We start from the raw sequence: 72,089 nt of genomic DNA on the forward strand, positions 1-72,089 counted from the left end.
GGATATTAGCAAATGGATATAGCTCTGGTCATATAGTCTCTCAGGCTTAGGGCAGACTTAGAACTTGACTAGAGCAGATGCTGGAGATCAGATCTTCAGATGTTTTGGCTTTAAAAGCAACCAAAGGGAGGTCCGATGTGGATTGTTTTAACTTCCCCATCAATACCGTATCATTAAGAAACACCATCACGCTAATAGCTTAAGTAGGAGCGATAGGCTGCCAAACATAGATGGCACCATCTTGTCTAGTGCTACCTTCCGCTAAAAGTGGCTTGAGATGGATTTGACGTTTTGACAGTATGGGTTGATTCCTGTGACTCCCTTCCACCATTTTACTACCAACAAAGAAAGACTTCATTCAGCAATGAAACTTTTCTTGGAGAAAGCTTTTCTCCATCAACAAAAGTCATTTCCTACTGTAGGAAGGCTCCCTATGGATAATAATATAATAATATTGGATTTATATCCCGCCCTCCACTCCGAAGAGTCTCAGAGTGGCTCACAATCTCCTTTACCTTCCTCCCCCACAACAGACACCCTGTGAGGTAGATGAAGATATTGGATTTATATCCCGCCCTCCACTCCGAAGAGTCTCAGAGCGGCTCACAATCTCCTTTACCTTCCTCCCCCACAACAGACACCCTGTGAGGTAGATGAAGATATTGGATTTATATCCCGCCCTCCACTCCGAAGAGTCTCAGAGCGGCTCACAATCTCCTTTACCTTCCTCCCCCACAACAGACACCCTGTGAGGTAGATGAAGATATTGGATTTATATCCCGCCCTCCACTCCGAAGAGTCTCAGAGCGGCTCACAATCTCCTTTACCTTCCTCCCCCACAACAGACACCCTGTGAGGTAGATGAAGATATTGGATTTATATCCCACCCTCCACTCCGAAGAGTCTCAGAGCGGCTCACAATCTCCTTTACCTTCCTCCCCCACAACAGACACCCTGTGAGGTAGATGAAGATATTGGATTTATATCCCACCCTCCACTCCGAAGAGTCTTAGAGCGGCTCACAATCTCCTTTACCTTCCTCCCCCACAACAGACACCCTGTGAGGTAAATGAAGATATTAGATTTATATCCTGCCCTCCACTCCGAAGAGTCTCAGAGCGGCTCACAATCTCCTTTACCTTCCTCCCTCACAACAGACACCCTGTGAGCTGGGTGGGGCTGGAGAGGGCTCTCACAGCTGCTGCCCCTTCAAGGACAACCTCTGCCAGAGCTATGGCTGACCCAAGGCCATGCCAGCAGCTGCAAGTGGAGGAGTGGGGAATCAAACCCTGTTCTCCCAGATAAGAGTCTGCACACTTAACCACTACACCAAATTGGCTCTCCTGGATGGAGACTTTGTGGAAGAAAGTCATAGGACCAGTCATAGTCATGAGTCAAACCAATGAACTGAGCATATAATGAGTTAGAAAATAAATAGGACATTCTGTTGCACATCTGTGACAGTCAGCAGTCTCAGATCAGGGTTCTACATAGGGTTGCCAATCCCTAGGTGGGGGCAGGGGATTCCCCTGGTTTGGAGACCCTCCCCCCGCTTCAGGGTCATCAGAAAGCGGGGGAAGGGAGGGAAATGTCTGCTGGGAACTCTATTATTCCCTATGGAGATTTATTCCCATAGAAAATCATGGAGAATTGATCTGTGGGTATCTGGGGCTCTGGGGGGGGGGCTGTTTTTTGGGCTAGAGACACCAATTTTTCCATATAGCATCTAGTGCCTCTTCTCAAAATACCTGCCAAGTTTCAAAAAGATTGAACCAGGGGGTCCAATTCTAAGAGCCCCAAAAGAAGGTGCCCCTATCCTTCATTATTTCCTATGGAAGGAAGGCATTGAAAAGGTGTGCCGTCCCTTTAAATGTGATGGCCAGAACTCCCTTTGGAGTTCAATTCTGCTTGTCACAGCCTTGATCTTGGCTCCACCCCTAATGTCTCCTGGCTCCACCCCCAAAGACTCCTGGCTCCACCCCCCAAGTCCCCAGATATTTCTTGAATTGGACTTGGCGACCCTAGTTCTACAACTAGAGGAAGAAGAATACTTCAAGCTGGTTCACACATTATCAAATTGATATAGTTTCCACTGGAAAGCTAAAGTGCATACGAATTCTGTTGCACTGCTAGCTGTTTATACGATAAGCTGTCCATGTGGGCTTGTGCAGCTATGTCAAGGGGCCTTCTGCTTACCAAGCAGATGCTCTACCACTGCCACCATCCCGCCCCTATTTATGAGTTTTCATAATGTTAGGGAAAGGTTTGCACATCCGTTTAATGGCTATTTAATTTGATTTTGAATTGCAGCAAATAATTTTGGCTTCTGAAGATTCTGAACAACGGTAGTATTTAGAATCTACACTGGCTGCTCTTGTATTGGATCACAGTTTAAACAATCTAAAATTACTCATTTGCTTGCTCAAAATTTATTAAAGGCAATGTCAGTTGTTGAGTGATTCTTCAATTACTTGCAGAGATCTCTGAAATGATGGTAGCCAAAGACTAGAGTGTCTCTCCCCTGGAATGTCTCTATGGCCATCAGATGTCTTGAGGCTACTTTTTTAATTAGTTATGATAAACAGACAATAAAATTTTCCTATTAGGACATGTTTCGCTTTTTTGAATAAGATCTGTTCAACTACTTTGATCATTTTGTGCTCTCTTGTATCACGTGGAAGGAAAGCATTAGCTTGACTGACAACCTTGCACAAACCTGCTGTGTGCAATGCCAGCTCTTCATAAAAAAACCCAACACCTTTAAGCATGAGAACACAGGAAACAAGTTATCAAGTACCTCCACATCAAAAGCTTTACTTCAGTGTTCATTTTGTTTCACCTAGCAGGAGCCATCTGATTTTAGCTCTGAAGAATTTATGAGACAAGAAAGTCAGAAATCGTTAAACTGATTCCTCGAGTTTATGCCCAATTTGTTATGAAGCTATGAATGAGGGTGATTTTTAGACATATAAGAACGTAAAGCTACTCATATTAGGGGATCAATTTGATCCCTGTTTCCATTGGGAATCACTTCTAGGTGTAAACCCCTCCCCACCCAACTGGGATGAAGTCCTCAAGAATCACAACTTTCACTAAAGGGCCTGCCACACAACTTTCAGGGCAAGTCGGAATAAGCTTCCCTGTTTCTGGGTAGTTTACATTTTCACTTTTGGAGTAGGCACAGGGACAACAACAACAACAACAAAATTTTATTTGTATCCCGCCCTCCCCGCCGGAGCAGGCTCAGGGCGGCTAACAGCGTCATTCAAGTTTCAATTATACAAAGATGAATAAAATTACATTTAAACATTATAAACATTTCAGTTAAAATTCTGGTTAAGTTTAAAATTAAGTTAAATTAGATTGATAAAAGTGCTAATGCTATGTTGGTTTTATGTATGTGCTCCCATTTAGGAAGCCCCAACAACAGTCTAGCTGCTGCATTCTGCACCAGCTGCAGTTTCCGGGTTCGGTACAGAGGCAGCCCCATGTAGAGGGCATTACAGTAATCCAGTCTCGAGGTGACCGTTGCGTGAAGCACCGTTGCCAGATCTCGGCGCTCTAGAAAGGGAGCCAACTGCTTTGCCCGCCTTAGATGGAAAAAGGCTGACTTGGCAGTGGCTGCGATCTGGGCCTCCATTGATAATGAAGGCTCCAGTAAAACTCCCAGGCTCCTAACCCGGTGCGCCGCTTTCAGTGGCGCCCCGTAGAAGACTGGGAGAGGTATTTCCCCTTCCCGAGCGCCCCGACCCAGACAAAGGACTTCTGTCTTCGCTGGATTCAATTTCAGCCCGCTCCTCCTCAACCAAGTTGCCATATCCTATAAGGCCCGGTCTAAATTCTCTGGGACGCAGTCAGGCCGTCCGTCCATCAGCAGATAGAGTTGGGTGTCATCTGCATATTGATGGCACCCAAGTCCATGTCTCCTGGCAATCTGGGCAAGGGGGCGCATATAGATATTAAATAGCATTGGTGAGAGAACTGCCCCCTGAGGCACTCCACAATCCAGTGTGCGCCTCTGGGACCGCTCGCCCCCAATTGCCACCCTTTGTCCCCGATCCTCGAGGAAGGAGGAGAGCCATTGTAGGGCAGACCCCCTCACCCCTACATCGGCGAGGCGGTGGGTCAGTAGCCGATGGTCGACCGTGTCGAATGCGGCCAACAGGTCCAACAACATCAGCACCGCCACATCGCCCCGATCCAGGGAGGCATAAACTAGCATTGAAGTTCTCTCCCTCTTTTCAAGCTGACTTCACTTTTCAAAAACAAAGGACACCTGTACGGGAATTTAAACCCTACCCAATTTCATCTCATTCTGCTCTGTTTCTTCCTTTATTGTTCACCAAATCAAGGTGACTTCTTCCATCATTAGAAGCTGGCTGGGAGAAAATATGATTCAAGGACTGGATTAAGATGGAGTAAACTGAGGTCCCCTGCCTGATGTAGTGTGATTTTAACAGGACCCTCCCCGCTTTCTTTACACATAAATGAGATGGGGTACATCTCTCTCCCCTGACCCCACTACTTTCTCTATTCTTCATCACCGCTGCCCTCCTGAGTGTGTCTGCAAAGTGCGTTTCTCTGGCCTAATAAAAGGGAATGTAGACTATGTTGGGTAAAGCAGAAGCCATGGACAATGTGCCTCTATTCCCTTCCACCTTACCCAACATACCTGCCTGCCAGCATTTGCAGGCAGAAAAGGCAAGAGGCTTGGCATGCAGAAGGTCCCATGGTCAGTCCCTGGAATCTCCATGTTAAAAAAACTAGGCAGTACACAATATTAAAGACCTCTGCCTGAAACGCTGGAGAGCCGCTGCTAGTTTGAGTAGGAGTTACTGACCTTGATGGACCAGTGGTTTGATAAGACAGCTTCATGCCATCATGTTCCCTGTGTGAAGCTCAGGGAACAGTTATCTGCAGGACAGTTAAGATGCTTACAGTCTGGGGAGGAGACAACTCTTGAGCATCTGCCTCTGTTTCTCCACCTCTGTAACTTTGCACAGTTTGTGTAAGTGAAACCTTTCCCTTTTTGCCCTGCAGAGGATAACCCAGATCAACAGGAGCCTTCTGTCAGCTGGTGTTCCCGTCCTGCACAGATCTGGTGATGCTGAGTACTACACTGATGCACCAGACACTGAGGCACCAGAACACCTGCCAAATCAGCAGATCGCTACTCTCTCCCAATTGCTGGGAATAATTGTTGGTTGGATTAGGAAGCCTCATAGAGAATGGCCAGATGTGGACAAAGCAGGTGACCAAGAATTTGTGATTATTGGGGAGATATATGCGTGAGTGACAGTGAAATATGACAGTTGGGAAGCCGATTGACAGGAAAAGACATGGCACTTGAAAGCAATCACCTTGAATGAGGGACAGAAAAGCTATCAAGTGCATCCCTACTAAGGATGGGCACAAACTGGCCTATGAACCTAAATTCATGATGGCAATCACCTGGTTCATGGTTCGTGAATTGAGGTCCATGCAATCTCACCTTCGACAAACCCTTCATGATGCTCCACACCGTTTATGGAGGAGTTGGGTGGCTTGTGGTCCGGGGCAGATACACTGGCACAAGGTAAATTATGATTATCAAAGCAACAGGAGGGGATGGGCTTCTACAGCCCTGGAAACACCAACAGTGGCCCTCCAAAGCTCAACAGGTAGTGCTGGCTGCCAATAAGAGAGCTCCCGTTGTGCTGTATGGCATATATACCACCATTGTTAGTACAACAACAACAACAACAACAAATTTTATTTGTATCCCGCCCTCCCCGCCGGAGCAGGCTCAGGGCGGCTAACAACATGGTTCGGAGTTAACTTATACAAGTGAATAAAACTACATTAAACATTATCAGCATTTACTTAAAATCTGATTAAACATTAAAATTAAGTTAATTTTTAAAAGTGCTAGTGCTATGTTTACTTTTTCTGATGGCGGTTTCCTTCACAATTTCCATTTCGATCAGGGAAAGCCAGTCTGAAGAGGAAGGTCTTGCAGGCCCTGCGGAACTGTTCTAGGTCCCGCAGGGCCCGCATTTCCTCTGGAAGTTGGTTCCAAAGGCTCGGGGCTACAGAGGAGAAGGCCCGGTTATGGGTGCTTTGCAGCTTCACCTCTCTCGGTCCGGGGACAGTCAGCAGGTTTTTCCCGGCTGACCTCAGTGCTCTCTGTAGCAGGCGTGCTGCATGGCAGTTAAGAGGCAGACAGGGAAGGGAACTGGAAGTCATTCCTCAGCGTGAACAGTGGGGTTGGAAGTGTTTGGTACTTACTCAGGGCTCTGAGGCACCTGCCTTTCTGCTCATGCCAAACAAAGGGGTTCATTGGTTCTTTGGCTGAGGAACCCCCTCAATGCAATTATCATTTTCGTGGGAGCACCTGCTTTGAGGGGTTGTAACTCAGCCCCCGTATAGCCAATCCTCACCAAAGGTGGAGCGCAGGTGAAGGAAAGTCAGCTGGAGACTTGCTGAAAGTTTGGCATCTAGCTCAAGGGGAGGGGGCCATTCTACCATACCACAAACCTCACACAATGAACTGGTTCAATTAACAGGAAAGTTTGTGGTTTGTGCGGCCTCACAAACAGAAATGAACCTCACTTTTCCTGGTTCATGCTCATTCCTGATCCCTGCATATTCAATGGGAGGCTACACTGCAGTGAACAAGCTCTGAAGCGCACTAGAACTCTTCTTCAGGAAGGCTGCCAAGCAGAACAAAATAAAGTTGTTGGACGTGCTAGAGATTAATAGTTTAAAAAGCAGCGCAATATGTGCAATGCGGGATTAGATAAAGGATTCTCAATGCAAAAAAAGGATGCAATGCAAGGGCAGCTGCTTCAATATTACAATGTCACCTCTATTACTGCTATTTATATGTTCAGTGGGAGACCTGACATTGCATCTCTGCCCAATTAACTTTTGGGACAACCCAAGATTTTTCTCTTAACCTAGCACACAACCTGTGCTCCATTATAAGACTGTTGCTCACCATCACACCCAACAGACATTCCATCTCCACCCGTCTTTTCGTTGTGTTTATAACTTAACCTGAAGAGGTGCACTTCCTGTTTCCGGAATGGTGTGAGAAGACACGGCTGGTGGAAGCTCCGGGCGTTTTTTTGCTAATTAGAGTGATTTATGGACAGATAAGTGAATTAAATCTTCTTGTTTGTTATTGCAAGACCTGATGAGCAGTGGGGTCAAGTCTCCTTCTGAACTTTGTGTGGGCTAAGCTGCCAGAAGCGAAGAATTTCCTACGCTTATACGGCAGGTTTCCTCCCCCTCCCTCCATCACAGCCGAAGCCTCCAAAACTACAGCAAAAGAGCTCGGGACGTTTTTGGCAATTAGAGTGGTTTTGGACAGATAAGTGAATTAAATTTTCCTGTTTGTTTTCGTAAGACCTGGTGAACAGTGGGGTTAAGTCTCCTCCTGAATTCTGTTTGGGCTAAGCTGCCAGGACTGGAGATTTCCCCACGCTTGCACGGCACGTTTCCTCCCTCCTCCCCCCTTCTTTACAGCTGATGCCTCCAAGACTACGGCCAAAAAGAAAGAAGGCTACACGGGGTAGAAGGGGGGTAGAAGACGACCCCGAGGGTGAAGAGGAGACTCTAATGGCTGAGGTAGCTTCTATATCAGAGGGCTCCTCATTGGAGAAGCTAGAGAGGAAAATAGATGCATTATCAGCACGAATGGAGTCTCTCCCGTTACAAATAACTCAGCAGCTGCAGCAGATACAGCAAATTACTGCCGAGGCTTTAAACAGAGTGCAGCAGTGCGAGGGGAAAGTAGTGGCTATAGAAAATACAGTGGCCGAACAAGCTATAGCAGCGGATGAAACAAGGAAGGAGGTCCTTGCCCTACGTGAGAAGGTAGACGTTCTAGAGGGGCAGACTCGACGCCGTAACTTGCGTTTAGTCGGACTCAAAGATTTGACACCTCGGGCCCCAGCAGAGCTGGTTGAATTTGCAATTTCTTCCACCATATCCTTAAGCTCCCAGTGGAGTTTCCTTTAGAAATTGCTGACGTGGTGCGACTTATCAGACCAGGTCCAGAAGGGTTAATAAGATCCACGCTGTTAATCTCCTTTGTGCGTGTGTCTACGCGTGATTTCGTCCTACGCAAGTTCCGGGAATTATCTATGGAGGAGGGCATTTCCTGGCAGGGCCATCCAGCCTCTTTTTCACTTTACCCAGATCTCCCAATCGCAATAATTCAAAAGCGTCGTGCATACAAGACAGCCAAGGAATTAGCTCGGAAATTAAAGGTGGAGAACTTTATCCTTTTCCCGTCTACACTGGTGCTGATTCGTAATGGCAGAAGAGTCCTATTTTACTCCCCACAAACTGCAGAAGACTATCTACGTGATATTGAAGGAGAGACTGTATCAGGAACAATGGACACTTGAGGCTTGTGCCGTGAAGCATGGACAGTCTTTGGATTCTTGCAATTAAAGCCGGGTGGTGGTTGTTCCTTTTTTTTTTTTTTTTCTTCTTCTCTTCTTTCTTTCCTTCTTGCTTACTATCCCCACTACTCAAAACCCTTTGGTCTTCTCTCAGCTTCCTCCATGTCCTTTTTCCTGTTGGACACCCTATACTGAATGCAGATAATAGTCCCCCTCCCCCCCCTTCGCATGTGTCCTTATAATGGTTTTCCTTCACGCTGTTTCCAAGTTCCCTTTAAGTGCTAAGGTGGAGGACACTAAAATAAAGTTTTTCTTATTCTTTTTTTTTTTTTTTTTTCCCCCTTGCATTAAGTTGACTTGATGATCTGGCTTTTTCTATATACAAGACCTGCTAGGACCCTGGACATATTCCGCCTGGGGTTCTCATGTTGGATCTGTATTAATACCAGGGGGACAATAATTAATGACGTAGTGACCTAAAACCCTATTTGCTTGGACTGGTTAAAGGAATGTAATTTATAGTTTCCTGGGCACCTGACTACCCTTCCGTCTATGAAGTCCTGATAAACGGAATTGGGTGGCTGCATAATTTTAAAGGCTTATAGAGGATCTGTGTTTATGAACCCCACCATGGCAATTGTTTGCAATTATGCTTTTGAAGGTAATTCTGAATGCACTCTCCAGCTGGGTTGTTAATGCTGCGAAGTGTTTAACCCAGTAACTTACCAACACTGATTAATGGATGGCATGTGGGGAATAATTTAGTTTGTGCTTATTGCTTATTAGGTCTGCGCTACAGATGAATTATTCCTATGAATTACTTATTTAGATTTGGTTATCAACCATGTGCTGGAGACTAGGCGGAAGAGACCCTCAATGATATATGCCTAATGGTTATTCTAGTAATACTAGTTAATTAATGATAATTAATTAATGATAATACAAGGTTATACACGTCTTGAAGAGAATGTAAAGGGAAAAGCAGGCTATTTAGGGTTGGTTAACTCATGTAAACGGAATACAAACCTTATATTAGCTTAATGCAAGAGCCAGGAGGGGTTGAGGGCAAGATGCGTGAAACAAGGGAATTTGCAGGATGTTAATTTTAGGGTAAACTTTGTATAGGCATGGCTGGACGTTGAAAGGAATGAGAAGATTCAATTTGTTTGTGTACTAGCCCGGGGTGATTGCCTTTCTTTTGTTTGTTTGTTTGTTTGTTTTCTGCTTTGTTCTGGATTTTAACATGGAAGTTCGAAGAACAGGTGGGGGAAACTACCCTCCAGGGCGTAGGTTCGCCATGGAGGGGATTTATACACGGGGTGCAGTAGCATTGCCAAGATGGATTGGGAGGAGGAGGATTGCTCTCTGGCCCCTGGCCGAACGACCAGAGGTTGAACTAAGATGTCAGTTAAAGTAGCATCGCTTAATGCACGCGGCCTTAGAGACCCTAAGAAGAGAGCGATGGTTTTAAGGACTCAGGTCCTTCGGAATGCGGACATAGTATTAATCCAAGAGTCTCATATTTTGGACAATGAAAGCTCCTTGCTGGCTAAATTCCAAGGTGACCAGGTCTATACTTCAGGATATGAGAGGAATGCCCGCGGTGTCGCAATAATTATTCGAGGACGCTTGGGCTGGAGTAACTTAATGAAGATTTCTGATCCTCAGGGACGCTACATTGTCCTAAGCGGCTTAATGTATGGACAAAAGGTTGCCTTGGTAAACTTTTATGGATCAAATAAGGATGATCCTGTCATTATTAAGGATGTGGTCTCTATTCTAATGAAAGTGGATTTCGATTGGATAATTATGGGTGGAGATTTTAACTTAGTCCTAGATAATGAAAAAGATCGAAGTATTAAGTCAGATCTAAGGTCCCCAAGGGCTTGGGCAGCGCTAACGGCAGCAATGAAGGAGCTAGGCTTGGTGGACGTGTGGAGAGAACAACATAAAGACCAAAAAGGGTTTACTCACTACTCGCACGTCCACCAGAGTATGGCAAGGATTGATTACTTTTTGATTTCGAGGTCAAGGTTTCACCTGGTCACGAATTCCCAAATCTGCCCATTTTCCCTCTCGGATCACCATGCTGTTACCATGGAACTGGATATGAGAAATCGGATTGAGAAGAAGTCTACATGGTACTTTAATAACTCACTAGTTAATGATCCAGTTTTTTGTGCGCAGATGGAAAAGGAGATTCCACAGTTTTTTCAGAGTAATGAAGGATCGGTGGATCACTACTTAACTGTTTGGGAAGCATTTAAAGCAGTAATGAGAGGTCGTATAATTGCGTATGCCACAGCAAAGAAACGAGAACGAGCCCAACGGGAGGAAGAGCTAGAGACGGTAATTAAAGACTTATGGGAAAAGTACTTTCAGAATCCGTCTCCAGCCCTCTACACGGAAATTCAACAGTCAACTTTTCAACTGAATTTGCTCAAGTCACGCAAGTCTGAACTTATATATGCCCAGTTAAAACACCAGTATTGGGAGTTCGGCGAAAGGCAGGGGAAAATATTAGCCTCAAGGTTAAAGGGCCAACAGGAAGAGAGATGGGTAACTCAGATTACTGATGACAGGGGAAGTCTTCATGCTACACCTTCTGGAATAGCAGACCAGTTTCGCCTTTTCTACCAAGAGCTGTACAAGGGTCATGTTAAAGAGGTAGATGACAAACAGGACGCCTTTATACGTCAGCTTGACTTACCACAACTGTCGGAAGAGGCTCAAAGGATCCTCTCAGCACCCCTAAGATTGGATGAGGTAACGGCTGCAATAGAATCACTTCGACATGGTTCAGCCCCGGGGCCAGATGGGTATTCTCCGGTCTGGTATTTCCGATTCAGGGATATCTTAGCTCCTAAGTTGCTGAAGACATATCAAGCAATTTTTGACAAAGGTATGCCTTCAAAAGAATTCAATGCGGCTTGGATTACACTGATTCTTAAACCGGGGAAGCCCGCATATCTCTGTTCAAGCTATCGCCCAATATCCTTGTTAAATGTTGACAACAAGATACTGACGGCTATATTAGCACAACGCCTTCAATCAGTAATAGCTTTGGTGGTGAACAGAGCTCAAGCAGGCTTTATCCGAGGTCGCTCGGGAGCTGATAATGTTCGGTTAATTACTGACTTAATAGCCACTTATAATGAGAAGCCGGAATCTGCGTTTCTAATCTCTATTGACGCTGAGAAGGCATTTGACCGTGTGGACAGAGGGTTCCTGAGGAAGACGATGACATACCTGGGCTTTCCGGTAGAATTCCTTCGGTGGACCCAGTTGATATATCAGAATGCGACCTCGAGAATTAGAGTCAATGGAGAGCAGTCCGGAGTAGTTGATCTGGCATGCGGCACAAGACAGGGGTGTCCGCTTTCCCCACTCCTGTTTAACATCTGCATTGAGCCTCTCGCCCAGGCGGTGCGCCAAAGGACGAACATATATGGTATGAAGCACGGTCTTAGCGAATTTAAAATTCTGTTATATGCAGACGATGCCCTTTTGATGGTGACTGAGCCAGAGTCCTCTTTTCCAGCAATTATTAAGCTTACTGAAGAATTTGGCCAACTTGCAGGCTACAAAGTGAATTGGGGGAAAACAGAGGTACTCCAAGTGGGCGGCAAGAAGACTCCTGAGGCAGTGGGAAGGCGGTTTAGACTTCAGGAGGACTCGATTCAATACTTAGGAATACAAATTCCCAATCGAAGTCAAAACTTAGTGGGGAAGAATTTTAGAAAGCTCCTGGAGAAAACACAAGCTGACTTTAACCGATGGAAACCCATCCCATTGTCATTGTGGGGTAAAGTGAATGCCCTCAAGATGGTTACTTTCCCCCGCTTCTTTTATGTTCTCCGAGGTCTCCATCAGTATATTCCACAGAAGTGGTTTAAAAGAGTCAATACTCTAATAACAAACTTCTTATGGGAAGGGAAAAGGCCACGACTTTCCTTGGCTAGGCTCCAGCTCCCAATTGATCAAGGTGGCTTTGGTATGCCAGACTTAAGTGCATACCATAGGGCCTATATGTTGGCAAGTGTTAGTAAGTGGAGGCAAGATGTAGGGAAGGAATCTCCAGACTGGGTGGCCCTCGAGGCTTCAACAGTGGCCCCTCTTTCTACGCTAGAGGTTTTGGGTTCGAAGCACCACCAAGGGGAAGTATTGCTTCCAGCAGTTCAGGCCACCAGGCGATTATGGCAGCTAATAGGTACCAAGCAAGGCTTTAACGCCTTCTTACATGGATCAATGACTCTTTGGGGAAACCCAGAATTGAGGATTGGAGGGTGCCAAGTGGTCTGGAAGGGTTGGATTGAAAAAGGGATAACATCTCTTGATCATCTACGAGACCCAAACAGAGAAGAATTCTGGACATTTAAGGAGCTTCAAGACAAGTATAATCTTGAATCTAACCAATGGCTACATTATTACCAAATAAAGACGGCGCTGACGCAGTTGCTGGGTCCGGATGCCTTGGCGGCCCCTGATCCACCATCCCTTTTAACTGTATTAAGGCGGGCATGGCAACTAGATAATCCAGTGCAAGCCCTGTACACGCACTTTCGATATGGGACGCAACAACAACAGCTAATTGAAGAATTACGGGTAAAATGGGCAGATGAACTGAACCTTAATATTTTACCATTCCAATGGTTCATAATTAACAGGGCGATCCGAAAAGTTTCTAAAGATCAACGCTTGATATTAATTCAGCAAAAAATTCATTTCCGTATTTACTGGACACCTGTTCGACTACATAAATTTAACCTCTTGACTTCACCAGCATGTTGGCGATGCCAGGGAAGTGAAGCGGGGCTAAGCCACATGATCTGGGCATGTCCGGTGCTGCTTGATTTCTGGGGCGATATACTCAGGTGGATAAACCGCGTATTGGGAGGTCAGCACAGATTTACAGCTATGCAAGTTCTTTTAAACCACTTCCCGTCAACATGGGTGTTGTCTCGCCCACAGCGATATTGGGGATTTCGGGCACTGATGACGGCAAAGAGGATAATCATGCAGACGTGGAGAACAGATTTTTCAGGAACCGTAGCGCAATGGTTAGAGGACATGCTGCGATTGGCGGTGGATGAAAGGCTGGTCTACCGACGAATGATGCAACAACAACAATTCGAGGACATTTGGGCACCATTTTTGGCGGCTGTCAATAATTTACAGGGTCCGGGATGTGATCTTGAACATAGTTCCCTCTAGGCTGTGGGGGCCAAGGTGGTCCAGAGAGCTATATCAAGTATTAGGCATACAATAGGCAGTGATAGATAAGTATGGGCAACAAGGGTGATGGGTCACAGGGTGTTGGATGAGTGGATAATTATGAACGATGCAATTTTTGTTTGTTTAATTGTTAAATACTTATTATTACTACGGATCTGTTATATATACTAATCTCAATAAATGATGAATATTGAAAAGGAAAAAAAAAAAAAAAAAAAAAAAACTTAACCTGAAGAGAACTACTGGTAACTCCTTACTACTTTGTGATCTTTTGGCTGATCTAAACAAAGGTGTTGATCAACCACTCTTACCTTTGCCACAGCACATTCACGTCCAGGCATGCACTTGCTCGTGTGTTCTATTTTTGCATCCAGACTGTACAGCAGAGCTTCTCAGCAACACACACTAAACCTGAACATCAAGTCAAGTCAAAAGTGCCTTTTATAACAGTGTTTGAAACAACTCACCAAGCAGATTCCCAAAACATAAAATAATACTTTTGGGCAAAAAAAAGTGGTTTATTTACAAATTACTAGGAGAAAACCATGTACCTACTAAGTGGGGGAGGGGGGACAACAAATAATTTAGATCATACCCCTTGTGTTCAGTACAATGCTGACAACATAAAAGAGTTTACCCGTAATACAGAAAGGATACTGCGAAATGTAGCTACATTACTTCTGTGTAAGCGTAGTTATGAATCCACGGCTCTTGGGAGGTATAAACTAAGCAGTCTGTCCCAGTATTACTACCACATAAGTCTCACATAGAATGTTAACAATTGCAATACGTACTGACACACAATACTTCTTGAAGCATTTGGTTAGTGTAACAGAAAGCATACAACCAGCATATTTTAAATAGCGGCTAAAGCTACTGTGTCCAATACTATCTGCCTGAGGCCTAAATCCCATTCTCCTGTAAAGCAATAATGCCACTATGGTACACTTATGGTAACTGTAGAAAAATAAAAGCATGTTGCTCGTAATAGGAACATTTCACTTTAAACTTTCTCAAAATAAACTGTCCCAAAGTTCACAGGTCCGAGGAGCACAGGATTTATTCTGTGCGGCCGCTCAGTCTAGCTTGGGCAGCAGCTGCTGTTGGCGTGGCTTCTCGAGCACTCAGAATGTTCCAATGCGTGTTACAGACTGGTCACAAAAAGAGGCTTGGGGTGGCTGGAAGAGGGAACCAGAGTCTCAGCTGAGCAGCGCCAACAGGGCACAGCAATTGTATCAGTGGCACAGTGCTGCTTCTGTGGATGCGCAGGTGCAAGCTTCTTGTTCCATAGCAAGTAAAACGCCAGTTTAGGAATTAGGGAGGCATTTTAAAAAGGACCATTTCATGAAAATGAACTCTTTTGAAGAGGGTTTTAAATGGAAGAAGTCTGAAACTGGTTTATATACGTAGCAAAACGAGACGATAGGGCAGACCACTATGGGGAGGGGAGAAAATACTGGATTTTAAAAAAATGCTCCCCATAGGAAAACAAACTCAATAGTTAAAAAAAAAAAAAAGTGCGCCAGAAACAAAATGTCTAGCATAACCTGCTCGTTGCTACACTTGGTATCTAAACGGAGATATTTTTACCTAGAGAATCATTCAAAACTGCAGTTTCCCCATCTGAAGTATATCGTTTCTAACATGCTCCATGTATAACGCAGGCTGCAGATGAGAACACATCATGTAGCACCTTTAACCTCTGTAAACATGTTTACACTGGGAAAAATAATACATCATCAAACAAAAAATATCCCACCAGAAAAATACACACAGACAGACCTCCAGTCACTTAACCACAGTAAGCATTATTAGTATAGAGATCTATTGGATATCAGCTTACCTCTTTAATTAACAACTTTGGCACAACAGAAGGAAGCCAGATAATGACTGATATCCAGAAAAATCCATGAACTTAGGTGTATTTAACATCAGCACTGGCCTTAAGTTATTCATCTTTTAGTGCTCCACTGAGAACCGAGATAAAATGTAGAAGACCCACCCCAATTCCACAACAGCTAAGATCATTCAGACAAAATAAGACATCCATTGACAGAATTCAATGTATACTTGTATTCAACATTTGGGCAAATTGGTACCATTAGATAAGAGAATCTCAGGTGTCTTGCTAGTTAGTAAGAGGAAAATGTCAGATTTTCTGTGACGCAGAGTATTAAAGCTGCAGTACTGCAGTCCTAAGCTCTGCTCACTACCTGAGTTTGATCCCCGGTGGATGCTGTGTTTTTCAGGTAGCCGGCTCTAGGTTGACTCAGCCTTCCATCCTCCTGAGGTCGGTAAAATGAGTCCCCAGCTTGCTAGGGGGAAAGCGTAGATGACTGGGGAAGGCAATGGCAAACCACCCCATAAAAAGTCTGCCGTGAAAACGTTGTGAAAGCAACGTCACCCCAGAGTCGGAAACGACTGGTGCTTGCACAGGGGACCTTTCCTTTCCTTTCCTATGGCTTACCAAGAGTAGCAATGAAATCTTAAAAGAGTTTTCAGTCCACCTCACTCTCCTCCCTCAATTTTTTTTTTTAAAAATAATTTTATACTGGTGTAAACCTCCTGGCAATGATTTCTAAAATTCATGTAGCATGTGTGTTAATGGATGCTGCAGTTACATAGGTATTTCTATGGTTAAGACCAGTAGGCTTGTTAGAAACATATTTCAAACTAGTGAGCTGGATACAGTAAAGTTATTGGAGGAAACTACATAGCTGTATGTCACATTTTCCTCCTCTCTGCAGTCTCTCAGCTCCGAGAAAGTTGACATCCAGGGTTGTGGGACCCATATGGACTTTCCCCCTTCTTACTGCAGCCGCTCCACCTTCATAGCTTTTAATCCATAGATCCTACCACCTTAGGAATCAACTTGACAAAAATCAACATTTTGACATGACAAAAATCCATTATTTGCTGGTATCTTCTACTAATGGGTCAGGGTACCCACTGCCTCACCATATTAAGAGAATGCAAAGCTAATCAAAGCCTTTAAGATGGGTAGAACTTAATTGACTTATTAAATATGTTGTGCTTTTTATTCATTATGAAATAGGACCCTGCATTCAAATGTACGTAGCAAATCCCAATTTGAAATAAATTATATACTCCAAATAAATACAGAAAACAGAAACAAAACAATATGGGACCTGGTACAAATCTAAGATTGTAATTAGTTTTCTTTAATACTAGATAGTTGTACAACTGTGAATGTTCTCTCAAGACCGCTTTTGTTCAAACTTAAACAACTCCTCACTTAATTGTAATCTTCATTATCTGCAATTTATAAAATATTTTATAATTTCCTAAACTACAGATTTGGTCAGGGACATACTGATGGAAATGGCATTATAATGTCAAAGATTCGTGTTCCAAAGTATTAATTTCGTTTATAACAGGGAAAATGGCCTTAGCATTACATATACACACTTCTTAAATAAAAAGGTAAGCTACCATAACAGATTGTGTAGAGAATGCATACAACCCACTGCCTAAAATAAATAAGATTTAAAAAAAAACAAACCCTTCAAATCTGTGTAATTTAACACTTGATTTTTTCCCAACAGTGTTTATTGACCAGTGCTTAAGAGACAACAACATGGTGCCATGCAATTAATTCTCTCTCAGTTTCTTCATGATAGGGCTCTCAGGTGCAGCGTTGGTGAAAATGCTTCCTACTACCACGTGTGTTCCCCAGAGATTATGACGAATAACTTTGCAGCAGCCAAGGTCCTCGATGGAAAATCCTAAATGGCGATACCGTTCATCCGTTTCAAAAAGGGCGTTATTTGTATAAGGGCCAAAAAACTGAAAACAGAAAGAAGAAACAGAGCACAGGTCATCATTGTTAATTGGATTAGGATTTCAATATATTACACATATTTGTCTTAAAATCTAAGATTAACAGTACAACCCTAAGCACAGGAACATTTTCCTAAATCCAGTGAAGTTAGTGGACTTAAGGCAAGCCTCTATAGCACTGTGCCTGTTTTTAATATTCTATTTTACTTTTTCTGTTCTCGTTGCTGCTTTGGTACTGCCATTTCTATGAACTGATATTTCTATGAATGTTTCCATGAACTGAACAGCGTCTTCTCTAATGGAAAATAATAGTCCCTGCATGATCTTCTGATGCCCATGTGCCCATCCCTTAATAACAAATGTCTATATTCCTTGTATATTCATACATCAAGATTTTTTTTTATGAGATTAGCCAGGCACAGACCATTATAGGCCATTCTGTGTTACGTATCATCCTGCCTCAAGGTCGCATGCGTTCTCTTTCTCTCCATTTTACTGCCACCACAGCCCTGTGAAGTAAGAGTGTGTGACTGATCTATGGTGTGGAAAAAAACTATTCTTGTCTGCTTTTGTCTGGCTGGGTTCCAACTATCTTGGAGAGCCAGTTTGGTGTAGCGGTGAAGTGTGCGGACTCTTATCTGGGAGAACCGGGTTTGATTCCCCACTCCTCCACTTGCACCTGCTGAAATGGCCTTGGGTCAGCCATAGCTCTGGCAGAGGTTGTCCTTGGAAGGGCAGCTGCTGGGAGAGTCCTCTCCAGCCCCACCCACCTCACAGGGTGTCTGTTGTGGGGGAGGAAGGTAAAGGAGATTGTGAGCCGCTTTGAGACTCTTTGGAGTGGAGGGCGGGATATAAATCCAATATCTTCTTCTTATCTGTCAAGATTACAACTATCAAGACAGTTTCTCGATGTCACAGTGAAATGGAAAACATTCGAGAAACTTTCGAGAAACCAATTTAGATAGACTGTAAATTCTTTTGCTTTCATTTCAGTCCATTTCCAGTTGATGGTGTTCAACAGTCCTTTCTTATCAATAAGGGTGTGCAAAACAAACAAACAAACCCAAGAAAATCAGTATTTTCTGATATTCCTGAATCCCAATATTAGCATGGCATTGGGATTTGGAAATTTTCCAGAAAACCTGAAATTTTTCTGATCCATTATGGAGAATTAATCTGGGAATATCTGGGGCAACAGTTAGTTATGGTAGAAGCACCAAATCTGTGGCATAGTTAATACTGCCTCTCCTCAACACCCCCCCCCACACACTGTTTGAGAAACACTGGACCAGGGGGTCCAATTCTTTGGGCCCCTAAAGAAGATACACCATTCTCCACTGCTTTCAATGGGGGGATGAAAAGCATCTAAATAGGCCACGATCTCTTTAAATGCCTTCTCCAAGGCATGCTGCTGCTGCTACTGCAGCAGTGGGGGCACAACTCAGCAAGTGAATTCAGAGGGCAGAAGCCTTCTCAGTTCACTAGTCAAGCTGTGCCGCAGTCATGGCAGCAGGGCTTAGAGGAGGCGATAGGCATTTAAAGAGGCAGCGGTCTCTTTAAATGCCTACCACCTTCTCCAAGTTGTTGGATGAATAAGGCATGGAGACAATGGATCGTTATTCAAAATAAAGCTCTTAATCTAAGCCTATTAGGAAGGGGGAAGAATGGGATGGTCCTAAGAAAATAACAAAAGTTCTTTAAAACGACATATTTATTCTACAAATAGGCTAATGTGCAGGTGCGGATGCATCCGGTGCTGCATGAACTGCATGAAACTGCAGGAAAACAAATCAGCCAGTATCATAATGCCCCTGTATAAATCGATGGTGCGGTCTCATTTGGAGTACTGTGTGCAGTTCTGGTCGCCGCACCTCAAAAAGGATATTATAGCATTGTAGAAAGTTCAGAAAAGGGCAACTAGAATGATTAAAGGGCTGGAACACCTTCCCTATGAAGAAAGGTTGAAACGCTTAGGGCTCTTTAGCTTGGAGAAACGTCGACTGAGGGGTGACATGATAGAGGTTTACAAGATAATGCATGGGATGGACAAAAATAGAGAAAGAAGTACTTTTCTCCCTTTCTCACAATACAAGAACTCGTGGGCATTCGATGAAATTGCTGAGCAGAGAGGTTAAAACGGATAAAAGGAAGTACTTCTTCACCCAAAGGGTGATTAACATGTGGAATTCACTGCCACAGGAGGTGGTGGCGGCCACAAGCATGGCCACCTTCAAGAGGGGGTTAGATAAAAATATGGAGCAGAGGTCCATCAGTGGCTATTAGCCACAGTGTGTGTGTATATATAGAATTTTTTGCCACTGTGTGACACAGAGTGTTGGACTGGATGGGCCATTGGCCTGATCCAACATGGCTTCTCTTATGTGATACAGAGTGTGGGACTGGATGGGCCATTGGACTGATCCAACATGGCTTCTCTTATGTTCTTATGAACTGCACTGGCTACCTCTCGAGTACAGGATCTGTACTCAAGGTGTTGGTCCTTACCTTTAAGGCCCTTTATGGCCAAGGGCCTGCATATCTTTGGGACTGCCTCTCCCCATATGAACCCCCCTGGGCTCTGAGGTCTGCTGCTCAACATCTTCTCATAGTCCCTGGTCCTAAGGATGCCCAGCTGCCTTCGAGGGCCAGGGCCTTTTCAGTCCAGGCCCCTACCTGGTGGAATGAGCTCCCGTTGGAGATCTGGGCCCTGCAGGCCTTATCAAGGTTTCGCAGGGCCAGTAAGATGGAGCTTTTAATTAATCCAGCAGGCATCCTTGAAAGTCATCACAATTATGGTGTTATATTATGCTGTCAGCCATCAGCCGCATGCTATTTACCGCCTATGTCTGTAAGACTGTTTACTGTGCTGCTCCTTTTTGTAATGTCTGTTCTTATGATATTATTTTAACTATTGTTAACTGAGCCTGCCTCGGCAGAGAGGGCGGGGTATAAATAAAAACTTATTATTATTATTATTGTTGTTGTAAGCTGCCCTGAGCCAGCTTGCGGGATAGGGCAGGATATAAATCTAAAAATTAAATTAAATTAAAAGAAGGGTGGCAGCAGCCACAACAGGTAGTGAATTAACCTACTTTCTACAAACGGACATGTTACAACCACCCAATCCGTTTGTCAAGCACACCAATTAACACACAGGATTGTCTCTGAGCCGGGTTGCACTTCCAGGTCAGGTCCCTGCTAGAATCAAAACAAATAGGTTAACCCTATAATGACTGAAATTTAGATCTTCCTATGTCCCGACACGTGTGGCGGTGGTGTGACTCAGAAAGTGAACTCGGAAGACGTGGTGGTGGGATTTGGACCCGGTAGTGGGTGTTAAGAAGACCAATGTCTCTTTAAATGCCTACTGAAGAAGAAGAACTGCAGATTTATACCCCACCCTTCTCTCTGAATCAAGAGACTCAGAGCGGCTTACAATCTCCTTTACCTTCCTCCCCCACAACAGACACCCTGTGAGGTAGATGAAGATACTGGATTTATATCCCACCCTCCACTCCGAAGAGTCTTAGAGCGGCTCACAATCTCCTTTACCTTTCCCCCCCCCACAACAGACACCCTGTGAGGTAGATGAAGATATTGGATTTATATCCCGCCCTCCACTCCGAAGAGTCTCAGAGCGGCTCACAATCTCCTTTACCTTCCTCCCCCACAACAGACACCCTGTGAGGTAGATGAAGATATTGGATTTATATCCCGCCCTCCACTCCGAAGAGTCTCAGAGCGGCTCACAATCTCCTTTACCTTCCTCCCCCACAACAGACACCCTGTGAGGTAGATGAAGATATTGGATTTATATCCCGCCCTCCACTCCGAAGAGTCTCAGAGCGGCTCACAATCTCCTTTACCTTCCTCCCCCACAACAGACACCCTGTGAGGTAGATGAAGATATTGGATTTATATCCCGCCCTCCACTCCGAAGAGTCTCAGAGCGGCTCACAATCTCCTTTACCTCCCCCCCCCACAACAGACACCCTGTGAGGTAGATGAAGATATTGGATTTATATCCCGCCCTCCACTCCGAAGAGTCTCAGAGCGGCTCACAATCTCCTTTCCCTTCCTCCCCCACAACAGACACCCTGTGAGGTGGGTGGGGCTGGAGAGGGCTCTCCCAGCAGCTGCCCTTTCAAGGACAACCTCTGCCAGAGCTATGGCTGACCCAAGGCCATGCCAGCAGCTGCGAGTGGAGGAGTGGGGAATCAAACCCGGTTCTCCCAGATAAGAGTCCACGCACTTAACCACTACACCGAACTGCTTCCTCCAAGTGCGGTGGCACAACTCAGCAAGTGAATTCAGAAGGCATGTTGTGCTGCGGCAGCAGTGGTGATGGCAGCGCTTGGGAAGAGTAGGCATTTCATGAGAACAAGCATGACATAAGCCTTCTGAGTTCACTTGCTGAGTTGCACCATTGCTGCAGCGGGGCTCGGAGGAAAGAGAGCTTCTCAGTATAGCTGAATGCGCCAAATAAAAACCACCAACAACAAAAAATAGGAATGAGGGGGGTGGGGGGAGTCAGGTATATCAGTAGCTGAATACCAGTAAAGTCCTTTGGATATTTTTAAGATTCACCTTAACTGAACGCACATCCTTGCTTATCATAATTTAATGGAATTACTTACTGCCAATCCTGAAGTTGGGTCAATGAAATCTGCCCAATAGCCTTCAGCGGACAAAGCACAGCAAATTTCCTTGGCACCATTGATAAACTAAGTAGAGAGGAAACAAATGCTGAAGGTTAGACTCTCATATGCTGAATACCCTTTTAAGCTGACCGCATATTCATTCCCTCTATATCACATTACTGTAAAATCGAACAGGGTGGCTGTTGACAAAAGCTGAACGACAGCGCTAAGAAGATTAAGTTTAAAAATCTATGTTGAGATACTCCAGTCACGTGATTTTTAGGAAAAGTTCTTTGTTTTTGTCAGAGAAGGATTAGCGTCGTTTTGTACAACTAGGAGAATGCAATCGCTTTGTTTGCTCGTGTGAATTAGAATGCAATAATAAATAAATAAATAGGAGTCTTTTGTTGCCATTTTACGATTGCCCAGTTCTGACGTTAGCCATCTTCTTGACTTTTTCGACAGTTTTGTAATCCACATTATTGGGTTATTGATCAGCTCCTATTTTAGGTAATATCTCTATTTTCTTTGTTATAAGTCCCAAATCTTTAGTACCCCACAACATGTCAATTTTAGAGAAAGAGCTATGTCTGGCTGGAAAAAAAAGGTATAGTCCTATACTTCAGGATTAAACTTCCTCCGTATATAATAATAAAAGTTATTTATATCCCGCCCTCCCCGCCGAAGCAGGCTCAGGGTGGCTAATAACATATACAGGTATACAATACAGTACAATAGGTATACAGACATTAAAATTAACATTATTTAAAACAATTCAGTTTGGTTCATATAAAAGCAATTCATATAAAAGCAATATCTTCCAAATTCTCTTGTTTAACCAATTTAAAAAAAAAAGACTTTGGCAATTTCCCTTCTTTATCATTCTTTTTTTCTTCCCAGATCTATCTACCGTATTCTGAATTGTTCCGTTGTTTTTCAAATTCTTCCTAAATAAATTATTTGCAAAACACAGATTACAATAAGCACAGGCACCGGATATGATAACTTCTAAATATATGATGCTACTCTTCAAGGTGCCAAGGTGTCTAAAAGGAGACACTTAAGTGTAGGAGACAACTGCACAGCTTGAACACTGTTTAAAATTCCAGAACAGCTTCCATTGTCCAAAGGGCAAGCTGCATTTTTTAAACTTAAGAGGTGGCTCTCATCTCTTCAATGAAAGAAGTTGCCAAAGAGATAACATCAAAGAAAGCCTTTGCATTTATAAATGCTTTGGACTGTGGTCAAAGAGATTCTGTTCCAACAAAATTCTTGCTCAAGGGAATAAAAACTTTTGGAGATGTTGACTTTGACATCTACCCTGTCAGAGAAAGGTGACTGGAACAACTAATTTATGCCAACCTGAAATCATCTGTTCAGTATATTGTACCTGTTTCAAATAAAACCAGATTTATTCAGTATATGTTATTCTCAATATACTTCTAAACATAGTGCTTATTCATTTTTCCTGTACCAAATTACGGTAAAAGGGAACATATACTTATGAAGCAATACAAAGGTCTCCTGTACAGATTGGGGGATTAATCAAGTTCTCTCCAGAGACAGGGTTACATTTTTGCCTTAATGTCTTAATGAACAGCCCAAAGGGTCAATTCAGACATCACACAAAACCATGATTTATTTCAACTAAATCTGCAGTACCTAGTATTCAGTCCACAGATAATCACTCATATTTTGGTTTGCCTCTACAAATACCAGTTTCACTATAGTCCTTTGGTAGCCTGGAAGGCATTGCTGGAGGAACAAGTCCAGATTGAGCCGGAACATCTGCATCCATATAAAATTACTGTTCAAATTAACTGCAGTTAACAAACCAATGCAGATCCCGGTTTGACAGACCCTAACTACCCATAGTTAATGGAGTAGCCTGCATTCAGACAATCATACCACAGTTCATTCAACTAAACCATGGTTTTGCATGTTTTTTGAACTGAGAATTTATTCTAATGTAAGCATAAATTCCCATCAAACGTCTTTAGCTTGGAGAAACGTCGACTGCGGGGTGACATGATAGAGGTTTACAAGATAATGCATGGGATGGAGAAAGTAGAGAAAGAAGTCCTTTTATCCTTTTCTCACAATACAAAAACTCGTGGGCATTCGATGAAATTGCTGAGCAGACAGGTTAAAACGGATAAAAGGAAGTACTTCTTCACCCAAAGGGTGATTAACATGTGGAATTCACTGCCACAGGAGGTGGCGGCGGCCACAAGCATAGCCACCTTCAAGAGGGGTTTAGATAAAAATATGGAGCAGAGGTCCATCAGTGGCTATTAGCCACAGTGTGTGTGTATATATAAAATTTTTTGCCACTGTGTGACACAGAGTGTTGGACTGGATGGGCCATTGGCCTGATCCAACATGGCTTCTCTTATGTTCTTAATCTATTAAGTTACGTATTTTAACCATTAAGTTGCATGGTATAGTCATGCTGTATTGATTTGGAAGAAAAAACCCTGACATTTCTCCTTGAAGCATACAACCCAGACACAGCTTCACATAAAGATTAGCTCAGGATATGAATGACCTAAAAAAGAGACAAACTTACACCCAGGGCGGAACCATTTGTACAAACATTCTGTTGTAAAACTGCAAGTTGTAATTATCTGTTTGTTTCAATTTCATATTAAATCACTGGCGTCTCAGTAAGAATTTAGACAACACTGTCGATCGTCTTGACTCTTTTGATCCTGGTTTGTTACCATCTCACAACAGCCAGTCAAGCTGATGTCAATTAAAACAGCTTGAGGCTCCAGTGCCGCAACACTTACCTCTGCCCACAGCTCGCTGTTATTATTTCAGCCAAAGTCTCTCATGTTAAGCTAGTTCTCCTGAGCTTATTTCCGAACAGTCACAATGCAAACAAATAGGCCATTCAATTGTGAATGTGCTGTTAGGAACCTTTAGGCCAGAAGGTTACATCTTCCATCCCAGCACCCTTACAGTAATTATATTGGAATTGACAGGAAGGTGGACAAGGAAGACAGAGGACAAATAGGATGTAATTAGACCAGATTACAATGGCCAAGACCAACAGACCATGACTAACATAGAGACAGCGACACACTCAAATGGAGATTTCCTCTCTATGCCATGTTCACGGTGATGCTGAAATACTACACTCTTCCCAATCAGATAACCTTAAAAGGCCACATCAAAGCTACTGCAATGGCAAAAATCTTTCAAAAGGATTAGAAGCGTCTTAAAAGTGAACTGCCTATACATTGTGCAAGTCGTTCCAAGTTGTGTATTAGCTTGTAGTTCAGCAGTTTCCCTTTTCAATCTGCTCCTGATGTTCAGGAAGAACTTCAGGAACAGACTTAAAAGGGAAAATACTACACTGTGTTAGACATATTTTTTTTAAAAATTCATTGTGCTGAAAAAACACAAAGCAGATGTAGAGAAAGACATTTTTTTAAAAGGTAACGCCTGTTTTTAAAAAAGGTAATAACTGCGCAAGTTGTTCTGAGTTTTGTAATAACTTGGTAGTTCAGCGATTTCCCTTACCGGTCTGTTCCTGAAGTTCAGGAAGAACTAGATGAAGATCTAGATCTTTTAAAAATGGTAACAATGTTACAATTTTGGAAATAATAAAAATGCTGTATGCAGAACAGCTAGCGGCAGTAACATTCGCTATGATATAACTACTAATATTTTTTCAACAAACAAATCAGTGCCGTAAGAAAGGGTGACCTCTAGTGGCAATTCTGCAAATAACCTGGTCGTAGCGAGAAGGAAGACAAATACAAAGTCTGACAAAATACAAACTGAACTGGGGAGAAAAGAATTCATTTCGTAAGCTTTAAGTAAAACCATTTACATACTCAAACCAAAAAAGAAAAAAAATCATGGACAAAGTAATGTAGTGCTAAGAAGCACTACATATTTATAGCGATTATTTTGATCCACACGGTCACGATAGGTGCTGGAATACAGGTATTGGTGGAACCACCCCAAATGCGCCCTGTGCTCTCCACATATGCTCTATTTGTAGAGAGGTTGGCTAACACAGTATCTTAAGTCAGACTCCACAACAGTGAGTGTCAGAGCCAACAACGTGCATATGTCTTCTATGGAGCATCAGAACTAACATGATACGATACATAGACATGTACAAAATCCTGCTTCCAAGGGAAATTAAGGGTATTCTATTTTCATACATTTACAGTGCAATCCTAACAGCACTTTTCTGGGAGTCAGCCCCACTAGATAGACCTTAGTAGGATTCCTTCTGAGGTCGGTAAAATGAGTTCCCAGCTTGCTGGGGGGAAAGTGTAAAAGACTGAGGAAGACGATGGCAAATCACCCCGTAAAAAGTCTGCCGTGAAAACGTGAAAGCAACGTCACCCCAGAGTCGGAAACGACTGGTGCTTGCACAGGGGACCTTTCCTTTCCTATTATCATACATTTACAGTGCAATCCTAAAAGCACTTTTCTGGGGGTCAGCCCCACTGAATAGACCTTAGTAGAATTCAGAGCAGACCTGTTTAGGATTGCTCTCACAATGACTTACATTTTCTATGAGAGTCTCTCGCTCACTTTCAACTTCTTCACTCCAGGAAGTCATATCATTTGCAGTTTTCTGAGTTACTGTTAGTATGGTTAGATTATTGGAAGTCACTTCTGGAAACATGGACTCAAAATCTACAAAGGAGGAAATCAAAGAAACAAAGTAGCTTTAGACACTGTTATGCTCCTCCCTCTCATCCTTATTTTATGTAGTTATTTTCCCAATAGTTACTAATCAGAACGAAGACATACATCTGTTCCTAAATGGACTCTCAGATTGCTGTGCTAAATGTCTTCCTCACATAGAAAACGGCTTTTTTTCTTAACAAAAGGCCCAAGGAAATTAATTCAAATACTATTAACAAAAAAGGCCTACTAGTTCTTGCATGCCAATGTTAGTTCATAAAAGTTACAAACCTACGCATAGCTCCAGTGAAAACAATGGGGCTTACTTCTCAGTAATCCTATGCAGGATTGCATTGAAAGTTTACTATAATTAAAAGGCTAAAAAAGGAAGGACAAATTCCATACCTTTGCGCAATAGTTCCGGGCATGTTTGTATTGCACATTCTACCTTGGCAGCTTCAAAGTATGCTTTTGCATTATTAACTTCTTGTTTATGAGGAACATCAGTGCTCTGAGGAAAGAAAAACAGGTAATTCCCAGACCCATGCCAAACAAAACAGGAATACTGATGGAGTATTTTAGTAGAGAGTTTTTACCCAACATCTGCAATTTTAGGGTTCACCAAAGTGATGGGCAGCTTCTGGACAGCTGAAGTGCAATTCTATTCCTGACAAACTGCAGGGCGCCACCTAGGAGACGGTGCGATTGCCCTCTCTGCATTAGCACAAGACGCCATTTCAAATTAGTGGGGGCGGGAAGGGAATGGGAAGAGAGATAAATTACACAAGGCTCTAAGGCCTGCTTTTGGACACATTCAAGAACAGAAAGGAAGAAGGCATTTTCATCCACCAATCTTGGTACCCAGCTCTGCAAAACACCCTACAGACTATAAATTGCAGAAAGTCTCAGAACAACCAGCAAATTCCACAGAACAATCAGCACAGTCAAAAACCATCTTCCTTATCTTCACACCCCTTCCAACCCTCTCAGCAATTCACACGGAACAATGGTCACATTCAACAGCCAGTTTCCTTATCACTACCCTTCCAGGAAGCCCCACCAAACAATGGGCACATCCACAAACCAATTGCCCTTTCACCACACCCCCTCCAGCCTAGAAATAGCAGCTCTCCAGCAGCCCCGGCCCCACTCAACGCACAGCAGCCAAGAAGGTCAGAGCGCCTGCTCCGGCTGCAACGCCACTGAGGATGTTCTCCGCAGCTGAGAACGAAACGTCTGGAAGGAAAACTTTCTCCAGTGGAACACGGCACTTGAGCCCGAAAGATTCTACAAACCCTAATGACATTCAAGAACATTTGTTGCGATTTTTGTCGTACATCTCACAATAACCACAGAATAAACGGGCACCGGTTTTCATGCTCTCTTCCTGCTGATCTCCTCTTGCAACAGGCAGATACAGATGAGCAGTCAAGTGTCTACCAGAACATATTCTCAGTTATGTGCGGGTCAACAATCCCGGCGAATGTCCTGCTCGATTTGTCTGGACCCCTAGAAAGTTTGAATAAACCTTCACACAGTACAGAGATTCCTCATCAGATGAATAAACAGAAGGGAACGGGTCCTTCAGGGTCTGAAAACGACTGGTTGACGACAACTGTTACAATACAGAACCAGTTCCTCTTTTTAACTGATCCTCACCAAAGAAGAACATTCATGCTGGCTAGATGTAATGCACTACCATCGGCCATCCTCTCCGGAAGATACCACAGAATCCCCCGCACTCTTAGACGATGACCTTGTAGCCAAGGAGTCATCGAAACGGTCCCTCATGTTCTTTTGGACTGCCCTTTTTATAGCAGTCCACGAGCAAGATACCTAGATGCTCTGCTCTCTGACCATCAAGGCCTTTCTGACAATGCCAAGGTTCGTTTTTTACTCCACGGGAAACACAACTTTGTCACTACTCACGTTGCTTGCTTTTTACAGGCTGCGATCCAAATCAGAGAGGCTTTTACTCATGCATAGCCTACTGCTATTTTATGTCATTTAACTTTTGCTGGTTTTTTAAGGTTTTATTATATTCTATAGTGTCACCGTTGGTTTTAAAGTATACTGTATTCTCGTATTAATGCCAATAAAGGTCTATGGTATGATACAGAACCAGTAAACTGGCTTCAGACAATAAATAAGTAGCCAGAACTGAAGCAAGGGGTGGGGGGAGGGTGGTACCTTCTCCTGCTACTCTTGAATGGCATGCCTACATTAATTACTTTGTGATATTACTGTTGTCACACACTGACTTTGTGATATTAGTGCATCGCATGCTTTTAGTAGCCAGCCTTAGTACTGTGCTGTCCTGAGTAGCCGAGGCCGCAGTTAGACGCACCATTTAACCCATCAGCGAGGCACTCCTGTTTTCGTCTGCCCTTACTTGAAATACAGTTGTCTGATCAGACATCCTGACTGTAATCTGCCTCGTCAAGTGCCTGTCATGTCACTGCCTGATCAGACAGCTGGCCTCTGCACATGTGCATAAACAATGCTGCTCTTTTGCCCACATGGGGACTATTTCCTAGGACCGCGGACTGAACAATGATTGTTACTCACAAATCCCAACCTAAACAAACACTTGAAAAGGTGTTTGCTGTTGCTCAGAATGCGTCTCTCTGCTTAAGGCATCCACAGGCCCCTGCTGCCTTTCCCTGATGATGTGGTTATGCGCGCATTGCCAAGATTTTTTTAAAAAATGGCACTGAACCCGGATTGATGGGGATGGAAGCTGTGATGGCTTGATGATGCTGGAGTGATCAGGCAGGGAAGATCCGTTGATGGCTTGCCATCAAGCGTTTAGGACCGGACTTTATGCACCGTCAAATAAGTCTGGAACTGAGTCAGGACAGGAGGGGTTGCCCACGACTCACGGACCCTTCCCAGATGTTGCTATTTGGACGCGCACATTAAATCTGACAGGCATTCATGGCTACGTTGGATATAAATGCACGTCCGACCACAGTCCAGGATTTGCAAGGTGTGGCACAAATCGTTTGTTTGTTTTTTTAAAAATGCATTTGGACTTCGGCAAGAAGGACTCAATAGGAAGGCTGGAGGCAGGGGTGTCAAACATGTAGACCGCAGGCCGGGTGCGGCCTGTAGATGGCTCTAATCGGGCCCTCCAGCAACTGGCCGCTGTCTGCTTCATTCTACCTTGCCTGCTGTGTTCGGTCGCCATTTTGTGTTTCTCTCCAGCGATCAGTTGGCCAGCAAAGCAGCCTTTCTTGGCTCCTTCTCTCTCCCCCTCCCTTTTCGCAAAGGGAGGAGGAGAGAGGAGGAGCCAGCCAATGGAAGAGCCTGGCTCTTTAGCTCTGCTGGGTGATTAAGTTTGCCAGACTCAATTAATCACCCTGCAGAGCTACTGAGCCAAGCCTCTCTTCCTTCCTGGCTGAGGCTCCTCCCTCTCCTTGTGCCCTGGAAGGAAAGAGCCAGAGCTTCCTTTGCCCAGTCCCCACCATCGGGAGAAATACAAAGGAAGCACTTTTAAGACTAGCAACGTTTCATTGAAGGTATGAGCTTTTTGCCTTGCTAGAGAGAGAGTTTGATTGGGCTTGTAATGGGTACAACTGGTTTCCCCTTCTCTTTTTCCTATATTCATGCCCTCCAGTCTTTCTCAATAGGAAAGCATGTGAACTGTTTAAAAGAGCAATAACAACACGCCAGGGTTAGGCTGAGTGTGTCCAGCCCAAGTTTACTTAACAAATTTCCCTTTATTTTTCTTTTACATTTTCCTATGAGTGGTGCTCTTGAACTTAGACTTCCCAGATAGTAGGCTGATACTGACCACTGTACACGGCTGTCTCTCTGTTCTTGCACTGCCACATAGGAGTTGGAATTATTTTTCTGGGGAAGACTATAGTTTTGTAGACAAGCACATAGCCCTCAGTCTGTGCCACGGTGCCTTCACATGTTCTTGACTAGCACGTGAAGCAACTTACGTACAAAACCCCACAATGCCCAGCTGCTTCATGTTTTCCTCTGGGTCTGAGGCTCAAAGCATCGACTATGAGATCTTTGTAACGAATGTCTATAAATTAGGGTTGCCAATCCCCAGGTGGGGGCAGGGGATCCCCCGGTTTGGAGGCCCTCCCCCCATTTCAGGGTCATCAGAAAGCAGGGGAGGGGAGGGAAATGTCTGCTGGGAACTCTGTTATTCCCTATGGGGATTTATTCCCATAGAAGATCATGGAGAATCGATCCGCGGGTATCTGGGGCTCTGGGGGGGCTGGTTTTTGGGGTAGAGGCACCAAATTTTCAGTATAGCATCTAGTGCCTCTCCCCAAAATACCCCCCAAGTTTCAAAACAACTGGACCAGGAGGTCCAATTCTATGAGCCCCAAAAGAAGGTGCCCCTATCCTTCATTATTTCCTATGGAAGGAAGGCATTGAAAAGGTGTGCCGTCCCTTTAAATGTGATGGCCACAACTCCCTTTGGAGTTCAATGATGCTTGTCACAGCCTTGATCTTTGCTCCACCCCTAATGTCTCCTGGCTCCACCCCCAAAGTCTCCTGGCTCCACCCCCAAAGTCCCCAGATATTTCTTGAATTGGACTTGGCAACCCTACTATAAATCAAAAGTAGGTTTGCAACTTGCAGATGTGCACACCTGAACAGCACATATCCAAGACTGGTACAGCACAGGCACTGTCTGCAGTTTTTGATGCAATCATTCATAGCAAGAGGTGACATTTATCCGAATATAAAACAAAATATTGCAGGAGTGCCAATGTTTTAAGTAAAAAAAAAAATTTGGGTTTGTCTGCGCCTTTATACAGTTTCTATGTCCGCTACCTGGCATTACATTTTATGGACACATGTGGCCCGGCCCGACAAGGTCTCATTTATGTCAAATCTGGCCCTCATAACAAATGAGTTCGACACCCCTGGCATAAGGTATCCAATAAGCCTCAAGCTATGAGAAGGCAGAAAGAAGATGGAGTACCTGGTAACTGGCAAGTATTTAGACAGAACTTGGCAATTTATGTTGAACCCTTCCCAAGACAAGAATCAGATAAGGTAATTGTCAACCTACTGATTCTACAGCTCGCTTGAACGCTGTAAGCCAAGCTGTTCTTTTTTGTTGTTGTTGATAGTTTTGTGGTTTTATGTGTGTGTGTGTGTGCATTCATGCATGCACCTAGAAGTTACAGCAACTTCTGGTGACTGACCCCTACTGGGGGCCTGCAGGATATTCAGAGAAGTGGATGAATAAATCCTGTCCCCACCTCCCGACTGCTGGTATTCCGAGGAGATCTCCCATCCAAGTACTTGCTAGAGTTGGCCCCGCTTAGCTGCCGAGTTCTGATGAGATCGGGCTTGCCTAGGCTATCCAGGTCAAAGCAGCCAAGCTTCTTCTTAAAACATGACCCTATCTACTGAATACTGGATTATTTACTGAGTTATTCTATGTTATTGTTGTGTTTCTGTCCTCACTTTCTGTCCTCTGTCAGTGTACATACTGAGTTAATAATTCCAGGGTGTAAGTCAAAACTCCCTTGACTTTCAAAAGCTTATACCCTGGATCTAGTTGGTCTTTAAGGCGCTACTGGACACTCTTCTACCGCAAACCAATATATCTATTCACCTGAAACTATCTTGCTGGTTTAAAAAAAATCTTAAACATTTTAGGGTTTCAATCTGGAGTAGCCCAGAACCTTACCTAGGGAACTACCTAAATCTTGGCAGGTAGCTGCGTTGGCCTAAAGCAACAGAACTCTTTAACTTTGTTACCTAGCCCTTTTTAGCTCAGTTCTCAGCAACCGTTTCCAACTGAAGGAACCAAAAATGTGCATTATGGACTCTTAGCAGGCAGTATGAGGCATAGCCTGATTGGGTATAAATACTCTGTGTAGCCTTGTGCCCTTGTATTTCCGCCTCCAGAAGGATTTCAAGACCCACATCTGGTTCCGGTCATTTCCTGCACTGGCTCTGGAGCTAGACAATGCATTCTGCAGATCTTGTATGAACATTCAAGCCCCCGTGTGACTCTGTCATTGGATCGTTACCTGAAACTCATTGATGTACTGAGCCATCACAAACTCATGCCTCTCGCTCGCCAAAGGCTCCACTAAAACGTCAGGCAATCTTTTGTGGACTTGCGTTGTCTTCTGAGATGCTGTGCCGTTTAGATGACAGTCAAAACCTATGTTACCCGGTAGCTGGAATCTCTGGTCCTGTGGCCCAAAAGGCCCCATTGCTTCATCTGGCCACACAGTTCTCGGACCTGTCAAAAAAAGGTTATGTTTATATGAGTATCTCATTTTAATAAACCACTCATTATTTTCAAAAGCAAAAAAACGAACATTTCTGCACATACTGCTGCAGGAGGTAAAAGGACTGTAAGATTCTAGCAACCCAAGGCTGTAATTCTAAGCGTACTGATTAGGAAGTTAGTCACACCACATTCAGTGGGGCTCACTCCTGAAGGTATGCTTAGAATCGCGCAGTAAATTCCACAAGTTATTGAAACAGGTATTTGATTTCTTTTAAAAAAAATCCCCAATAGTCCATTTTAGATGTTAACGAATGTGAAATTAATTCTCGGAATTGTCCTTACATATATCAGGAGGTGCAGCTGCTACAGAAGGCTCGTCTGAGCCAGATGATCCTGCTGTGGAAAAAGCTTTGGGATTTACAACCCTTCTAACCAAAGAATAAAATCCTGGCAGGTACGTCACCAGTCTAGCTCTGTTACAAAGCACCTAAAGGGGACACAAAGAGAATGGAATGTAGCGCAGGTTGCAAATTACAATGATGACTTTGCACACAGAGCCTCATTCTATGAAAAAAGAAAAGAAACCCAGTTATTGCAATGCGTAATGTATTACTAGTTTCATTATTTTCTTCGAATGTAGCTAAATTTTAACATTGCAGTTGGAAAAAAAAATTTGCACATGATTTTCTATATGGTGAAGTGTTCAAACAAAATTTGCCATACAGAAAAAGCCGGATGATAGGTTTATGCTCTGATAGGCACAATGCATTAAAAGAGCAAATAGATGCGTGTCTATTTTTTTCAGTTAGTTCCACTAGTTTATCTTGAGATGTCACATTTCCCACAGCAACGCTGGCAATTCTGCTAGGGACAGCTGACTGCAATCCTTGGCCACCACGCCTAGTGTCAGAAAATTCAACCCCAGCCTCATGCAACAGAACTGTGTGCATGGCAACAAACCCAGAAAGTCTTAACCCAGATGAACAAGCAGAAAACGGCTTCAGTTTTAATTCCTGAATCTGAAAACAGCTCGAATCAATAGCAGCTCAGATGCGTGGTACCTTCTCCATGTGGGTTTACTTTGAAGCCTAATGACCACAAATGCCAGCATTATTAACTAATGTACTGCCACTAATGCTGTGTTCAAGAGTTTATTTTACAGTCTCCGACTCCCAGGATCACAACCTTTAGCTTCTCTTAAAAACTACTGCAAAATAGTTATGCACTCAGAATTCAACCATCTTCAGCTGCAGATCACTTTTAGGCCTATTTAGTGACGCCTTCATTTGTAAATGCAATTGTAGCCAACACAGATATTATTCAAAAACACACAAGGCTAAAACAATTTGATACGAAAGCATCATGACCTGCAGCACAAGAGAAACCCTCGGCTGCCATAGAACAAAAGAGAAGGCACTGGTTTCAAAAGGTGGATTTCTTTTCTTTTCTTTTTTTTTAAAGAAAGGCTACCTTTAAAGCAGACTAAGCTTTAATAATCTGATCCCGGAAGAAAAACGAACCCTTTGCACAAGTTATAAAAAACATCTTTCTTAAAACAAGTATAAACTCCCGTTTAATAATATCTGCTCGCATGGACACAACTTTCTAATGCTTATCAAGAAGCCACTAGTGAACAGCTGGTAGCAGAGCACTGATCTGTCTTACTCTATATCTATCATTGAAAACCTCTTTTTTCAATTGAGTGTAACATGCTGTTGTGCTGGTTTAATTAAAACGGTCCCTGTTATGTGCAGGGGCAACGAGAAATATAATCTAAAATGGCAACGAACCACATTTTAAAAATAAACATGTGTGTGAACTGCTGTTTTCTTGAACATTGAGGGCTAAATCAGATTTATTTATTTTTTAAAAAGCTGAGTCTGACTCTCTTTCCAAAGCCTCATAGCAATGGCTGGGCCTCTCTCTTTAAAAATAAAGGAGAACTGATTTAGCTGGGAGCTGTGATGTGAAGGGAGGAGGGGCTTTTGCCTTCTCTTTGGGACCTTTTACCAACCAGAGACAGCAAAAGGGAGGGGGGCAAGACCTGCCCCCAGTGCTGTTTCTGGTCAGGAAAAGGGGCAGAGGCGAAAGCAAGACCCCCCCCCCCTCAAATTGGGCTGTCATTTACTTTTAAACAGCTTCTGTGTGGCTGCAGAAAAACAGTTAAGTCCGGAGACCCCTTTTTTAAAAAATGTAACATCTAATTTGGCCCTGATTTCCTACTTAATATCAAACTCCTCATGTTTTATTTGAAACAATTCATTAGAGTCCCCTAAGTTCCAAAAACGATTGGTTCAGGGAAATCACAATGAGAAAAGGATTTAAGTCTGCTGCAGATGTGGGACCTCCATGCATAGGGTTACACAGAGACTTGTTGTGTGCTCATTTACTTATGCCCACTATTGTCCTCTTTCTCTTTCCTGTGAGCCCTCATTGCCTCTTCCCTTTTCCGGCTTCTTTCTTCTTTCCCACTCACCAACCAACCTTTGTCTCTTCACCTTTCCCTCCTTCCTTCTGCAGCAACCTTTCCCTAGGAGAATTCTGGTTGAGTTGTATAGTGCCAGCTGTTGGGCCAGGCTGCGCACAGCTGCACAGTGAAGAGTCTGAAAGGACTTGTGGGGGGGCACATCACTTCCCCTTGTATTTCCCTCCCCCCTCCTTACAGTTCCCAATCCTCATATTTCCCTACTTCTCTCCTTCCAACCTGTCTTTCGTCTGTCCCATCTTTGCTATATTTATTATTTATTTTTTTCATTTATACTCTGCCTTTCTCCACAAAGAGAAAAAGGAACCCAAAGTAGCTTATATCGTTTTTCTGTCCTTCATTTTTTCCCTCACAGAGCCAGTTTGGTGTAGTGGTTGTGTGTGGTCTCTTATCTGGGAGAACTGGGTTTGATTCCCCACTGCTCCACTTGCACCTGCTGGAATGGCCTTGGGTCAGCCATAGCTCTTGCAGGGGTTGTCCTTGAAAGGGCGGGATATAAATCCAATATCTTCATCTACCTCACAGGGTGTCTGTTGTGGGGGAGGAAGGGAAAGGAGATTGTGAGCCGCTCCGAGACCCTTTGGAGTGGAGGGCGGGATATAAATCCAATATCTTCATCTACCTCACAGGGTGTCTGTTGTGGGGAAGGAAGGGAAAGGAGATTGTGAGCCGCTCTGAGACTCTCCGGAGTGGAGGGCGGGATATAAATCCAATGTCTTCATCTACCTCACAGGGTGTCTGTTGTGGGGGAGGAAGGTAAAGGAGATTGTGAGCCGCTCTGAGACTCTTCGGAGTGGAGGGCGGGATATAAATCCAATCTTTGTCTTCTTCATCTTCTTCTCAGAACAACCCAGTGAAATAGGTAGGGCTAAGAATGTGTAACTGACGAGTGACGATTCAAACCTTGGGTCTCTTAGATCCTAATCTGAAACTCCAACCACTATACCACCACTGCATCGCACTGACTGTCATAAAGTGGCTGCTGTGAATAGCAGCAAGCAGCTGGGTCTGGGTGAAATGTAGAAGAAGAAGAAGATATTGGATTTATATCCCGCCCTCCACTCCGAAGAGTCTCAGAGCGGCTCACAATCTCCTTTACCTTCCTCCCCCACAACAGACACCCTGTGAGGTAGATGAAGATATAAGATTTATATCCCCCCCTCCACTCTGAAGAGTCTCAGAGCGGCTCACAATCTCCTTTCCCTTCCTCCCCCACAACAGACACCCTGTGAGGTAGATGAAGATATTGGATTTATATCCCGCCCTCCACTCCGAAGAGTCTCAGAGCGGCTCACAATCTCCTTTCCCTTCCTCCCCCACAACAGACACCCTGTGAGGTGGGTGGGGCTGGAGAGGGCTCTCACAGCAGCTGCCCTTTCAAGGACAACCTCTGCCAGAGCTATGGCTGACCCAAGGCCATGCCAGCAGGTGCAAGTGGAGGAGTGGGAAATCAAACCTGGTTCTCCCAGATAAGAGTCCACACACTTAACCACTACACCAAACTGGCTCTGTACAAATGACATGGTAACAAGTCACTGGGTGGTTGCTGCAGGGATTGTAAGTCAAAAGGGCTCTGCCCCTTCCCCTGTCAGAAACGAAGTCTGAAGTCTCGCAATACTGTTGTAGTTATCCACACTGGCCTCTGAAAGCACTTATTCCTTAAAGGTACAGGTGCTGCTGAATCATTTTGGAGAATTTTAACCCTATTGTTTAATGTTTTAATATTTCACTTTTTTTTTTTTTTTTTGCAAACTTAGGGCTTTTTTTCAGGTTTGTAGAAATGTCTGCCTTGTTTGGCCATGGCCCCAGTCTCCAGATTCAAGTATCCACACTGAAAATTATGTCTATTCACCGTGATTGGACAACATGCCACTTCTTGACACTGTTACAAAAGTCCCTTTGAAGGTCCCAGGTTCAATCCCCTGCATCTCCAAAAAAGGGTCCAGGCAAATAGGTGTGCAAAACCTCAGCTTGAGACCCTGCAGAGCCGCTGCCAGTCTGAGAAGACAATACTGACTTTGATGAACCAAGGGTCTGATTCAGTATAAGGCAGCTTCATATGTCCATAACAATTGCAAAAGAACAATTTATGGTTGCAAACTTAATCCTAATCTTCTGCATATATTGTCTCTCCTAAGGAAAGAGAAAGTTACTTTTGAGATAACATGCATAACAGCACGCTGTAAATGTGCAATTCTACAGGCACTAAGATGGAAGTCCCTCCCCCCCCCCCCCCCGGAAAAAACCCTCAGTGGGTTTACTTCAGAGTAAACATGATTTTGTTTTAGTAAACAATCGTCTGATACATGTTAAAAGGTAAATTAGTTGGATGGGAAAACTTCTGAGATAGAAATGCCTTCCTTTTGGCCCAGGTTTATAACAAGAGTAATCAACAGACATTCTCACATTTTGACATATTACTGTTTTATTGCTTTCGCATGCTCATGCTACTCAGATCAAAAGTTTGCTCAATTTGTTAATTTTACTATTCTGTCATTGGATCTTAAATTTTGTACCATTTTGCATTCTGAGCCACTGCCTACCAGCTATTTGTGGCTCTGCTCACTGTACTGGATTCCTCGTCTGATGAAGTGTGCTTAGAGCGCACGAAAGTTTACGTTCTAACTAAAACTAAGTTGGTCTTAAAGGTGCAACTTGACTCCTATTTTGTACTACTTCAAAAACAGTTCAATAGTGAAGCAAATCACTTTATGCTACACTTTATAAAAAACAAAACAGAAGTCTAGTGGTACCTTAAAGACTAACAAAATTTGTTCCAGAATAAGTTGTCATGAATCAGACCTCTCTCTTTCTATTCATTGGTTAAATTAATTTAAACCATATACCATGACACATTAAGTTCTCCAGTCTGGATGTTTTCATTTGTTTTCTCAAACTTTTCACAAAAAGAACTGAAGAAAGCACTTTTCATTCACACCCTGTTAATTACTCAATCCACAATACAGAAGTTAAAATTCAATGCTCTTATAAAGTCAACTTAAAAAAAAAAAGATAATAAAATGGTTATTACTTACACTGGCCATTTCCATTGGCCTTTTTGTTTCAAAGACGACTCTCTCTGAAACAGAGACAGTCACACAAGCATGACTAATTACATAACATTTGTGCTTCTGTTGCAACTTGTTATAGATTTGAATTATGCTGAAATGTCACATGCGGCATACATCACAACAATGCCCAACACTTTTCTGCCTGAAAGGATTACTAGAACCTGCTCGACAAGACACAGAACAATTATTTCCACTTTACCTTAATTTTAATATAGAGTATGCTGCGCAAGAAGAGAAATGACATAGGAAAAGTCCCCTGTGCAAGCACCAGTCATTTCCGACTCTGGGGTGACGTTGCTTTCACAACGTTTTCACGGCAGACTTTGTATGGGGTGGTTTGCCATTGCCTTCCCCAGTCATCTACACTTTCCCCCCAGCAAGCTGGGGACTCATTTTACCAACCTTGAAAGGATGGAAGGCTGAGTCAACCTGGAGCCGGCTACTTGAAAACCCAGCTTCCACATAAGGTCACCCAGAAAAACATGGTACAACATGCAGATACTGAACCTGACCATAACCCTAATCTCATAAATAGTTGTATTCATACAGCACCATTGTACTTTTCTCCCAAAACTTCAACTCAAACAGACTGCATTTAGTTAAACAAGTTCTTAACCTGTACAGGTTTATGGGGGCGGGGGGACTTGTAAAAACCAACACAAATAAATCACGCAAAGTCCTAGCTTAACTGGAAGTACTAGCAGAGAATGCACAGATCCATTTTGAGATACTGTGCTGCAATGGGTGATGTGAATGGGAATCACTGTTTCTTCACAGTAATTGAAAACACGTGACTAGTATTCTAAGGCCCCTCTTAAACCTGCAATTCTATGCATGCTCCCTTTGAAGTCAAATCCCATTGTATGAAGTGCAATGTATTTCCGCAAACATGCATCACAGAAATAGGCTGCAAACAGTAATTTATGTATATTGTTTTGGAGATGAGAAAGTCATCTCAAAAGTTTAATATTGATACAACCAAAGCCCTTGATTTCTGAGGCCAAAGAAGGCAAGTATTGAAGCCTAAGCAATGTTTTTTACTGCTTATTTCATTTTGGTATTATCTTGTCTGTAATTATAACTTTGTTGTGAACTGCCCCGAGCCTGGCTATCGGGAAAGACTGTCAAAAATTCAGGCCACAAGAACGAGATGAGGGCATAGGGTTGGCCAGATCCAGGTTGGAGACAGATTTGGGGATGGAGTCTGGAGAGGACAAGGACATCAATGCTATAGAGTCCACCTTCTCCAGAGGGAACTGATCTCTGTAGTCTGGAAAAGCTGCCCAGGGGATCTCCTGGTCCCCCCTGGAGACTAAGCACTTTATGCTACACTTTATACAAAATAGGTTTGAAACAACAGGATCAAGGAGCCATGAAACGTCATTGCGCAAAATGCAATACTATACTAGGGGAGGGACGGTGGCTCCGTGGTAGAGCATCTGCTTGGGAAGCAGAAGGTCCCAGGTTCAATCACCAGCATCTCCAACTAAAAAGGGTCCAGGCAAGTAGGCGTGAATAACCTCAGCTTTGAGACCCTGAAGAGCCATGAATGTGGCTGTGGCTCAGTGGTAGAGCATCCGCTTGGGAAGCAGAAGGTCCCAGGTTCAGTCCCCGGCATCTCCAACTAAAAAGGGCCTAGGCAAGAAGGTGTGAAAAACCTCAGCTTGAGACCCTGGAGAGCCATGAATGGGGCTGTGGCTCAGTGGCAGAGGATCTGCTTGGGAAGCAGAAGGTCCCAGGTTCAATCCCTGGTATCTCCAAAAAAAGGATCCAGGCAAGTAGGCGTGAAAAATCTCAGCTTGAGACCCTGGAGAGCCACTGCCAGTCTGAGTAGACAGTACTGACTTTGATGGACCGAGGGTCTAATTCAGTAGAAGGCAGCTTTGGGTGTTCATATGTATGGGAGGGACAGTGACTCAGGGGTAGAGCATCTGCTTGGGAAGCAGAAGATCCCAGGTTCAATCCCCAGCATCTAAAACTAAAAAGGGTCCAGGCAAGTAGGTATGAAAAACCTCAGCTTGTGACCCTGGAGAGCCATGAATGGGGCTGTGGCTCAGTGGTAGAGCATCTGCTTGGGAAGCAGAAGGTCCCAGGTTCAGTCCCCGGCACCTCCAACTAAAAAGGGCCTAGGCAAGTAGGTGTGAAAAACCTCAGCTTGAGACCCTGGAGAGCCATGAATGGGGCTGTGGCTCAGTGGCAGAGCATCTGCTTGGGAAGCAGAAGGTCCCAGGTTCAATCCCTGGCATCTCCAAAAAAGGGTCCAGGCAAAAATGCGTGAAAAACTTCAGCTTTAGACCCTGGAGAGCCGCTGCCAGTCTGAGTAGACAATACTGACTTTGATGAACCCAGGGTCTGATTTAGTATAAGGCAGCTTGATATGTTCATATGTTAGGGGAAGGATGGTGGCTCAGTGGTAGAGCATCTGCTTGGGAAGCAAAAGGTCCCAGGCTCAATCCCCGGCATCTCCAACTAAAAAGGGTCCAGGCAAGTAGGCGTGAATAACCTCAGCTTGAGACCCTGGAGAGCCATGAATGGGGCTGTGGCTCAGTGGTAGAGCATCTGCTTGGGAAGCAGAAGGTCCCAGGTTCAATCCCTGGCATCTCCAACTAAAAAGGGTCCAGGCAAGTAGGCGTGAATAACCTCAGCTTGAGACCCTGGAGAGCCATGAATGGGGCTGTGGCTCAGTGGTAGAGCATCTGCTTGGGAAGCAGAATGTCCCAGGTTCAATCCCTGGCATCTCCAAAAAAGGGTCCAGGCAAATAGGTGTGAAAAACCTCAGCTTGAGACCCTGGAGAGCCATGAATGGGGCTGTGGCTCAGTGGTAGAGCATCTGCTTGGGAAGCAGAAGGTCCCAGGTTCAATCCCTGGCATCTCCAACTAAAAAGGGTCCAGGCAAGTAGGCGTGAATAACCTCAGCTTGAGACCCTGGAGAGCCATGAATGGGGCTGTGGCTCAGTGGTAGAGCATCTGCTTGGGAAGCAGAATGTCCCAGGTTCAATCCCTGGCATCTCCAAAAAAGGGTCCAGGCAAATAGGTGTGAAAAACCTCAGCTTGAGACCCTGGAGAGCCATGAATGGGGCTGGGGCTCAGTGGTAGAGCATCTGCTTGGGAAGCAGAAGGTCCCAGGTTCAATCCCTGGCATCTCCAACTAAAAAGGGTCCAGGCAAGTAGGCGTGAATAACCTCAGCTTGAGACCCTGGAGAGCCATGAATGGGGCTGTGGCTCAGTGGTAGAGCATCTGCTTGGGAAGCAGAATGTCCCAGGTTCAATCCCTGGCATCTCCAAAAAAGGGTCCAGGCAAATAGGTGTGAAAAACCTCAGCTTGAGACCCTGGAGAGCCATGAATGGGGCTGGGGCTCAGTGGTAGAGCATCTGCTTGGGAAGCAGAAGGTCCCAGGTTCAATCCCTGGCATCTCCAACTAAAAAGGGTCCAGGCAAATCGGTGTGGAAAACCTCAGCTTGAGACCCTGGAGAGCCGCTGCCAGTCTGAGAAGACAGTACTGACTCTGATGGACCAAGGGTCTGATTCAGTAGAAGGCAGCTTCATATGTTCATATATGACAATTCACGTGGCGCATCTCGTATACTGACGCTACTCGCCGTTTATTTCCTTCCTTACAAAACGCGGGTGGCCTCGGAAGAAGCGGACCAGGGCTTCACCCAGGGCACTTTCGGTAGGAATAAAACGCGGCTGAGTGTTCAGAGTCTCACAAATCTCTCCTTTACGCTTTCTAAGGCTCCGCAGCGTGCTTCTTACAGGCTAGCCCCCGAGCAACACGGGGCAGCTTCACGGCCGCGTCCTCCCGGGTCCTGAGCCCCCATCCCGCTCGCAATCGCCGGAAGCGGCGACGAAGAGGGCAGCCCGCGAGGCGAGACCGTTATCTGTCAGTCACCAGCGGGGGGGGGGGGGGCAACGAGGGGCCACCGCCCGCAAGGCTCGTACCTCTTTCTCTCTGCCGGCGCTCACTTCCTTCCGGTAAAATGGCACTCCAGGCCAATCAATCGAGCCCAGCCTTCCCGGCTCGATCTCGCCTCATCTTCCCTCGCGCTCTTCCGCCGGCGGCGATGAGCAGGCGAAACCAATCGATCCCGATGCTGACGCGCTGCCTCTGTGATGGAATCGGGCGAAGAGGAGCGAACGGCTCTCTCCGGCAGGCCTAACTAATCGAGCCGGTTCGTCGTCAATGCGCTAGGGATCCGCGGAAGAGGCAATCGATGCCTGCTTCGTTGATGAAGCTGCCTGATTTGCAGGCCAAGTGGGGAGTCTCGGGGTTTTACTCACTGACGGCAGTGGGACGGCTGCGCGCCTTCATGCATTGACTGCAGAGCGGGACAAGGCGTATGCAATTGCAAGGATGACCAGTTTTGCAGTAGAGCTGTAATCCTGGTTTAACTCTGTCCCCAAACTGACTTTCTGCGCTAAAACCATCGAATCCTAGAGTCATAAAGTTGGTGCCTCCGATTCTCTGATTCTAGTGTCGAAAGTCAGTTTGGGGACGGAGTTAAACCGAGGTTAAAGCTCTGGTGCGAAACTGGCCGATGTTTTTACACGGGCGATCTTCTGCTCAGCTGGCTTCAGGGCATCTGAGATGAGTTTAGGCATGTGGGCGCCGTCCCCTAAAGGAGTTTGAAATGCCGGCAAGTCCTATAATTAAAAATAAATATATATATATTTTTTTGCACTGCTGCCTTTCTACCACACCTCTCCAGCTGTAGCACAGAATAAGCATCATATCTCACAGCTCCAAACAAATCCCTGAAAATAACACGTTTCTAAGCCAGCAATAGCAAGAAAACACAGCAGGGCCCAGTAGTGATTTCTGTGCAATGGGCTGAAACTGAAGCAGATCTGCGTTAAGAGCGCACCCTAGGGATATCAAGAACTTCCAGCTGCTGTGTCAAATCGTACTCAAGAGCAGAAAGACAGCCAAGTTGCAGTAGATTCATTAAAAGTAAGATGTGGGAAATAAAATTTTGCGACTGCACAAAATCTAGTCTCTTAAAATCAGTGTTTCTGAAGCAAAATTGTTTTAGAAAGCACCTGTCTAGCTATCATGTCGCCAAATGTATTGCTGAGAGTGGTGGGCAATTCACTGATGGTGAACTTGTTTAAAAGTGCATGTGTGGAGAAACATCATTTTAGGCCTGTGCTTATCTGGGAGTTGGCTAGAGGAGTCTTAAACTCTAGGCAAGGCTGGTTCCGTCACAGCATGGTTAAAGTAATGGATGAAATGTGCCTTTATAAGATATCTTGTGTTAGTTGTGTCAGTTCATCTGCACCCACAATCACCAGTTGTGTTGAAGAACTAGGGGGAAAACTGCATATACCACTGATTGTCAAGGCAAAACTGCATATATCACTGATTGTCAAGGCAAAACGTTTTGAATTTTTTTTCTTAGGCATCAGAGGACAGCAAAGATATTATATACTTTTTTTTCAGATGAAACTAATTGATTTGCAAACCAGTGATCATCTCATAGACATTTTCAAAGAAAATAGTCAGCTAGATTTCTCTTCTATTTCTATTCTGGTTGACCTGATACATTTATCAACCTAAAAAAAAACCAAAACAAAACTGCAGGCATGTTCATAGTCTTTGGCACCACATACATCTGTGAACAAACTTTTTCCAAGATGAAAACTGTAAAATCCAAGAGTAGTCAAGGCTTACAGATGAACATTTACATGACATTTTAAGGGTGCCTGTTACAAACCTTGACTTTGACTAACAGGAAACAACCATAAAAATCACACTGACTACCTAAGCACGTGTAGCTGGTTAAAAGGATTCCACAGTAAAATATTGTTCCAAAATAGATTGCATTCAAGTTAACATTTCATTGACCACTGAATGTTTTCTTTTGATCTAGATAGGTAGGTTAATAATTTTGTTACATTTTGATTTAAGATGTTGCCCTCTTTAGGCGTTGGGCATTCTAATGTGGCCCCCAAGTGCTAGAAGACTGTGGACTCTTGTTCTAGACATTTGAGCTCTGTGGACGAATAGATGTATGGGGGGGAAAGGAGAGTATAATTCATGCACTGATTTTGAACTGCAACTAACGTGAATCCTGCCCCCACCCCCACCCCCATGTGGTTAAGTCTCTTGGATTTTGTTAAGGCTTGATTCCAGGTGGAATGAATTACTGTCCCTTTCCCCATTAGAAAATAGTGATGATTTTCCGTTTGCCTCCAGATGGCAGCAGTGGATTGTGTAAAGAGTCTTTTAAGCCAATGGTTATTAAAATGCTGAATGTGGGACCTGCTTCTAAACTTGCTCAGTTTTTTCAGGACCCACTTGCAAAGTAACTCCACATTATTTCCCCCCTTCCCATCATCACACAACACATCAGTTTTTATAAATATATAGTGTTACTGAGCAACAGGCCATGTTACATAGCCACGCTGCGATAGCCAGTCAAAGAATCCCAATCTGTTCAGAATGGGTGAGTTACTCCTGACAGTAGATAGAACGGCAGAGTATAATCCAATCAGCTGTACCGTGAGACATGATACACAGAACTCCTCAGCATTAGTGAATGATAGGTCATGCTGAGCTCTTTGTACCCATAGTGAATGGGGAAATGTAAGTCTGTATCCAAGCATGGTGGAGAAAGAGTTTTGGATCTTTAGTTGAATCGCAACCTAGCAGTTTGTCACTTTCTTGGTTTGAAGCTGTTTTGTGAGTAGGGTTGCCAATCCCCAGGTGGGGGCAGGGGATCCCCTGGTTTGGAGGCCCTCCCCCCCGCTTCAGGGTCATCAGAAAGCGGGGGGAGGGGAGGGAAATGTCTGCTGGGAACTCTGTTATTTCCTTTGGAGATTTATTCCCATAGAAAATCATGGAGAATTGATCCGCGGGTATCTGGGGCTCTGGGGGGGCCTGTTTTTTGGGGTAGAGGCATCAAACTTTCAATATAGCATCTAGTGCCTCTCCCCAAAATAACCCCCAAGTTTCAAAAAGACTGGACCAGGGGGTCCAATTCTACGAGCCCCGAAAGAAAGTGCCCCTATCCTTCATTATTTCCTATGGAAGGAAGGAATTGAAAAAGTGTGCCGTCCCTTTAAATGTGATGGCCAGAACTCCCTTTGGAGTTCAATTATGCTTGTCACAGCCTTGATTTTGGCTCCACCCCTAATGTCTCCTGGCTCCATCCCCAAAGTCCCCAGATATTTCTTGAATTGGACTTGGCAACCCTATTTGTGAGAGAACAGTGACAGTATGTCCTTGATGATCAACATGTTTATTACATTAAACTTTATTACATTCCATGTATCTCATGTTGACAGCCAGTGTGGTATAGTGCTTAGAGTGTCAGACTAGGACCTGGGAGACCCAGGATCAAATCTCTGCTTTCCCATAGTAACTTGCTGGGTGCCCTTAGGCCTTTCACACACTCTCAACCTAACAAGACTCAGAGGGTTGTTGTGAGAATAAAATGGAAATGACCAGAATGATGCAAGGTGCTTTGAGTCTCCATTGGGGGCTATTGTCGGGTATAAATGAAATAAATAAAATACATTAAGCAAGCTGTGACTCATGAGATCTTTACGCTGGGATACATTTTGACAATCTTTATGATGCATTTGGGCTTCTGTTTAATTTTGCTGCAACAGGCTAACAGAGTACTCTCTGGGCACTTTAACGTATTAAGAGAAAAGGAGAAGCTGTATTTATTTTTCAAGTTAGGGAATGTAGTGAAGAAGAGGCCAGCAAAACAAAATCTCGATGCAAGAACTTTCATTGGCTATTGCATATTTCCCTTCATAGGGCTTTGTTGTCAACAGTTTAGTGAACAGAAAGGTGCCCAGTTCTAAGTTAAGTTATCAATGGAACTTTCTAAAAGCTGAACCGGGTGTTAATGAGAAGCACCTCCCCCCCTTGCCTAGTGTCATAATGGCTAGATAAACACAGATAAATGCAACATCATTTTTAAGCTTATATCATTGGCTGTCAGAGGCAGGATTGCACCATACAATGCTTCTGGGTTATGTTTATCTAGACACCTTAAGGGAGAGAAGGCAACAGGGAATGGAGTCACAACACATTCCTTTGTACTTTGCACGGGCTGCCCACAGAACCAATGGTAGCTTGTTTTGCTCCCACATAAATGGAAAGCAAATGTTCCCCTCTCAAGTCACATGGCTATGTGTGCCTGACTGTTACATAGAGAAAGAAGAGGACTGTTTTCAACTGTTCAGCCGGCTTCTGCAGTTGTATGTTTAGTGGCAGTTTATGCGTAAGCATCTTTTGGCAAATGAAAGCCATAGCAGCAGGTCAGACTGTGGGCTGGAGGTAGTGATCTGTGGTGTACAGCTCTTTCCCACATAGGCTTCCCAATCCCCAGGTCCCAGCGGGGGATCCCCTGGTTTTACAGGCTTCCCCCCTCCCCCAGCCAGCTGGCCGGCGGGGGAAGCCCCACCCCCACAGCTATTATGCACCTCCATGAACAATTCCCATAAGGAATGATAGGGAATTGATCCGTGGGTATCAGGGGCTCGGGGGGGGCTGTTTTTTGAGGTAGAGGTGCCAAATTTTCAGTATAGCATTGAGTGTCTCTTCCCAAAATGCCCCCCAAGTTTCAAAAGTATTGGACCAGGGGGTCCAATTCTACGAGCCCCAAAAGAAGGTGCCCCTGTCCTTCATTATTTTCTATGGAAGGAAGGCATTTTAAAAGGTGTGCTGTCCCTTTAAATGTGATGGCCAGAACTCCCTTGGAGTTCAATTGTGCTTGTCACACCCATGCTCCTGGCTCCGCCCCCAATGTCTCCTGGCTCCACCCCCAAAGTCTCCTGGCCCCACCCCCAAAGTCCCCAGATATTTCTTGAATTGGACTTGGCAACCCTATTCCCACATCCACCTTCTACCCAGTAGACTTTTCCAGCTGAAATGATGGAAGAGGCAGAAAGGGCCATCTGCTCCCACCCCCTCCCACTCGCATCTTCTTGACCTGTGTGGCTGTTATCCACTAGGTACAGTGACACACCTCTGCAAGAAAACAGGGTCAGAAGCAATTGCTGGGCAAGGGGGGCGGCATGGAAAAGATATATGACTATCGGTATTTTCTGCTGACTGATCACTGGGTCCAGTCCTGCCCCCCCCCCCCCCAATCAGTCAGCCACCCCAGAGAGGAGGAGAATACCATTTCCCCTCCACAAATTCAGTCTAGAATGGAAAATTGCTCAGGGAAATAATACCATTCCAAGAGCACTGTAAAATATTTTTATTTCTAGTTTTGCCACAGGGCAACTTTTAGGAGGGTATGGGGGTTGGCAACCAATGCCCAAAATCTGTCCCCCAGCAATGGTTTCCTGCCCGTTTCTGTTGCCCAATGGTACTGTCCTTTGGCTCTGGATTTGGTTGGTTATTATTGTTGGCGGTGGTGGAGAGATGGATATTCACAAGGTGCCTGGTTTTTCTGTTACACATTGTGTGATGCTTATGTGTAAACCAGGGCCTTTTTTCTGGGGGGATGTGGTGGAAAAGAGTTCCAGAACCTCTTTGTGGAAACAAAATTCCCCTCAAATGTTTAAAAGTTCATGAGTGGCACCCATGTGTTTCTCCTTCATTTCCCTCTTGAGAGTTCTGGCACCTTTTTTTTCTAGAAAAAAAGCCCTTATGTAAACTATCGCTGCACTATAATATATGGATTATGCAAAGTTATTTAAAAAAAAAATAATCAAACCCCTTATTCTGTGGATATTTTTCATGGGGACTTCAGTTTTTTTTCCAATTATGAAAACAGCCACTTCCTAGAGGATTGTTCTGCTGTGTTTTGTTGCTTATTGACACAACAATTGTGAAGAATGTCACTGCGTCTCCTAGTAATGTTTTTGGGAAAGCAAGACTTAAAATACCATTATTTTTTTTTTTGTAAACAATAACCATCCCAGCCAGTTTCCCCTCTACAGTGTTCAAGTTTTAGATTTTGTCTGCTTGAATGAACAGGGAGAGAGCTCAGCATGCAGAGTCTGCAAAGATTCAATTTGTATTATAATTTGATGGCGTTCTGCATTAAACCTTGCTAATTATCTTGACTTTATAACTTAGCCTCAGGTCATCCTGATTCCACATCTTAATGGAGCCAGCACTGATTTTTTTTTTTTAAAAAAATTATGATTTCTCATATTCTCTACATACTCTATGACTGTTAATTCCTGAATAGTACTTTCCATGGCCTGCCTTTCGGAAGCGAATACTCGAAGGATCTAATTGCCAAATGTTCAAATACAAATAATGAAGCTCTTCCATGCATTTATGATGCAAGCACTCTTCTTCTTCAAATGCAAGGAAAGTAATTAGCTGCTACCTTCCCTAAGAGCAGTGGTTGCCAACTCTTTTTGGACGGCGGTCCAGATATCTAAATTTACTTTGTATGATGACCCATCCAGGGCTGGCCCAAATTTTTGGTGCCCTTGGCAAACCTTGGCATTCATCTATTCCAGCATTCTGTTTTCTACAGTGCCCCACTGGATGTTTTTGAACCAATAAACATCACATAAAGGGTGCAGCTGCCCCCACTATGAGCCTCAGCTTTCTCCTCTTCTGCCAGCTGGGCCAGAGAGCCAGTTTGAGGAGGCATGGTTTTTTGGGGGGGACGCTGGGTTAAGGAGATACACAAAGATGGCAGTGAAGAGGTTGGAGGCAAGGGGGATGAGTGTAGTACATCTTTGACAGCAGGGAGAGGGCACTGAAGCAATGCAGGGGGCTGGGCAAGCTGGTCTGCTGAAGGAGCAGCACCAAGACAGAGCTTGTGCATGCACATGCCTCTTTCTATCCTCTGTTTTTTCCATGGCATGCTGAACAGCTTCCACCTACTCTCCAGCTTTCTCTCCTCCTTTTAGCTACTACAGTGAAGTTACTAGTTGCCTGAGGGCTTTTTTTTCTCCTCATTATTCTCAAAAAGGAGAGGGAGATGAGAATCTGAGAATCATAGAGTTGGAATAGGCCTCCAGGGTAATCTAGACCAACCCCCTGCACCATTCAGGAAATTCACAAATACGTCCCCCTGCACCCCCAGTTACCCCTGCTCCGTGCCAAGAAGGTGGCAACCCCCCCCCCCAACAACTTAGCACTGATGCAACCCTTCCTGCCTTCCTTCTCATGATCTGCCTAAGTTCATAGAATCAGCATTGTTATCAGATGGCCATCTAGCCTCTGGTTGAAAACCTCCAAAGAAGGAGAGCCTACCACCTCCCAAGGAAGTCTGTTCCACTGAGGAAGTGTTCTGTTAGGAAGTTCTTCCTAATGTTCTCTGAAAACTCTTTTAATTTCAACCCATTGGTTCTGGGGCAACAGAAAACAACTCTGTGCCATCCTCTATATGACACCATTTCAAGTACTTGAAGGTGGTTATCATATCACCTTTCAGTCGTCTTCTCTCCAGTCTAAACATACTGAACTCCTTCAACCTTTCCTCATAGACAGTCTCCAGACCCTTCACCATCTTCATAGCCCTCCTCTGGATACATTCCAGCTTGTCTACATCCTTCTTAATTTGTGGTGCCCAAGATGGAACATAATACTCTAGAGGAGGTCTAACCAGAGCAGAGTATAGTCATACCATCATTTCATTTGATCTCAACACTCTACTTTTGTTGATACAGCCCAAAATCACATTTGCCTTTTTAGCTTACTCATGTTCAGTGTATAGTCCACTAGGATGTGAGGCCAATCTGGCTGGAACATCTGTCAGCCCATTGATCACCAGGACTGATTTGGCTGGCTGGGCGGGTGTCCCCTACCTCCCTCAATGCTCCATGTGCGTCCCTACTGAAGCTGCATGCTCGGTGGAAGAGGATGACCGTCCCAAATAGAAGGAGTGTACCATTCTTCGGTCAAGGGTATAGTCTACTAAGACCCCTAGATCCTTTTCATAGAATCATAAAGTTGGAAGGGATCTCCGGAGTCATGTAGTCCAACCCCACATACTACTGCCAAGACAAGTCTTTCCCATCCTATTTGATTTTTCTTACCTAAATGCAGAACATTTATCCCCATTAAAATTCATTTCATTTGTTTTAGTTCTGTTTTCCAGCCTGTCAAGATCATCCTGTATACTGTCTCAGTCTTCTACCATATTTGCTACCCCTCCCAATTTAGTATCATCTGCAAATTTAATAAGCATTCCCTCTGTTCCTTCATCCAAATAATGTATGAAGATGTTGAACAAAATAGGTCCCAGGACAGATCCCTGCGGCACTCCACTTGTAACTCCTCTCCAAGAGGACAAGGAACCATTAACAAGCATTCTTTGGTCGTTTTCGCACTTAGCGTTTGCTCCCCTTATTCCGCGGCGCAATTATGTCCGGATCATTTTTCTCGTTTTCGCACTAGTGACTCTTTGCGGAGTCGCCTTCCCTGAAGCCCCGGCTCAAATCGTTTTCCCACTGGCATCGACTTGAGTTCGATGCCCTGTCAATCATTTTTTTTTAAGCGCAAGTCTGGTTGCGTAATGACGTACTAACGTACTAATGTAACATCGAGCAGGCACAGCTGTTCCCTCCCCTTCTTTTCATGGACAAACCGCATCACGTGTGCTGCTGCTGCTTATGGATTGGCTGCAGCTGTAGAATCCTCCACAGCCCTTTATGTATTAACAGAAGCATTATGTATTAACAGACTGATTCCTGCTGCCAGAGCTCCCCCCCCCCCCGCCCCATTCTCTCCTTCCCCTTCTGTGGCGCGTGTGAAGAGCGAGCTCGCGTCTATTTTCTAACCGAGCGGAATGTAGCCAGGGAGAAGAATGCAGGACTCCAACTTCCCATTTTATACATGGCGATTTTGTGCAGGTCCAGAAATCCTGGTGGCACAGCTGAGGGAGGCATTCCCTTTTTAAAACACACACACATGAACGCACAACTTTATTAGAAAACAATCTTCCTGGAACGTACAGTATCGTTTGTCCCCCTCGCGCAACGCTAGACACAGCCATACATTCATAGAAACCCGCTTCCGCACATGCACATCGCTAGTTGGTGGGAAACTGCAAACATGCAGATGCACAAAGAGGTGCTGCATGCTTGACGTCCCAACTTCACCCAGCAACTGGGCATGTGTGCATGCAAGCACTCCCAGATAAAATGGAGGAGGAAGTCCCGGGGCCTTAGTTCTGATGTCTCTTCATGTGCAGGGCCAAGTGGTCAGATCGAGAGAAGCTGCGATTGCACACAGCACACTGGAAAGGCTTGGCTCCGGTGTGCTTCCTGTAGTGGCGAGTCAGCTCATCGGAGCGAGCGAATCTCCACTCACATCCTTCCCAGGCGCTCTCCTCCCCCGGCTCCGGGCGGCGGCTTGAGTTCCCCGGGGCCGCCGAAGAGCGCGGCCTCCCGGGCCCCCAGAACTGGCTTGAGCTGGGCGAAGACGGGCTCCTCTGGCCCCAGGCGGGCGCTCATGCTCAGCACCCGGGTGGCCATGCGAGCCACAAAGAGCGGCAGGCAGCAAGAGCCTCGCCCGGGCCCGTCGCAGCTCACGAGCCGCGTCCTCCTCCTCCGACAGCTGCACCTTCGCGCATGAGGCTGCCCTCCACCTGGCCCGGCACGTCCCTCCTGCCGCACACATGAATGCTTTGGCCCGCACCGGCACTAGATTCCCCCCCCCAACAATGGTCGTTTTCGCATTATCGAGATAACGCAACAGCGAAATAACGCAACTAAAGTCAATAATAATAATAATAAAAAATTCTAACGAAACCAATTGAAGTGGCAATTGAGGCTATTCCAGGAGGTTTTTTTTTCTATTTGTTAATTTCGAAATATCGCTATTACGCAAAACTGTGAAGTTTAAAAAAAAAAATGGCCGTGCTGGCACTTTGGGGAAGCGCCGCGAAAGGCTGATGATTGGCCAAGGGGGTGGATGGGGTGGGAGGACGGAAAGGGAGAGGGTGACGCCCACAAAGCAGTCGATCCGGCGTGGATGGATTTCCCACAGCAAACTCCGAGGAGTGGATCCGGTGTGGATCCGGAGGTTTTCAAAAACTCTGGAAGGAGGTGGATCTAGATACTCCGGCGTGAAACCCCTGCAGCGCCGGAGCAAACCGCAGCGCCGGAGCAACAGGTGGGAAAACCAGGAAAAGATCCGGAGGTAAATGGGGTGCTACGCCGGAGTAAACGCTAGTGAGAAAACGGCCTTTCAGTGATTTCAGCGACAAGTTACAGATCCACCTAAGAGTAATAGGATCCAAACCACATTTTACCAAGTTTTCAAGGAGAATATTATGTGGAACCTTATTAAAAGCCTTACTGAAATAAATATAAATGAAGTCTACAGCATTTGTCTGATCCAGCAACTTTCTCAAAAAAAGATATGTTAGTTTGACATGACATTCTTGAGAAACCCATGCTGGCTCTTAGTGATTACAGCCATCCTTTCTAAATACTCAAGGACTTACTGTTTGATTATGTGCTCAAAAACTTTTCCAGGTATAGAGGTCAAGCTGACAGGTCAGTAGTTACCTGGATCCCCCCCCTTTCCCCTTCTTGAAGATGGGGACAACATTTGTCCACCTCCAATCTTCTGGCACCTCACCTGTTCTCCAAGAATTCTCAAAAATAATGCATAGAGGCTCAGAAATTACATCTGCAAGTTGTTTTAGTTTTCTTGGATGCAATTCATCTGGCCCTGAGGACTTAGTTTCATTTAAAGAAACTAGGTGTTTATATACTACCCTTACACTGATCTGAGAAGTAGGTGAGGAGAAAAAAAAAGAGAAGGATGGAGAGGGCAGGAGCTGCTATTAAGGAGGGCTACCCTATGAATACCCAGAGGCTTTGCAATCCACTTTTGGGTCCTGACCCACAGCTTGGGAAACACTGTTATACAGAAGGTGTTTGTTGTGTTGCTTGGAGAATATTCCTATGCTCCAAAAGTTCTTTAGAACCAAAAAAGCTTTTTCCAGTGGTTTGACATAAACCTGTGGCTTATAAGGTAAAAAGCATCATTCCTACGTAGCATGCCTGCTTTGCATATGTGGGACACTCCTCATTCTCTTGAACTCTAGCAGTTTCAACTGAAGTAGATAGGATAGGAGAACACAGCTTAATCTAGGTCACATCATTCATTCATTCATGCATTCATCACTTTACCCTTTCTTCAAGGACCTCACTTCATTCCTCAAAACAAGGTGTGAGGTATGCAGGACTGAAACGATTGGCTGGAGGCCATCCCTCTTCTACTTCATGACCTTAGTGGCAATTTGAACTCAACTGTACTAGCTTAGCATGCTGACCATGATACTATGCAGCTCTGAAATGATAGGATCTGCAGAGTTGGAAAGGACCTTATAGACCAACTTGTCCAACTCCCTGCTCACTGTAGAAAATCCTGACTTCCTGACAGATGCTGGAAAACCTCCAGAGAGGGAGAGCCCATTGCCTTTCTAGGTAATGTGTTCCACTGTGGCACTGTTCTTGTCATTTATTTTTTCATCATGTTTAACTTAAATCTGCTGTAACTTCATCCCCATTAAACTGAGTCCTGCAGATCTATATTGCCTTTTGTATTGCCAAATGCCTGTGCTTTGCTTCCATGCACCATGGAAAACTGTAGAAGAAGACAGCTAAGATGATGGAGGAGTTGAGACTCTATAGTTTCTATAAGGTTAGTTTCTATAAGGTTAGTCTCTATAGTTTCTACAAGGTTATATGAAGCTGTTCAGTTTAGAAAAAAAAAAAAGATGACCAAGGCAGGGCACGACAGAAGTTAATTAAATGGGGAAATGCTAAAGTCCTCCCCTCTGAAGTTGATGGACAATAGATTCAAGTTGCACGAAAGGAATTACTTCTTCACTCAATAATTACATTGTGGAATGTGGACATAGTCATGGACACAGGTGCCCTTAAAGGGGTATTGGACAGACTTGTGAAGGAGAGGTCCATGAATGGCTATATGAACATATGAAGCTGCCTTATACTGAATCAGATCTTTGGTCCATCAAAGTCAGTATTGTCTTCTCAGACTGGCAGCGGCAGCGGCTCTCCAGGGTCTCAAGCTGAGGTTTTTCATACCTATTTGTCTGGACCCTTTTTTGGAGATGCCAGGGATTGAACCTGGGACCTTCTGCTTCCCAAGCAGATGCTCTACCACTGAGCCACCGTCCCTCCCCAAAGAGAGCAAAGAGAACATTTGTATCTGGAGGCAGTAAATCTCTGAACTCCAATGCTTGGAAACAACATTAGGAGAAGACTGATTTCTCTACATCCTGTTTGTTTGGTTTCCAGGGCAGTTGGGTGGCCACCATGTGGAAGAGGGTGTTGATCTTGATAGATCCCTAGTCTCAGGGGTCGTTTTGTAGAAAAATAGGTGGTGGAGCTCATCCAGGGATTGTTATGCAGCTGTACCTACTATTCAATGGACAAAGTGGGAAGAAGAAGGTGGAACTCTCAGAAAGGTTCAGGGGCTGTGCTCCTGTGAGCTCCCACTGAATTCGAGGCCTGCCTAGTCTGATCCAGCAGGATAACTCTTATGTCCCTATGGTGCAGAAGCAAGAATGATAAGAATGCTGGGTTTTCTGGAAGACCCAGATTCAAATTCTTACTCTCCCATGGAAGCTCACTGGATGATCTTGGGCCAGTTACACATGCTCAACCTGACATACCACACTGGTTTGTTGAGAGAATAAAATGGAGGACAGAAGAACAATGTAAGCATTTTGGGTCCCCATTGGGGAGAAAGGCAGGGTATAAATGAAGTAAATAAATAAATTATAGGAGGAGCTCAGTGTGTGCAATGGGTGATTGGACTGTACTTGCTTGGCCCCTATGAGGCAACTGGCTAAAACATCACCAAGCTCTTCTCTGGGATACCATGATGCATGCTGGATGTTGTGAACAAATATCTTTTGAGAAAGTAGGATGGTTCTTTCATCCTGCTTTCTCAAGATGAACTGAGCTTGAGCATACTGAGAAGCACGGGGGATGGCTTAGTCATCATGCAGCTGTCTGCTGCTATTTTATAGCAGAGAAGTAAAGCTTTGAATTCATCCACTTTCTGTCTCCCTTTTATGAAACAAGGAGGAGGTGATGACAAGAATCCATGAATGATTTTCATTTGGAAGCTGTTGGCTTGCCGTTCATAAACGGCAGGCATCCAGGAAATTTGTTAGCAGTGCTTATTATTGCATTGCCTGTGCCCAGTGAACTCAATGGGAGGTGGATGAAGAGCTTTCTGAATGTTTGAGATTCAGGCTGAAGGGCCCAGAGATAGAAACACATGGTGTGGCATGCAGCCAAGCTTGTGGGCGATACAGAGCATCGGGGGACTTTCTGTACTGTGGCTGCTTGTGATTTTACTGCCCAGGAAGGACCCATCCTGTCATGTGGGGAGTGCCTAGATATGTGCTTTTAATCAGCCTCACCCTATGTTTGGTTGTTCGTGTGGTGCATTTGAAGTCAAGCAAACATTGTGGAGTCAAAAGAAAAATGCTGCTAGAGCAAGGGCATGTACATAGATACAGCAAGGCACTGCATGGTGAGGACATAAGGAGAACTAGTATAGAGTTACCAGTAGTAGGCATTGCCCTAGCGCAAAATTACTTTTAATGTAGGGAGTGACAACAAAGGGGAACTGTCTGGAATGAGGTCAGCACAGGCTAACCTACCTCACAGGGTTATTGTGAAGATAAAATGGAGGTGAGAAGAATGATGTAAGGTGTTTGAAAGGTGGGGTATAAATAAAGTAATTAAATCACTAGTGTGATCAAATCTCAGTATAGTAATGTAAATTTTCAAGGGTCAAACTTAATGAGATCTACCGTATTTTTCGCTCCATAAGACGCACCTGACCATAAGACGCACCTAGTTTTTAGAGGCGTTTGTGTGAATTTAGAGGCGTTTGTGTGAATTTTTTGCAGTATTTGCTCCTTAAGACGCACACACTCCCCCCCCCCTTTTTTGGGGGGGGGGTGCGTCTTATGGAGCAAAATATATATATATATATATATATATATATATATATATATATATATATATATATATATATATATATATATATATTTTAAAAAAGAAAACTTAAAAGCAGCCAGTTTCAAGGGGAGGGTTGAGTTACAGAAGTGGTGCTGAGGGAGCTTTTATGGTTCTCCCCAGGGTTTTTTTTTTGTAGAAAAATAGGTGGTGGAGCTCATCCAGGGATTCTTATGCAGCTGCACCTACTATTCAATGGACAAGGAGGTGGGACTCTCAGAAGGAGGAGGTGGAACTCTCAGAAAGGTTCAGGAGCTGTGCTCCTGTGAGCTCCCACTGAATCTGAGGCCTGGCCCTCCCACTCTGTGTCATTTTCCTGATGTAGATAAATACCTCCAGTTCATTTTGCCCCATGGGGGGGGGGCGGAAATGCAGGAATCCTATGGTACCTGTACATTTTCTCCCACAGGGCAAGTAATAGCTTTGCAGGGAGGGAATTTAGAATGGAGAAACAGCACAGAGATACCCTGCAAGGTCACCATGCTTAAGCTTAAAAAAAAAAAAGAATGGCAGAACTGATGATAAGTCTGTTGCTGTCCTGTCTAAGTTGGTTGTAAGCAGGGTTGCCAATCCCCAGGTGGGGGCAGGGGATCCCCCGGTTTAGATGCCCTCCCCCCGCTTCAGGGTCGTCAGAAAGCGGCGGGGGGAGGGGAGGGAAATGTCTGCCGGGAACTCTATTATTCCCTATGGAGATTTATTCCCATAGAAAATCATGGAGAATTGGTATCTGGGGCTCAGGGGAGACTGTTTTTTAGGGTAGAGGCACCAAATTTTCAGTATAGTATCTAGTGCCTCTCCCCAAAATACCCCCCAAGTTTCAAAAAGATTGGACCAGGGGGTCCAATTCTATGAGCCCCAAAAGAAGGTGCCCCTATCCATTATTTCCTATGGAAGGAAGGCATTAAAAAGGTGTGCCGTCCCTTTAAATGTGATGGCCAGAACTCCCTTTGGAATTCAATTATGCTTGTCACAGCCTTGATCTTGGCTCCACCCCAATGTCTCCTGGCTCCACCCCCAAAGTATCCTGGCTCCACCCCCAAAGTCCCCAGATATTTCTTTTTTTTTTTTTCAGTTTCATTAATTTTATTCATCCATAACAGTACATAAAAACCAAAACAGTGATACCACAAACAGAATAACATAACACATACCACAAAATAATAAAATACAGACCTCCTTAAATATCATCAAATCTTAAACATCTTATTCAGCCCCTGTACAAGAATTTATAGGATTAACATTATCCTATAACAACCTTCCTTCTTCCCGGTTAAGGTATGACTGTGGCATAAGATTTCCAATATTCAACTTATTGTGCGTTTTCCAAACGAAAATTAACTTTAATTTTAGTAATACTACCGTTGTACAATGTATAGAGTATTATAATCTTTTATCCTAACCTATTTTTAGTTTTTCTCTAACCATATATATACCTTTTCCCATTTTTTTATTGCGTCCTCCTTCAATTTTCCATGTATTGTGTTAACCAATACATCCGTTTCCATTAACTGCATAATTTTGTAAATTAATTCTTCCCTTTTTGGGGATGTTTTAGATTTCCAGTTTTGAGCCAATAACATTCTAGCCGCCATTATGATGTAAACTACAATAAATTCATCCTCTCTGGGAACCATCCCACGTACTAAGGATAATAACATAAACTCCGGTTTAAGCGGAAAATTAACCTTCAAAATTTCTATCAAAATTCTATGAATACCTTTCCAGTATTTTTTGGACACCTTACATGTCCACCATAAATGGTAATAGGTTCCTATCTTCACTCCGCATTTCCAACAATAAGGTGGGAAGTCATGGTTAATTTTATTTAATAAGACCGGTGTGATATGCCACCTGTGAAAGAGTTTGAAGAAATTCTCCCGGTAGTTAACCGGTTTTATGATCTTATAATTATTCCGCCATAACATTTCCCATTGTTCCAACGTTATATTGCCTTTTAAATTCGATGACCATTTTACCATTACATTTTTGACCGATTCGTCCTCCAATTTTAGTTGTAGTAAATAATTATAAACCTTCTTAATCGTTTTCCCAGTCTTATCTGTTATTAACATGTCAAAATCAAAATTTGTTCTCGTAAACCCAACAATTTTGTCACAATTATATTTAGCCAAAATTTGGGTCATTACCCACCAATCCAGAGAAATTCCACTTTGTTCTAAGTCATCCTTCCTCCTCATTTTATTCTTCTCATCTAATAAATCCGAATATCTTAGAGATTTTTCCGGAGACCACAGTTGTGGTCGGATAGATGCCTCCATTGGGGATATCCACCTAGGCGTTTTGTCATAGATTTTCCTTTTTATTTTTGTCCAAGTTAGCAATAAAGACTGACGAATTAAATGATTTTTAAAGTAGTTTTGTGGTTTCTTAATATACCACATATTAGCGTGCCAGCCGGCTTGTAAATCGGCCCCTTCTATTGCTAACACACGAGTGTTTTCTAACATTACCCAGTCTTTCAACCAACAAATTGAACAAGCAGTATGATAAATCTCAAAATCAGGTAGCCCGAGACCTCCATTCTCTTTTTTGTCAGCTAGTATTTTCCAGCCTATTCGAGGTTTCTTTCCCTGCCAAACATAATTTTTAGCCAATTGATTTAATTTCTTAAGAAAAGAAACCTTCATAGCAAAATTCACCGTTTGAAACAGAAATAAAACTTTGGGAAGAATGTTCATTTTCAGTAATGACACTCTGCCCATAAATGAAAGTTTCAAGTTAACCCAACATTTGAATAAAGACTCTATTTCTTTTAATAAAGGAACATTATTATTTTCATAAGTGGCACTGCACTTATCCGAAACAACTATACCTAAATATCTGATTTTTCTCTCTCTTTTAAATCCTGATATTCTTTCCAAGTCCGCAATTGCCTGTGCCGTCATATTTTTGGTTAACCACTTCGACTTACTTTTATTTATTTTTAAGCCGGCAACCTTCCCGTATTCTTCCAGATGATTTAAAACCGTCTCTATTGAGTCCAAAGGATTTTGCAACACAAGAACCATATCATCTGCATAAGCTAATATTTTATAGTTTTCTCCTTTGACCTTTAACCCCTCGACTTTGTCATCCAACCTAATTGAGTCAATTAAAACTTCTAGAGAAAAAATAAACAGTAAGGGAGAAAGGGGACAACCTTGTCTCGTACCCTTGGTAAGATGGATTTCTTCTGTTAAGTCACCATTGACAATTATCTTAGCATACTGTTTGTCGTATATAGCCCGTATATTATCAACAAATTTTGCCCCACAATTAGATTTTTCCAAGAGTTCCAGCATAAAATTCCATTCTAAATTATCAAAAGCTTTCTCCGCGTCAAGAAATAAAAAGGCTAATTGTTTATCCCTATTAAACTCAGAGTATTCCAAAAAATTAAATAACAGCCTAACATTTGTATGCATATGTCTTTTTGGTAAAAATCCAGATTGATCAGGATGTATAATTTCCCTCAGTACCTGTTTTAATCTACTTGCCAGAATTAACGTAAATATTTTATAATCTGTATTTAATAAAGATATAGGGCGATAGTTTCCAATATTATCAGGATCTTTTCCAGGTTTGGGGATAAGAACTACATTACTGTACCTCCATGACTCTGGAATTTTGGCCGAACACCAAACCTCGTCTAATAGATTTTTAAAAGGATCTAATAAATTCTCCTTAAAGGTTATATAATATTCAGGAGGAATACCGTCAGGTCCAGGCGCCTTATTACTTTTAATTTTAGTCCAAGCTTCTACTATTTCAAACATCGTAATTGGAGCCGTTAAAGTTTCTTTCTGTTCATTGGATAATAAAGTCCGGACCCTGTTCCTCAAATAATCTTGTTGTTCAGACTCATGCTTTTCCTGTTTTCTATATAAATTCTTATAGAACTCCTGCACTATTACTTTCATTTCTTCTAAAACCGAGGTATTTTGCCCATTCTTATCCTTTAACGATTTTATCACTTTTTTTCCTCTTTCCTTCCTGACTTTGTACGCCAACCACTTACCCGGTTTATTAGCGTTCTCAAAAAAAAAAAGCTTTGGAGTAAGCTATCTTTCTTTCTACCTGATCTGAAAAAATTAAGTGAACTTTATGTTGGAGATTCCTAATCTCTGTCCTTAACTCCTTTAATGTGGGATTGGTTTTCAGCAGCGATTCCTTAATTTTAATTAATTCAGACCATTTCGTCAAATTACTGCTGTCTTCCTTCCATTTTCTAGCACTATAACTGATGACCAGTCCCCTAAAAAAAGCCTTGCTGGTTTCCCAAATAGTTGAATAAGAAATGTCACTCCGGGTATTTATGTGAAAATTTTTTTTCATTTCTTCCTCTATGTATCGGATAAATCTTTTATCCCTCATCAGACTTAGATTCATTCTCCATCCTGACTTCCTTTTAGAGGTACTTAAAGATAACATAATAGGTGAATGGTCAGCGATTGTGGAAGGGAGAATTTCGACTTCTTGTACCGCTTTCATTAATCCCAAAGAAATCCAGGTCGAGTCTATCCTGGACCATGAAGCATGTCTATTTGAGAAGTGGGTATAATCTCTGGTATTAGGATTGAGAGTACGCCAAGCATCCACTAAGGCGAATTCCTCCACTGTTCTCAGAAAGATTTCAGGGAGGGTATTACCACTTTTGACTTTAGATTTCCTTTTATCTCTTATTGAACTTCTGTCTAACTCTGGATTTTCAACCGCGTTTAGATCACCGATAATACATAGATTATCGTAATCAGCTTTGGAGACCCTAGAATATAAATCCTTATAAAATAATCTTTGATTTTTGTTAGGTGCATAAACATTAATCAGAAGAAATTTTTTTCCATCCTTTATTATTTCGATTCCCTGCATTCTTGCCTCTTTACCTTCAAAAATCATTTCAGCCTGTATACCCTCTTTGACATATGTCACCACTCCTCTCTTTCTTTTATCCACCTCTGAAGTGATGAACTCTTTACCCAGTCTGTTATAGTGTAAAAGCTTTCCGTCTTTCTGCCTCATGTGGGTTTCTTGTAAGCATGTGATATCTGCGTCATATTTCTTTAACTGTAAAAAAATTCTCCTCCTTTTCTGAGGAGAGTTAAGACCATTGACATTAACCGAAATAATTTTTAATCTATTTGCCATATTAGCTTCTCCCCTAATCTATTGAAGTCTCTTTTTTTTTTGTAATCTAGTCTCCCTTTTTCTTTCCTCGGTTTGATAAACCTCTCCTTCTTCGCGCTCTTCTAGATCTGATAATTGAAGTTCTTTAGATGGATCTACTTGGTCTGATTGCCTCTCTAAGCCGTTGGAATTTTGCGCCTTGTTTTTCCCTTTTTGCCAGTTGCCTATGTGCGTTTTAAAAAATTCCTCCAGTTTAGCAATTGAATCTATCTTATATCTATTATTCCCGTATGTAAACAGCAACCCCTCAGGGATCAGCCATCTATACATAATCCCTTTTCCTTGCAAGGCAAGGGCCAACTGCCAATAATCTTTCCTCCTCCTTCTAACCGACCAGGGTATTTCCTTCATTATTTTTATTTTGACCCCTTTAATAGTCAGCTGCTGGTCTCTTCCTTCCTTCCAAACTCTCTCCTTAATCAGCTTGCGTGTAAATCTTAAGTGAACCTCTCGGCTGAGCCCGTTCTTTCTAGCATAAATAGTATTAACTCTATATACTGAATCAAATTCCTTTTCTACATCTGACTTTTCCATCATCAACGGGTCAGCTAAGGCTTCACTCATTACATTAACCAGATTTTCGTTCTTCTCCTCCGGGATGTTTAAAAACCTGAGTACATACTCAGCTTGATCCATTTCCATCTGGACCACTTTCACCTCTGATTTCTCTTGCTTAACTTCTATTTCCTCCATTTTCCCTTCCATTATTCTAAGTTTGCCTTCTATTAATTTGGTTATTTTAACTACTTCAGTTATATCCTTCTTTGTATCGCTAAATTTATTATCCAGACTTTCCATTCTATTGACAACCCCCTCCATCTGCTTGGTTAGATCTGCCTTCAATTGATTTAAAGCATCTAGATAGCTGGCTTGCATATCTTTAACCACCTCTTGTGATAAGGCAGCACCTACAGCCTTTGGCTGCCCAGGCGAAAATTTTGTTTTCACTGGCTGGGACATTGTATTCTTCTACCACCAAGAGCAACAGTATCACAATATCACAACACCATAAAAAAAAAGGACAAAGACGTAAGTCAGAAAACACAGCTGACCCACCGCTGCCCAAATCTCAGAGCTTAAAGATAACCACTGTCAATTATCACTTCATCAGTTGTCAATACAAAGAGTAACTCCGCCCACTGTTGATAGAAGCCTGAGTCAAAGTCTACAGGTTTAAACCACCGATGTGAATCTTAATGTGCGTTGAGCATTAATGGTTTTTCTTGAGTATCCGACCTTTAATCCAGTTAGATCTCACAGTCCGTTCTTGTCTGATGGCACAGCAAAAAATCCAAATAAAATATAACCAAGTTGATTCAACTCAAAAACTTGTCTTGCCTACGTTTCAGTTATAATGTCTCACTTCCTGTTCTTTAAACAGCAGCGCTCCGCGTCTATCCGCCACGCTGAAAACTTCTCTGGACGGCCCGCCCAGTATCAGCTTCTCCGCCCGCTCTCCGCAACGTCGACACGCCCGGCCACGTCCCTGCCCGGTCACGCCCACGCTTCTCTTCCGTCGTCAATACTTCTAGTTAACCTTTTCATGACCGGCAATTTTCCCAGAAAAGAACTACATAGGAAGCCTCTTACTCCCCTCCAATTAATAGTCCAAAATAGAAAAAGGGAGAAAACCCTTCGTATTGTTGACTTGCCACTCGAGAAGGAGAGGAAAAAAAGGAAATATCAAATAAACACCGGTACTCTTCTTTCTAACCGTCCTGCTGCCGCGTTACAATGCCAACTCGTTTACTCTCTCCCCCAACCGGGGAGGAGGAGCCTAAAACACTGAGCAGTTAGGAGGATAGCAAATAAACAACAACAAAAAAAGACGTCTTTTCGCCTCTTGTACTCCACCACCGCCAACCACAGCCCACCTCAAGTAACCGGTGGCTGGAACTTTTTCGTCCGTAGACGCCTTCAGCCGCGGTGCACAAGACAAAGGGTGAACACTTGGAGATTGCCCTGACCGGCTCCCCACTATTCCCCTTGCTCTCTAGCGCACTTTACCTCCCTCGACTGGAGGTTGTGCGGACCCGAAGGCCCCCCAACAGGCTGAATTCGCAGTTCGTCGCGAGGAGCTCACTCGAGACGCTACTGCACCGTCCCGCCGGAACCGGAAACCCCCCCCAGATATTTCTTGAATTGGACTTGGCAACCCTAGTTGTAAGCGGGTGACTGAAAAGATTGGCCAGGATATCAAAGTGACTCAGTTCTATATCTTGTTAGAGGTATGGATAGTTTGAATACTCAATGGTAGAGGGGTACTCTATAGGTATGGTTAGGCATGAACTGGGTCAAGAAGTCAAGTTTGCCATGCATTTTGGCCAGTTCGTGATGTGTTGTTTGTGGAAGGGTGCCTGGCACGAACATTTTACAAACTTTGGTGCTGTTCATGGCAGTTTGTAAATGATTGCATTTCCAGACAGGCCATCTCCACTCGATTAAAATGTTTACAAAACTCCAAGGCACCAGGGGGAGGGAGGATTCTCTGGCCTTGGAAACACCAATAGGAGCCCTCTGGGTGATTCAGCCTGTGGTTTGTGCCCTTGGTGCTTGGGTGGGAGGATGGCCTCCACTGCTGGGTGGGGTGGTCTCCCTCAAACAACGCCTGCCTCACGAAACAACATCTACCTCATAATACAACACCTACCTCGCAATCACTTTTAAATTGAAAACTCTGATGTTTATTGGTCTAGTGGGGCTGGGGTGCCCGTCATGCTGTCATAGGGTTACTTTGGGGAGCCCCTGTTGAATGTCTGCCTTTCTGTCATGGCTGGCATCACTAATCGCTTCAAATGGAAAACTTTGAGACTTGGGAGTGGCTGCGAGTATAGAGGGGATACTCGCCTTGTTTGTAATGTCTGTCTGGGGGGAGTCCACCCAGGTGAAGTTTCCCTGTGAGTTTGGTGTCAATGGCTTGTTCCTGAGCTGTTTCAAAGACTCCTGTAACTGTTTGTAAACATTGTCTAGAAAGAGCACTGGGGAGAGTTTTTTTTGAGGGGGGGCGTTCCTGTAACAGACCCCAGAAATAAATCCACCCCCAACTTGGAGAGACTGCAAAGGAGTGGGCAGCAGGGTGAGTTTTCCTGTGAGTAGATAGCTTGCAGGGGGGTCCATCCTCTGGGCTTTTGAATCTGTGGCTGACATTTCCCCCTAAAGCACTATCTTGGCTTGAGCTTAGTCCTGCTGGTTTTGCAGTCCCACAGTGGCACTGGTTCTGCTGGGCTTGCAAAAAGGCCACCCACCTTCGGTTTCTACTGAGAGATTATCTTATTTGACCTTAATCCATTGGAAACAATGGAGGATGGGGCACCTTCTTTGGGTGGCTCCATAAAGCCTGAGACCCCATAAATCCAATCCTCATCAAACTTAGAGGACACGTAGAGGAGAATCATTCAGTGATCCACTGTGAGTTTGGTATCTCTAGCTTGCACAGAATTTGTACTATACACACCAGAACCTCTTGAATCTGTATTTCATTTCCCTAGAGACCACTTTCCTGCAGGCATCTTCTTTGGGGGGGCATAACTTGGATCCCATAAATATAATGCACACCAAACTTGGACGGCAGGTAGACGAGAGTCAGCCAGATATTCCTTGACAGTTTGGTATATCTAGCATGCTTGTGGGGGGGGGGGGGCAATTCTATTCACAGTCTGAACCAATTTGTCTAATGAAAAAAAATTGTAACATTTTGTGGTTCATGAACCATGCACACCATGAACCAAACCGCATTTCCCCATTTTTGTGCTCATCCGTAACTATAAGCTGCTGTTTTATGGGAAAGGAAGTTATGGGATATGGTGCACTTCTATGCTTACTTATCAGACCGGCGGAGCACATCCACATTAGTGATAATAGACTTTTTTTTTTGGAACCCTAGGAAATGTAGTTCTGTGAAGGGACTTTGTGCTACGAATGCATGAAACTGCCTTACACTGAATAGGACCATTGGTCCATATTGTTTATGCAGACTGACAGCAGCTCTCCAGAGTTTCAAGAAGAGGTCTTCCATATTATCTGGTATCTGACCCTTTAACTGGAGATGCCAGGGATTGATCCTGGAACCTTCTGCATGCTGAACAGATGATCTACTACTGAGCCACAGCCCTTCCCCAGCAATCTCTAAAGGCAAGCTCACAGTCTCCACAGTTTCCTGGGCGCTTCAACTCACGTAAAACTGATACATGTTTGTAATGTGGAAAATGCACTCCTTGAAGGCATTTCAGTGAGTGAAACTAAACTTTGTTTGTGACCTTCCTTTTGCAAATCTCCCAATCTGAACTAAGCTATTCAGTAATTAGAGTTCTTTGGTTATGCAAACATAGGAATTAGGGGTATTGAAGTGTAAAATCTAAAATTGTGCTTTAATTCATTGAGCAAATGATGTGGTCAGATACATATGATTGCATTTTAGGTTCTCAGCCCAGCTTAAAAATGAATTGGTTCTTTCTTCTCCTGTCTGTTTTTGTAACAGGAAAAAAGGGGGAAAAGGTTGATGTTGAAAGGTAAACAGAAATATTAAGATCTATTTGCACATGTAAATGTTTATCTAATTGTTTTTATGTAATATAACTGGCAGAGGTGATCAAGCCTATAAATGCCAGAATGCCCTGGTCCTATGTCAGTTGCCATTGGGAATATAAACATAATAAATGGAAAATAAAAAGCTTGAAATGACTTTGATTGGCAATGTCTTAAGCTGTTATCTCGCTTTGCTTGAATCTTAGCAGGGATTTTTTTGTAACAGGAACTTCTTTGCATATTAGGCCACACACCCCGATGTAGCCAATCCTCCTGGAGCTTACAATAGGCCCTGTACTAAGAGCCCTGTAAGCTCTTGGAGGATTGGCTACATCAGGGGTGTGTGGCCTAATATCCAAAGGAGTTCCTGCTACAAAAAAGCCCTGAATCTTACTCTTTTCTTACATCCGGATACCTTTTGTGTTAGGAATCCTAACTGGGTGTGTTGCTGTCTCCTTGTTAGTTAGTGTGAGATGGCATTTATTCATATTGTGGTAGGATAGTCTGTGTTCTCTGAAGACCAAACTAAATCTTTAACCTTTATGAGCCAGTGGGCACCTTTGAAATTCTGACACAGGGATGTGGACTCAACTACAAAATGACTGCTGTGAGAGGTGAAGTTGACAACCAAATGAATACAGGCAGTGAAACAACAGTATTTTAATCTGCCCAGCCAATCAGATCTCCAATGGCCAATCAGAAACCCTGTTGGGCAGCAGTACCCCCACTGGACCCCATCCACTTTCTAAAAGCACTTAATGGGCACTAGGATGTGTGTCAGCAGGTGCCATGGTGCCCATGGGTACCACACCAGGGAGCTGTTTTACATTAAATGTGTGGTTTCTACCAAAGATGACAACTGTGGGTTTCGCCTTTGCCTTCATGATATCTAGAAGAACTTGTCTGATATTAGGGTTGCCAATCCCCAGGTGGGGGCAGGGGATCCCCCGGTTTGGAGGCCCTCCCCCTGCTTCAGGGTCGTCAGAAAGCGGGGGGAGGGGAGGGAAATGTCTGCTGGGAACTCTATTATTCCCTATGGAGATTTGTTCCCATAGAAAATCATGGAGAATTGATCCACGGGTATCTGGGCTCTGGGGGGCCCCTGTTTTTTGGTGTAGAGGCACCAAATTTTCAGTATAGCATTTAGTGCCTCTCCCCAAAATACTCCCCAAGTTTCAAAAAGATTGGACCAGGGGGTCCAATTCTATGAGCCCCAAAAGAAGGTACCCCTATCTTTCATTATTTCCTATGGAAGGAAGGCATCTAAAAGGTGTGCAGTCCCTTTAAATGTGATGGCCAGAACTCCCTTTGGAGTTCAATTATGCTTGTCACAGCCTTGATCTTGGCTCCACCCCTAATGTCTCCTGGCTCTACCCCCAAAGTCTCCTGGCTCCACCCCCAAAGTCCCCAGATATTTCTTGAATTGGACTTGGTAACCCTATCTGATATCATAATATTTGGCATTTCCCAGCAGGGTCAGTGTTTGGATAAAGTGAAGAGGATGGAGGAGTTAAACACAAATGCTATTTTTGGCAGACACTAAACATGAAGGCTTGAGAGGCCAATTAAAAAACTTCCCTGCTCTAAACACATTTTGCTGTGGGCTTTACTAACAGCTGCTGTGCAATTGTGTTGTGTAATCAGAACATGCATTTATTTACACATGGGCCCATTGGATGGGCCCATTAATTTGCTATTGTTGGGAGTTACCACAATTCCAGTCACGTTTAATTGTTACACTTCACAATTACATTACTATACATGCGCATATTAGTTTCAGTGGTTTTGGTTCATGATAAATTCCATTGTAGCTTCTGGTACCAAACAAGTTGTGTTGGATTAAGTTTGGGGTGGACAAAATGACACCTTGTTTAATTTGTGCATTTAACCTGCATCTGGAAGACAAAACTACAAACCTCACTTTGTGTCAGAGCACTAATACTATATATTCCTGACCATCATTTTAATAATGGTCAATAGAAGTTATTGGTGGCCATATAGATCAAAGGTTTCTTGGTGAAACTGGATCTGTTTCAGTCTGGTTTCCAGCCTACTTTAGGGACTGACATTGCTTTGGTCACCCACATGGATGATCTCTGTCAGAACAGAAACAGAGGGAGTGCAACACTGTTTGTATGTTTAGACCTTCAAGTGGCTTTCGGCATTATCAACTGCACAGTATTCTTATGGCATCAGAGGTGCTGGTTCTCCAGTAGCTGAGGACCTATTTGAAAAGCCGATATCAGAATATGGAGCTGGGGAAAGGGGTAGTTGCGTAGACTTCTGTGTTTTAAAGTATGAGCATTTTCAACCTTTTTGTCTAATCTACCATGTTTCTTCATAATCTTTTAAAGAATGTTGTATATACTGCACTTTTGCAAACATTTGGGACTATGATGTTGCTCTTTCCTGCAGATATCATGAATTTATGCATGACAGAGTTTAGGTTAGGATCTAAATATCGGTCCTCTTTCTGATCAGCTAGAATTGGATAAGAAACCATCTGATGCTAGCAACCAACACTGATCAGAGAGGGGTGCCAGTACCAGTTCAGTATCTCCACTGAAGCAGAAGCCATGGACCTGCTCTATGCAGGATTTTTCTCAGGAGAATGAAGATGCTTCTTCTTCCAACCGTTCTCCCAGAGAAAGCATAGCAAGAAGTGGAGGAGTGGGAGGACATCGCGCCCTGGCAACTTGACACAAATGCCAGAGGATAAGCCCAATCCACAGCCTTCAGCCAATGTTCAGTTTCTATCATCGCCCACAACATTCACATCACTACAAAACCTTTAAGCAGCTTGGTTTTACATAATTTCCAGAGCCCCTGGAGGGTAGTTGCCTACTTGACCACTTTTAGGAAACCTTTCCATGAAATGGAAGTACCCACTGAAAACATTTAAGAACATAAGAGAAGCCATGTTGGATCAGGCCAATGGCTCATCCAGTCCAACACTCTGTGTCACATAAGAACAGAAGAGAAGCCATGCTGGATCAGGCCAGTGGCCCATCCAGTCCAACACTCTGTGTCACATAAGAACAGAAGAGAAGCCATGCTGGATCAGGCCAGTGGCCCATCCAGTCCAACACTCTGTGTCACATAAGAACAGAAGAGAAGCCATGCTGGATCAGGCCAGTGGCCCATCCAGTCCAACACTCTGTGTCACACAGTGGCAATTTTTTTATATATATATATATACACACACACTGTGGCTAATAGCCACTGATGGACCTCTGCTCCATATTTTTATCTAAACCCCTCTTGAAGGTGGCTATGCTTGTGGCCGCCGCCACCTCCTGTGGCAGTGAATTCCACATGTTAATCACCTTTTGGGTGAAGAAGTACTTTTTTTTATCCATTTTAACCTGACTGCTCAGCAATTTCATCGGATGCCCATGAGTTCTTGTATTGTGAGAAAGGGAGAAAAGTACCTCTTTCTCTACTTTCTCCATCCCATGCATCATCTTGTAAACCTCTATCATGTCACCCCCGCAGTTGACGTTTCTCCAAGCTAAAGAGTCCCAAGCGTTTGACTATAGTACACTTGACTATAGGTCATTATGGTCCCCACTAAAGTAAAGCCTGGGATGATGACCAGAGACAGTCCTTCAGATGCAAAAAGTCAACTGAACATAGAAAAGAACAGAACCTCACCAACATCCTGCAGACTAAACGGTGCTGCAGTGCTCTGGTGTGCAGTCTGCTGGCTACCGCAGAAAGGGAAAGAGAGCAATTAAAAACCAAACAAGCATTTAGAGACTGCTGTGTTTTTAGTTGCCCAGCAACAAATGAACTCTGTGGCATAAACTGTACAAGGACCCTGTAACCCAACTCTTAGCTAATAACGAAATATTGTGAAAGTTAATGGTTATTAATATGCACACAGCACAGGGAAACTAAAACATTTAGGGCACATACTTGAATTTTCTTCTCCTGAGAGGGTGATGTGACTCCCACAGATTGCTTTGGAAAATGAGTAGGTATTTCAGATGCATCCAGCATTGAATTAGATTATATTTCTGGTCTATGAAATAATTCAGTGCAATATGGATCCTTTCAAGTCACTTCTTTTTGGTCTCTGTGTATCACGGTGGTGGGCTTTGTATCAATGACCCTGCCAGGTAGAATGAGCTCCCCTTGGATATCCGCACCCTGCAGGACCTACTCCAGAATCCCCAAAGTGCCAACGGGTTTGTTAAGACTGAGGTGTGGTGGACTAGGACTGGAGAGAGACAGGTTGAAATCCTGACTCAGTCACCACTTGTTAGCTCTCAGCCAGATGTGCCTTACAGGGTTGTTGTAAGGATACTCTGGAGGAGAGGATGATGCTATTGGATTTTATATCCCGCCCTCCACTCTGAATCTCAGAGTGGCTCACAGTCCCTATCTTCCTCCCCACAACAGACACCCTGTGAAGTGGGTGGGGCTGGAGAGGGCTCTCACAGCAGCTGCCCTTTCAAGGAAAACCTCTGCCAGAGCTACAGCTGACCCAAGGCCATTCCAGCAGGTGCAAGTGGAGGAGTGGGGAATCAAACCTGGTTCTCCCAGATAAGAGCTCTTTCACTAGGCTTTCAGTTGAGGCGGTGAGCATCACTTGTTATTGGCCTCCCCCCTTTCATTCCATCCTAGTGCTGTAGGACCTGCTGCAGCTGGACAATAGGCCATGCTTGTGAGGCTGAAATCTGTCATTTTTAACTTTCAGTATTTAGTTCTGTAATTTTGGATTTTATATAATTTTAATCTGGTTTTAACTGCTGATTGTCTGTTTCTATGACGTAACCTGAGCCTACGGGAAGGTTGGGCTATAAATTAATTAAATAAAATGCAGAAAGCTGCTCTAAAACTTCTAGAGCTAGCTTTTAGGCATGAAAGATCCTTTCCTTCAGAAATGCATCTTTAGACTGTACATTAAATGGGAGGAGTTGTGCCTTTCCTCTTAGTTCTTTTATGTCCACCATAGTAGCAGCAGCATGTAGGAACCTACTAAACTACAGCCTAGTATTAGACCCTGAGAGTCTGAATTCAAGCATACTTCTGGTCTATGAAATAACTGGGTACAATATGGAAGCTCTCTGAGGGCTCTGTCCTGTATGATATTTCCAGCTTCCTAAGACAGTGCCGCATGTGGACTCTTCTCAGACCTTCTAATAGCTTATCACATGGCATTAGGGAATTCTGTTTGAAATTCTATTTCTTTATCTCAAACAGTGCGATGGATCACTGGATCAAATAATCATTGAGAGGCATTTAACATGAAATAGGCTTCCCAACCCTCCCGCCCTGGCGGGGGACCCCAGGATTTACAGCCTCTTCCCCTGCTCTCCAAAAAAACGGAAGCGGGGGAGGGGGGGGAAACGGCTCCAAGGAGCGTGGCGAGCCGCCCCATCTCGGAGGAGCAGCTAAGGTGAACCGGAGAAGAGGCGGCAGCAGCGCAGTGGCGTCGCCTGCTCCTGAGGTAAAATCAGAGAAGGGGAGGGTGGAGGCAGGCCAGGAGCATGGTGAGCCGCAAATCTGGGTCCTTCTCAGGCTGAGCCCATCTCGGAGGAGCAGCTACGGTGAAGCAGAGAAGAGGCGGCAGCAGCGCAGCGGCGTCGCCCGCTCCGCTCCGCCTCTGAGGTGAAATCAGAGAAGGGGAGGGTGGAGGAAAGGAAGACATTTAAAAAGGTGTGCCGTCCCTTGAAATGCAATGGCCAAAACTCCCGTTGGGGTTCAGTGATGCTTGTCACACCCTTGCTCCTAGCTCCACCCCAGTGTCTCCTGGCTCCACCCCCAAAGTCTCCTGGCTCCACCCCCAAATTCCCCAGAGATTTCTTGAATTGAACTTGGCAACCCTAACATGAAAGCAAAAACGTATTTATTACTACAGGGAAAGGGTACTGGGAGGTGAAAATAACAAACACTAAAGAACTACATCCTCA

At 43.9% G+C, this 72,089-nt stretch overlaps 1 protein-coding gene across 3 annotated transcripts; it reads right to left on the minus strand.

Moving 5' to 3' along the window:
- Positions 1-16,789: 16,789 nt before the first annotated feature.
- MMADHC (metabolism of cobalamin associated D) lies at positions 16,790-42,611 on the minus strand. 3 transcript variants are annotated; one of them, XM_060256964.1, is made up of 8 exons: positions 42,451-42,611; positions 38,472-38,515; positions 33,294-33,438; positions 32,743-32,960; positions 27,131-27,236; positions 26,604-26,734; positions 22,067-22,153; positions 16,790-17,435 (listed from the first exon to the last, which is right to left on the minus strand). In XM_060256964.1, exons 2-8 carry the CDS (start codon positions 38,484-38,486, stop codon positions 17,241-17,243), a joined length of 897 nt encoding a protein of 298 aa, XP_060112947.1. In that variant the 5' UTR covers positions 38,487-38,515; positions 42,451-42,611; the 3' UTR covers positions 16,790-17,240. The 3 variants fall into 3 exon arrangements, with proteins under 3 accessions (XP_060112947.1, XP_060112948.1, XP_060112949.1); XM_060256965.1 differs by having other exon boundaries at positions 42,265-42,466; XM_060256966.1 differs by having other exon boundaries at positions 42,219-42,460.
- Positions 42,612-72,089: the final 29,478 nt, after the last annotated feature.

This window comes from Heteronotia binoei, chromosome 16 (genome assembly GCF_032191835.1).
Source record: "Heteronotia binoei isolate CCM8104 ecotype False Entrance Well chromosome 16, APGP_CSIRO_Hbin_v1, whole genome shotgun sequence".
NCBI lineage: Eukaryota > Metazoa > Chordata > Lepidosauria > Squamata > Gekkonidae > Heteronotia > Heteronotia binoei.

What these genes read in the sequence shown, in the direction of transcription:
- MMADHC (XM_060256964.1), bottom strand. An exon ending in CCCGGAACTATTGCGCAAAG is followed by an intron (nt 26,735 to 27,130) that starts GTATGGAATTTG and finishes CCTCCTTTGTAG; the next exon opens with ATTTTGAGTCCATGTTTCCA. An exon ending in ACCCAACTTCAGGATTGGCA is followed by an intron (nt 17,436 to 22,066) that starts GTAAGTAATTCC and finishes TTCTGTTTTCAG; the next exon opens with TTTTTTGGCCCTTATACAAA.